Source organism: Barbus barbus, assembly GCF_936440315.1.
Source record: "Barbus barbus genome assembly, chromosome: 14".
In the NCBI taxonomy this organism is placed as follows: Eukaryota; Metazoa; Chordata; class Actinopteri; order Cypriniformes; family Cyprinidae; genus Barbus; species Barbus barbus.
Window position 1 is genome coordinate 27,870,554 of NC_136742.1, and position 64,973 is coordinate 27,935,526.

At 35.3% G+C, this 64,973-nt stretch overlaps 3 protein-coding genes across 9 annotated transcripts; 1 reads left to right on the plus strand and 2 right to left on the minus strand.

The window, feature by feature from the left end:
• Positions 1–7,566: 7,566 nt before the first annotated feature.
• LOC306880334 (beta-soluble NSF attachment protein) lies at positions 7,567–39,634 on the minus strand. 3 transcript variants are annotated; one of them, XR_013785070.1, is made up of 12 exons: positions 39,409–39,599; positions 38,218–38,297; positions 37,842–37,958; positions 36,789–36,835; positions 36,345–36,422; positions 28,506–28,561; positions 28,241–28,325; positions 28,038–28,142; positions 27,877–27,945; positions 26,920–26,970; positions 21,266–21,470; positions 7,567–8,584 (listed from the first exon to the last, which is right to left on the minus strand). XR_013785070.1 is itself a non-coding variant. In XM_079433812.1 (11 exons), the coding sequence occupies exons 1-11, from the start codon at positions 39,504–39,506 to the stop codon at positions 21,369–21,371; spliced, it is 888 nt and encodes a 295-aa protein (XP_079289938.1). In that variant the 5' UTR covers positions 39,507–39,634; the 3' UTR covers positions 20,615–21,368. The 3 variants fall into 3 exon arrangements, 2 of the variants coding, with proteins under 2 accessions (XP_079289938.1, XP_079289939.1); XM_079433812.1 differs by lacking the exon at positions 7,567–8,584 and having other exon boundaries at positions 20,615–21,470; positions 39,409–39,634; XM_079433813.1 differs by lacking the exons at positions 7,567–8,584; positions 36,789–36,835 and having other exon boundaries at positions 20,615–21,470; positions 39,409–39,594.
• On the plus strand, positions 13,767–19,856 carry LOC306880314 (uncharacterized protein). Of its 2 annotated transcripts, none has more exons than XM_079433772.1 (6): positions 13,767–13,833; positions 14,397–15,664; positions 17,317–17,411; positions 17,488–17,655; positions 17,913–18,070; positions 18,794–19,856. In XM_079433772.1, the coding sequence occupies exons 2-6, from the start codon at positions 14,418–14,420 to the stop codon at positions 19,460–19,462; spliced, it is 2,337 nt and encodes a 778-aa protein (XP_079289898.1). In that variant the 5' UTR covers positions 13,767–13,833; positions 14,397–14,417; the 3' UTR covers positions 19,463–19,856. The 2 variants fall into 2 exon arrangements, with proteins under 2 accessions (XP_079289898.1, XP_079289899.1); XM_079433773.1 differs by having other exon boundaries at positions 14,400–15,664.
• A 1,824-nt stretch (positions 39,635–41,458) lies between the features above and the next one.
• Positions 41,459–58,523, minus strand: LOC306880474 (glycerophosphocholine phosphodiesterase GPCPD1-like). 4 transcript variants are annotated; one of them, XM_079434004.1, is made up of 21 exons: positions 58,199–58,495; positions 57,519–57,602; positions 57,173–57,263; positions 56,994–57,078; positions 55,756–55,831; positions 55,223–55,268; positions 54,348–54,389; positions 54,126–54,252; positions 53,615–53,849; positions 53,311–53,473; positions 52,827–52,956; positions 50,310–50,364; positions 50,124–50,216; positions 49,839–49,916; positions 49,703–49,742; positions 49,316–49,374; positions 48,272–48,337; positions 48,055–48,191; positions 46,916–47,051; positions 46,252–46,412; positions 41,459–42,908 (listed from the first exon to the last, which is right to left on the minus strand). In XM_079434004.1, exons 6-21 carry the CDS (start codon positions 55,242–55,244, stop codon positions 42,725–42,727), a joined length of 1,728 nt encoding a protein of 575 aa, XP_079290130.1. In that variant the 5' UTR covers positions 55,245–55,268; positions 55,756–55,831; positions 56,994–57,078; positions 57,173–57,263; positions 57,519–57,602; positions 58,199–58,495; the 3' UTR covers positions 41,459–42,724. The 4 variants fall into 4 exon arrangements, with proteins under 4 accessions (XP_079290130.1, XP_079290129.1, XP_079290127.1 ...); XM_079434003.1 differs by lacking the exon at positions 55,223–55,268 and adding an exon at positions 57,685–57,731 and having other exon boundaries at positions 58,199–58,485; XM_079434001.1 differs by lacking the exon at positions 55,223–55,268 and having other exon boundaries at positions 58,199–58,523.
• Between the last annotated feature and the right edge of the window lie 6,450 nt (positions 58,524–64,973).

The following is a 64,973-nucleotide window of genomic DNA, read 5'->3' on the forward strand; positions in this document are numbered from 1 at the left end:
TTATTGATGCGTGTATGATTATTATTATTAAAACATGTTTTTAGACTAGACTCTTAGAGAAAAAAAAAGGTACAAAAGCTGTCACTAGGGTAGAACCCTTTCAAAAGGTAATAATATGTACCATTTAGATACTAATGTGTCATTTGAAAATACTAATATAGCTTTAAGGTACTAATATGCAACCTGTACGGGTAAAAGGTACAGAGGTGTACCTTTTCAAAGGGTACAGTCCCAGTGACAACTTTGTACCTTTTTTCTGAGAGTGTATTTTGCCTGTGTCATGTAAGTATTTGTTGTTGATTCTCTGTGGACGTTATTGTGTCAACAAATATCACTGACGAGTCTATCTATAAGATTGTTTCAGGTTTATTTTCATGAAAGCTCTATTCAAACACAGGACGGGATGAGCACATGACTACAGAGGCAGCGTTTCACCCGGCTGCTTACACAAGTAGGCAGAATCCGACCATGCTATGCAATGCCCCACGGAAAGGGCTAACCTGTCCATGCCAGAGCACCTTATTTTAGATGTGTAAACCCTTCTCATGGGAACACAAACATCTCCCACAAGGCAGCTGTTTGACTGAGGCCCTGGATCCCTTCAGAGAGAGCGAGTGTCTGGCTGAATTGTGTGGTTGAGAGCAATCTCTGGAGAACGCAGAGCCCGGCATGTGTTTTATATGAAGGCATATCCGGAGAGATCAGACCTTAACCCACGGGTATTTTTTGAGCTTGAGGGTAGAAGGAGGAGGGATAGAGAGGGAGGAGTGTGTGAGAGAAAGAGAGAGAGACCGTACTCCTAATGGATACTAGCATGCATGCTTTCTGCATACTATGCACTATAGACTAACTGCTGCCTACTTTTTGTGAAACAAGTCATAATTCTGACACAAAAATTATATTTCAATATAATGTAATGTCTTTGAGTGTCTTAATTTTTACTTTTGTCATAGGTTTGATGTTTCTAACGTCAAAGTTGTTTTTTAGATTATAATTTCAAATTTTTAAATGCCATATTTTTTTTGTCAGTTTCAAATTTTGTCATTATTTCATCTTTTTGTGTCATAATTTTAATTTTAAGTGCCATAATTATAATCTTTTATCTCATAATTTGCATCATAATTTAAACTTTGCATCATAACTTTGACTTTGTCATAATTTTGAGAGTATGTCATAACCACTACATTGTTAATATCATAGTTATGATTTCTGTCATAATTAAGACTTTGTCATCATTTTTAGTGTTTGTTATAATGTAGAGTTTATTATAATTTCAGCTATTTTATTGTCAATATTTTGTTTTTATGTTACAGTTTACACAGTTTTGACTGTCATAATTTGAAGTCTTTATGTCATAATCACAACATTTTTGTCAAAACTGTTTTATATCATAATTTATACTTTGTCATAATTTCCTTTATCTAATCATTTTTGTTGTATTTTTGTCATTTTGTCAATTTTAACTTATTTAGATTTAGCTATATTTATGTTTTATGTTGTATTGTAGACTTTTTTTTATGCCAAAAAAGTAATATATATATTTAAAAAAAAAAAAAAATCAAACACTAGTATGCTATACTGTTGTCACATTACTTTATTAAATTAGCCACATGACATGCATGTTAATTTGCCTTTTTAATTCACTGTGTCAAAATTTGGGGGCGGGATATCTGATGTCTGACCAATGGCAAACAGGGAGTTTTCACAAAACTAATTAATTTGGTCTAAATTCATTCCTATTTATTTTCAATGTTAAGTGACTTAATTACATACTCGCAACACTGAAAATGGACGTTTTCTTTGCACTGTGTGCTGTATGCATATTATAAACCTCAGAAACAGTAAAAGTACAATATAATAGTAATACACTGTTCCAAACAAAACCAGTGAGAAACAAACAGGAAGGAAGACTGCTTTATGAATACTGCACATATTGAATGCTGCCTACTATTATTTAAAAATAGTAGAAAAATGCAAAAGTGCATTGATGTCAATATGCACATACAATATTCTGCAGAAAGTAGTATGCTAGTATGCTATTCCAAAATAGCCAGGGTCTAGGAGCCACTGTGGGAAAGCATCTGGACAGCCTCCAGCGCCTCCCTTTGCTAACCAGGCATGAAATTCCTGCGGCAGCGAGCAAAATGAAAGAGTGTGTACGTGTGCGTGTTTTCAGACAGATATAGAGGAAGAGAGAGAGAGGGTGTCCTGTACACCAACAAGCACAGAGGAGGGCAACATGTAATCATAATGACCGAGCTGAGAGGACGTGGGATGATGCAACATAATGAACATAAATGCAGGAATGCAGGGAGAGAAAGAGAGAGGTAAAGAGGAGGACAGGACAGAACTTAATGGCTTTTCCATTCGTCAGGAATGTGCTGACGAGCTTGTCTCCTCAAATTAAAACACAAAGAGACAAAACGGAGAACATGCACAAACACATGGCTGATAAAATCACCTGGCACTGGAAAACACCAATTAACAAGCGTGGCTGGTGTTCGGCACATGACCTCACCATTGCATGCCTATTCAGTGAGTGCTGTGCTGTTATTATGACTGAAACATATGAGAACACAGATATCTTACATTTTTCATACATTTTAAACATGCAAAAAAAAAAAAGTCTCTTGGCAGTCTGATGAAATAATGAACAAAAAACAAACATTTCACAAACCAGTTGTTTTGAATATGTTTTGTAAAACTGTTTATTTATCACACCAGAAATTAAATGTTTTTAGAATTTCAACCAATTTTGGGGAAAGTTACTTAAAAGTAATGCATTGCAATACTGGGCTACTCCATTACTTAGTTACTCTATATGGAAAGAAATGCATAATGTTACTTTTGCATTATTTTTTGTCACCTAGGCTGGGCTTGCTTTTTTTGTTTTGAGAACAAAAACCCCAAAAGTTATATTTTTGGCAACTGTAAAGGCATCTTTCACACTAAAAGCTAAATTACTAAGCCTCCGGCTGAAGGAAGTGCCTCTGTGCCTTGCTCCCAATTTCTCTCAACACAAAGTCAGGAGATGTGTCAGTAATCAATAGTAAAATAAAGTAACTTGCGTTAATTATTTGGAAAATTAACTCAGATATTTCTTTGTAAATGTAAAATTAACATGTTACTTTACTAGTTACTTGAAAAAAGTAATCTGATTACTTAACTCACGTTACTTGTAATAGAAAAATACATTGAAAATATTTTGTTATGATTTAATTTTTTTAATGGAATAATTATGTTTAGACTTTTCATGTCACAATTATGGCTTTTTATCTCATAATTTTGCCTGTGTCATAAAATCGATGTTTTTTTTTTATATATAATTTTCACTTTTTATGACATAATTATGCTATCTCATAAATAGGCATCTTTTCAAACAATAAATATCTGGATGGCCCAGAATTTTGAGAAAAAAAAGAGTCAGATTTTATTATATATATATAAAATCTTGATTTTTTTTTATATACATATACTCAGAATTGGAAAGAATTTTTGGATGGGGAAAAAAATCTTGAGATAAAGCAATGCAATGCAGTCTGATGAAATAATGAATAAAAAAAATATGTCACAAACCACAGCTGTATTTTATATTTTTTACATGTTTTGTAAAATCTGTTTATCACACTAGAAATTAATGTCAGGTCGAGCACATTGCATTGTGGGATACAGTGTGCTGTACAGTGTGCTATTGTAGTATATATACTGCACATTTTGGCAAATGTAATCTTGTGATTTTGTGCTACATATAGAAAACTATCATTATGTGCACAGCTGTATATACTGCATACTATTTTCAAAAATGTAGCTGAATGTATATTTTATCTAAAAAAGTCTTGACTCTTGGCATTCAAATGAAATGTAAAGAATAAAAATAAATGTTAAACACAACAGGCTTATTTTTTGTAAAAGCAGAACATCAGAAATAGCCATTAAGGTTAAATGCATTGCATTGTGGGCTACAGTGTGTTCTAGTTTAGATACTGCACTTTACAGCAATTTTAGTAGGCCATCTGGGGATTCTGTACTACATATAGAAAAGCAATTTGCATTCTGTGCACTGTATGTATACTGCATACTACTTTTTAAAAATGCAATTTAAAGCCTTTATCACATCTTAAATGTGTATGCAGTGGGATACAGTATAGATATAGTCAATTAATTTAAATGTTTGTAAATACACATTTTAGCAAATGTAGTCATCCACCTATTTTAAGCACACACAAATTCACATACTGTGCACAATATACTTACTGCAAAAACAGTAAGATTAGTTTAATAATGTATTATTCTGAACATATCACGTGTCTTTCAACTGCAACTGACTGCATCTGGCATGGACTTTAACTGACTTTAACTCACCACTCTTTTGTGAAGTATTGATACTGCGATCAGTCTTCCTGATTGGCTGAAGATCAAGCAATCAGTGATAATGCAACAGAAAGATGAGTTATTCAAGCGCAACACAGGGAAAACTGAGCCCTCAGGACGATCAAACAGTATTAGACAATATCAGACTTGTATAGCTAACAAGATGGCAATATCTATTTCAGGATAATGACATCATATCCAGTGCCGCAGGTTCATTGATATAACACTCGTTCCATACACGACTGCAGTATGACTAATGTTATGGTGAAGGTTATTTTCATATCTGTGGTCATCCAAACTCTACTTTCACTGGTGTACTACCTTAGGATTAATCACATAAGAGGAACTGTGTGGCTTCAAAACCGCACCACAATCACATCCATATTGATGATATAACTATACAAGAATATAGAAAGTATTAAAGTAAAGAAAATACTACAGAAAATACTATAGCATAGGAACTTTTTGTGCCAGGGGTTAAACTGTATTGAAACTTTTTTCTTCATCACAAAACGGTCTTTTAAATATTTTTTACCCCATTTTTTACTCCATTTTACCCCATACCATTACCAGACTTTCAAACTTAAAATATGAAAATCCATAATAAAAATATTGCCACCAATTTAAACATCAGTTATTTTTGCTTCTTTTCAAATAATTTAGATTTTACCTTCATACCATCCCCATATTTTCAATCTCAAAATGTAACAAATTCATAATCAAAATATTACAACCCGAATTCCGGAAATGTTGGGACATTTTTTAAATTTGAATAAAATGAAAACTAAAAGAATTTCAAATCCTGTGAGCCAACATAGTTAACATAAATGTTTAAACTGAGAAATTTTAAAATTTTATGCACAAAATGAGCTCATTTCAAATTTGATGCCTGCTACAGGTCTCAAAATAGTTGAGACGGGGGCATGTTTACCATGGTGTAGCATCTCTTCTTTTCAAAAGAGTTTGAAGACGTCTGGGCATCGAGCTTACGAGTTTCTGGAGTTTTGGCGTTGGAATTTGGTCCCATTCTTGCCTGTTATAGGTTTGCAGTTTCTGAAGAGTTCGTGGTCGTCTTTGACATATTTTTTGTTTAATAATGTGCCAAATGTTCTCTATAGGTGAAAAATCTGGACTGCAGGCCAATTCAGCACCCGGACTCTTCTACTATGAAGCCATGCTGTTGTAATAGCTGCAGTATGTGGTTTTGCATAGTCCTGCTGAAATACACATCGTCTGGAGGGGAGCATATGTTGCTCTAAAACCTATATATACACCTTTCAGCATTCATAGTGCCTTCCAAAACATGCAAGCTGCCCAAACCGTACGCACTTATGCACCCTCATACCATCAGAGATGCCATCAAAGTTTTTTTGTTGTAATTTTGATGATTAGAGCTTACAGCTCATGAAAGTCAAAATCCAGTATCTCAGTATATTAGAGTATTTATATTTGAGTTTCATTAAACGACCATCTCTACAATATAAATTCAGGGTATCTCTTGTTCTTTGAAACCACAACAATGGGGAAGACTGCTGACTTGGCAATGATCCAGAAGACACCCTCCACAAAGAGGGTAAGTCACAGAGGGTCATTACTGAAAGATGTGGCTGTTCAAGGAGTGCTGTATCAAAGCATATTGAATGCAAAGTTGACTGGAAGGAAGAAATTGGGTAGGAAAAGGTGCACAAGCAACAGGGATGACTGCAAGCTTGAGAATACTGTCAAGCAAAGCTGATTCAAACACTTGTGAGAGCTTCACAAGGAGTGGATTGAAGCTGGAGTCAGTGCATCAAGAGTCACCACGCTCAGATATCTTCAGGAATAATATACTGAGATACTGGATTTTGACTTTCATGAGCTGTAAACTCTAATCATCAAAATTAAAACAAAAAAACTTTTGAAATGGCTTACCTTACATGTAATGAATGTAAAATATATATATGAAAGTTTCACTTTTTGAAATAAGTTACAAAAAAATTCTGTTTTTCACGATATTCAAATTTTTTGAGATGCATCTGTATACACACACACACACACACTACAGAAACCAGAATCGCTCTCAGCCAAACATGTCTTTCTAATTTCGGCCATAATAGAGTGAAATCGATGACCAATCATCACACAAACACTCTATTCTTATCCTGCGGCTGTCCTTGAGTCAGGTTGAGAGCGCGTTAAGAGCCGTATTCTGTTACACCCTGGATAAAACACAAGGACGGTTGAAGGAGAAACTCAGGAAACAGACAGTGAGTCATGAGCCGCGCTCACGGCAGTAAATCACTCCACTATCTCTCAAAGCTGGATATCTTTGTCAATGAAACAAGTGTTCAATGGTATGCGTTCATCGGAAATATCTTCTTTCAATAAGAGCCGGGACAGTATGCAAGGTGAAACAGAGCTGAGATGATCTACATTTCTGTTCCTCGGATTAGAAAATTAAACGGCCTTGGATCCATTTTCAGAAAATGAGAGCTAGGTGGAATAATGAAATCAATTTATGTATCACAAAAGCCAAATCTGACTTGAACAAAGCAAGGCTGTCTTGCAGAGGTCAGTTCTTTGTGTCTGACGTCTGCGTTCTTTTTGAGCATGTAATTTAATCATTGCATTAAAAAATAATGCCATTTAAAATGATTTCATAGTCAGACACACCGCTGTGACCTAAAGTGCTGGTTCGGAATATTTTTGATGCTCAATTTAATTTAAGGCTCTTAAAAAGGAACAAGAAAAAAAGGCCTAAGAATTGGAGCCATGACATATTGATTATCATATAAGAACTCCAGACAGTGTTATTTTAGTATTAATGATATACTATTATAATATCGCTTATATTTTGAATTAGGTTTTAATGTAATGTCAGTCAAATTAAAATGTAATGTAGCTGGCAGTATCACATGTAGTGTCACATATTTTTAATGGGTTGAAACTTTATACAACTCCAAATTGCAAAAAATGGTTATAATTATACATTATATATTAAATAGTATATTTTTATATATTTTATTATATTTATATGTATGTGTTTAATAAATTAAATCTAATTATATAACATATACATATATATAAATAATGATTTTATTTTTCATATTTTCTGCTTTTGCTTTAATATTAAAGTTTTAGTCATTTTGTTGTTTTTTTATTTTTATTATTTTATTAGTTAATTAGGGGGGTTTTTGTATGCGTTTTTGTTATTTTAGTATTTAAAGTAAACTAAACAAATTTTCGAAATGTTGTCTTGCTATAATGTTTTTGTATTAATTTTTTTTTTATATTTTTTTTAATTTATTTTGTATTTAGTCAACATTCATTTTATTTCAAGTAGCAAAAATGTTTCTCATGGTTTTAATTTTAGTTAATAATAATCCTGACATGTTGAGCTGCAGTTTTCATGCGTGTAACAACAAAAATCTGCATTGATGCAATACAGTTATTATTAAGTATATTGACATTAAAAGTTTCATGACAGTCATTTCAAATGGACAGAAACATGCTCAGGAAGGTAATAAGTTTAGACCGTCCTCTCATCATCATCATCATCATCATCATCATCACATGCTCCCGTTGCTTCTTCTGAAAAATGGCTGGTCATCTTGTTGAGCTTCAAGCACAGTATTGTCCGTGATAACATTTATTTTGAATCGAGATGGAAGAAATACCAACCACAGAGGAACATTGGCCTGGAAGTTTGACTGGAATACTATTAAAAATGTGGTTAAATCTGAAACCGGGCAGAGATTTACGTGGTTATTTTGTATTGAAAGCTCACTGTGGTCCAACATGCTGATGCTTTCCAGCAAACGGGTAGAATTGAGAGCAGAGCTGGGTCAGTCAAGGACAACAATCCCCCATTCCAGCAATACAGGAGCAAAACTACGACTACAGCTCATAACCAGAGCATATAAACACTAAGTGGTTGTTTTGGTCCCTTTGGTGGCATCTGCTAAAACCTCCAATATAAATACAGAAGATATTTTTAAGAGCTTGGGTTAGTTTGGTGTCTTTCTGTCCACTACGAAATTTGAAAATATCTGTCACCATATTTGCATTTTATTATAGCATCTGTAATATTTTCAGCTTACCTTGTATATCAATAGAATAAGAACAAATTCTCAAAACCCATAATGGTAATATATTTGCTACTTACTTGGGATAGTTGTCACTTGTTACTCCAGTGAACATATCTCAGTGTAGGTTTGCTTCTGAATGCCAATTCCTGCAAAGACAAACATTGAAATTGACAAAAAAAAAAAAAAAACCTATTAAACATTATATAAAAGTACGTAAATACTAAAAATGAAAAAAAAAGAACAAATATCATACCATTAATACCAAACCTTTTTTTGGCGTTTATATGTAATTTCAAAATATTACAATTCTCCTAAAAAAAAAAGAAAAAAAAAAAAAAAGTGTAAAATATAATTTTAAATACCATTCTACCATTATTGGTACATTTTTATAAATTATTATTTGTTAAATAACATGCATTCTGTGCAAACACACTGAAAATAATATTAAATAAATGTATAAGGGAAGGAAAATACAAAATAAACATACCATTTATTTTATCTCTACACACACACACTATGAATATAATAAGAAAATATATAGTTAAAAAATAGTAAAATAAAATTGCATACATTCACCAGATAATTTTTTTAAAATATATTTTGAACTAGTGGGTGCAGGACACTATAGTTCATTTAATATAAGTGAGGATAGTAAAATAAAGTAAACTGTGACATTATACCCAAACATTAACTTCATACCAGTTAAATTGATAAATATTTGGGACCAAACATTATTCAGACACTTTGACCTGACCATGTTTTGCTTAAATGTTTTTTCTTTAATTGCACCACAGACTGAACAAAATTAAGCATTGCTTGGTAATTGGTTGACCTAAATTTGTATTATATACAGCTGACAGCTATTCAGCCTAATGCTTTACATACCTTTCTATCAAAGTTATCTGATATTATGACAATGAATTTGTTCTGACACAGAGTTCTTGTCATATTTTATTGCCATTTTTTAAACTATAGCGAATAAACTGTGATGATGTGAGAAATGTTGAAGGTGTCTGAATAACTTTAGGTTTATCATTTTGGAATTTTTAATGTGTGATGATGGTAAAAACTCCATTATTACTCAAATCTAATCTAGCCCTGGTTTCCCTTACAGCCTCTGTACATTAACAGCTAAAACATCACCTCAGAAAGAAAGACAAACCACTCATTGCCATTATGATGTTTGTCATGCAAGTTTACCCCTTAAAATCTCTGTCACTGCTCCACTTCTGGCATTCTGGGAATATTAGTATAGAGTTAAGCGTGATAGTATTCCTTCTCTGACACTCAACAAGACTTCCAGACCAACAGTACCATAATGCACTGGGGCAGATGTGGCTCCATTGTTTTGAGCAGGGGGAGAGGGAGGGCTTTCTCTTTCTGTAGCTGTCTGGTTTTGAAAGCGTGCCGGGTTACAGCAGCACAGACGCCGTGGCGGAGCTCCAGAGGTAAATGGAAAACCACAGTCTCCGGTCCACACAAGTGCAGTATGAGTCACCGGAAGGAGCCGCGCACTTACAGAAGTCTTTAAGGGAAATGCGAGGCATATGGATTTCCTGTCAATAAAGAGCCACGCAAACCCTGGTGAATCCTGGAGAACTAACGCACGCGGCGGCGGAGAAAACGTCTAAACTTGCATCTGATTAGCATGAAAGAACATGACTCGCATGAATAATTAAAGAGTACAGTTTTCTCTCAACACATCATTAGTAACAAAAACGAAGCGTTTTTATGAACCCTCACGGTATGCGTGAAACGCGAGCGGCGTTGAGGGGAAACATCTTGGCAGTGGAGGCTCCAGAAATGCCTGTGTCACTTTCAGTCAGGTTAAACTTGACATGGCCTGCATGTTTGTCTTTTGCAATTACCGAAGAGGGATTCCGCATTACTGTCTTGTATTTCCAAGTCTGTGTTTAGTTTTCAGTGTCTAGCGGCTGGGTTTTGTCCAGATCAAATTAATGCACAGGATCAAATGTAACTGTGCAAAGGCCGGACATGCATACCATACTCCGGTCCAGTTTTCTAGTGCCTCTGCTCTCAGTTAATCTGAGCAACAGCGCCATCTAGTGCATTTGAACTACTATGACTCGAACCTGCTGTAGCTATTGGTCGTGAAAACATATATGAGGATGTTGTAACAAATACTAATAAATATATTTTAATACACGCACACTACACACATGAGGACTTTTAAATATATAAAATGTTGTCAAATTATAATATATAAAATTATATATTCACAGGCGGCACATAGCTTATACTGCATAGTATTAGGAGTGATAGTATATGTTATTCCTAGCATAGCGTTATTCTCAAATGCACACATACACACACATATAGCGTATATATATATATATATATATATATATATATATACACAGTCATGGCAAAAAATATCAGCACCCTTGGTAAATATGATCAAAAAAGGCTGTGAAAATTAATCTGCATTGTTAATCCTTTTGATCTTTTATGAAAAAAAAATCTAACCTTTCATTGAATAATAAGAATTTAAAATGGGGGGAAATATTATTATGAAATAAATGTTTTTCTCAAATACACGTTGGACACAGTTATTGGCACCCCTAGAAATTCTTATGAGTAAAATATTTCTGAAGTATATTCCCATTCATATTTACACTTTTGAGCACTCCAGGGGGATTATAAACATGAAATAATCCAGCCATGGCTTCCTGTTTCACAGAAATATAAATAGGAGGGAAAACAAAGCCCAAATTCCCTTAATCATCCATAAAAATGAGAAAAACCAAAGAATATATTTCTGATGTGCAGCAAAAGATAATTGAGCTTCACAAATTAGTGAAGTGGCTTTAAGAAAATAGCTAGAGCAGTGAAAATCCCCATTTCCACCATCAGGGCAATAATTAAGAATTTCCAATCAACATAAAATGATACAAAACTGCCTGGAAGAGGACATGTGTCTATATCGTCCTAATGCACGGTGAGGAGGAGAGTTTGAGTGGCTAAAGACTCTCCAAGGACCACAGCTGGAGAATTGCAGAATATAGTTGCGTCTCGGGGTCAGAAAACCTTACAAATAATTGTCAAACAGCACCTACATCACCACATGTTGTTTGGGAGGGTTTCAAGAAAAATTCTCCTAGCTCATCCAAAAACAATCTCCAGCATATACAGTTATCAGACATGACTGGAACTTCAATGGGACTGGCTGCTATGGTCAGATGAAACTAAAAAATTAGCTTTTTAGCAGCAAACACTCAAGATGGGTTTGGTGAACACAGGGATAAAAAAGTACCCCATGAGTACAATGAAATATACTGCTGTATTGTTGATGTTGTGGCCCTATATTTAAAAAAATCAATAAGTGACTGACTCTGTTAGAAATCGTATAATGGGCCATGTTTGGATCTTCCAACCGTACAATAATCCAAACACAAACCTCAAAAACAACACAAAAATGGGTCACTGAGCACAAAACCAAGCTTCTGCTGGCCATTCCAGTCCTCTTTTTTAATAAAAGATCAAAAGGATTAACAATGGCGATTCATTTTCACAGCCGCCTTTGATCATATTTACCAAGGGTGCCTATATTTTTGGCCATGACTGTATATAAAACGGATTTTTCATTTAAAAATCCAGTTATATCAGAAATTCTAACCCAATTATATATATATATATATATAAATTTGTAATCGGGAAAGTAATGTAAAAGTGTGGGATAATATGCATTTAGTTGCATTCATCAAACAGGAAATAGAAGGTCAATTCAAGCACTTTACATTATGGGGTACATTGTTCGATAAAGTGAACTCTGTTTTATGTTGAACTTTTTAGAATAATTTTGGTATATCATTTAGCTTTTTTTTATGTTTTATTTGTTAGGGACAGATACAATAAACATAGATGAAACTGAAATAACAGTCATTATGCATGTACCATAGTGCTTGTAGCCGAAGCTAATTTACAACACTAGTCCCTTGGAGGGCTTTTATAAATGACAAAAAATAAGTAGTAGTACACAAATTTATAATATAAGTATACTAAACATTACTACAAGTGTGTTGATGTATCAACCAAGACTTTGTCGCTTTTTAAAAAATGATTCTAATTTGAAATTTGATTTTAAATAGTCAGGCAATGAATTCCAAAATTGTACACCTTTCACTGAGAGATTGCTTATTACAGAAAACACACACATTGCGCATTGTTTGCATATTGCAGACATATTATGAATAACAGTATGCTATTTTTTTATCTTTAGAATATGTATTTTTAATATTAAATAGCTAGAGGCTTTACATAACATCAGAAGATGTGTTTAAAACATGTGTGATGCAATTTTGTGTGATTCAGTTCTGAGCCCATTCATTTACGGCAGAGCTTTACTGCCAGCAGCTCGGTGATAAAACCTAAAACTAAGCTTGTTGGGCTTCATCTATATTTATCTCTGTCCATCTGTGAACATGAATCTGGAGGCTGCTGATTGTATTGGAAGGCTGCACAAATCTCTACACACCTGCACTGGTACGGTTTGAGAAACAGAAGAACTGCTGACTATTTTTTTTTGTTCCTCCAAAATGCATGCAGACTGTACATCTGCAAACCTCTATGTATACTGTACATGCACAGATAAAAATAGTAAGGGTGGGTTACCCATGAACTCAGTTGCCCTTTAGTATTTTAAGAGCAATATCTTATAAAGTGGGTGGCTGTTTACAGCGTGAGCAATATTTTTCCACCCCTGACAAAAAAAAATAGGCATCTGATATAGGCCTACACACACACACACACACACGTTTACTTAGCTATCTAAATGGGGACATTCCATAGGCGTAATGGTGTTTATACTGTACAAACTGTATGTGCTATCGCCCTACACCTAAACTTAGCCCTCACAGGAGACTTACTGCATTTTTACAATTTCAAAAAAACTTTGTTTAGTTTCTTTTTAAACCCGTTTTACAAATGAGGATGTCCCCAAAGGGAGGTTTTTGTCAGGTTTACCTCACTCTTGGGTACAAATTTGTCCCCAAAATATGGTTAAGTAGGTACACACACACACACACACACACACACACACACACACACACACACACACACACACACACACGAGTGTGTGTTACCCAATCTCTCCTAACCATACAAAATACAAACAAATAAAACTTCAAAGAGAACTTTATACTTTACATATTTGCACAACAAATAATTAAGTGTATTATTATTATGATCAGATAGAATAAGTAATTTAAAAGTACACCATTAAACCTATCGGGAATCAAGATAATCTATAAAAGAAAACTCAATTTCCCATGATGCCCTCGGCTGTAATGTGCGCTGGCTGCGCGTTCTACCGGAAATACTGTTGTTGTGCCTGTGGGTTTGATTTGTACAGGGCTGCCGTTTTACTGGCCTTACGGTAAGAAATCTCCAGCCTGCTGCAAACCCTCCTTTCACTGCATGCCACAGATGGATATTAAACATATGATTTATTGACATGTGGTTCGCTCTTAAGTTCCATTAGTACAGATATCGCTCATCTGAACACACAGCTAATGATGCTAACTGCTTTAGCGTCTCCTTTTATTTTCTCTTGTCGGTTTCTGCAACGAAGCAGTTAAATTAAGTCGTATAAAGAATTAACTTAGGCAAATAAAAGGTGTTTGAATGGGATTATTTTGGGCCGTTACATACAAAGCTAAAGTTTAGCATGTACAATAAATGGCTCAATATTTACGTAGATAAAAAGCCTTTTGTACAGAAATTCAGTGGTTAGAATAACTTATTAATTATAAAACAAACTCAAAGTGCTTTCTAAGGTGTTTAAAAGTCTGCGTTTTTATTTATCATTATATTAACAGCCAGTTCGTACAACTTCAATAGGAATTGGTCACAGCAAATGCATTTATTAGTGTATATTTATTTATTTATGTGTGTGTGTGTGTGTCTAATAAATGACTTGCTATATTTACATCCTTCCAGCAGCAGCAGAAACAAGAGAAAATGAGTAATGGATTGGTTCAACTACAATCCAGCTCTCACCATAAAAATCTGCTCAATGCCATGTGGAAGCTGAGGACCATGGGAAACCTGTGTGACATCACGGTGCAGGTGGATTTTCAAGGAGAGCTGGAGCAGTTTGAAGCCCATCAGGTGGTTCTCGCCGCATCCAGCGGTTACTTCGAGTCCCATCTGTTAGGTAATGACCAAGTGAAAAAGATATTCTTGTGTGACATCTTACCACATTCATTTGAGAAATTCTTAGAGTATGCGTATTTTGGAAAAATCGAGGTGGAGAAGAGTTACATCAGCACCGTACTGCAAATGGCTAAACTCCTGAAGTGCCAGGACTTAGTGGATGCTTGCGAGGTAGAAATTCCCAGCAGCGTTTCAGATGAATCTCTGCAGAAAGATGGAGTGGATTCAAATGCTCCAAATACTGAAGTCAAGAAGAAACAAGAATCTATGAAAAAAGCAATGAAGAGGAAAAAGTCTTTAAAAGTGCCTGAAATCATGAAGGAGACAGAACAAGACCGGAGAAGCAGCAGGTTAGCGAGTCGGAGAGTGTCTGTGGACTTTGCTCGGAAAAAGCCAAAGATGCAAGCAGAAACCCTTGATGAATCCGACACGGGAGAAGAGGAGAAAACGCCACAAGATCCCGAGGCAGAATCATCGCAGGACGCACTGGGTGAAAAAGACGCTTGCGATGACACTGGGTCCGAATCATCTCCTGATGTGCCTGAGGAAGACCCTCAAGAATCAGACTTCCAGCCTAATGAGGAAATGGACGAGGCCAAAGAAGCCGAGAAGGAACTGAAAAAAGGAACAGCAAAGTACAGATGTGAGAAATGCAGCCGTTCCTTCTATTACGAGAAGAGCTACCTGAAGCACTTGAAGGTCAACCACGGGGTCCAGATGGACACCACGTTTCGGTGTGACATCTGCCAGCAGACGTTCGCCAACCGCTGCAACCTGAAAATCCACCAGCGGCACGTGCACAACGACGAGAGGCTCTTTCCCTGCGAGATCTGCAACAAAACCTTCAAGCGCAAGAAGGATGTGACCCGGCACAGGCGGCAGGTGCACGAGGGCGGCACGGACAGACACTACTGCCACATCTGCGGCAAATCTCTGAGCTCCAAAACCGCCCTGACGCTGCATGAGAGGACACACTCGGGTCACAAACCCTTCAAATGTGATGAGTGCGGATCCAGATTCTCCCAGAGTTCAGCGCTCAAGACACATCAAAGGTAGTGGGCAACATCAGGGATGCACTAGTTTAGGCCATACAATTAATATGAACAAACCCAAAATATTAGGGTACCAAATACATAAACTCTAGTTTAAATGGTTACAGCTACAGCGTGTTTTGCACAAGCATAAAAAAAGTTGTTTTTATTTAATGGTTAATAACCGATCATAATATAATATTTGCAAATTTATTGTTTACATTTATAAATATATGTATCTGCTAAATGCATAAATGTATATATTGTATTTTTCTCATAAAATGTTAAATAATTCAGTCGTTTTTATGTTATAGTCAATAACCGACCATATTATAACATTGGCCATCATATTATGTTATTTTATTTATTATGTAAAGCTAAATGCAAATGTACATTTACATGTAAATAATAGAATAGAATTTAATTATGTTATATTTACATTTATGAATAAAAGTGTCTACTAAATGCGTAAATGTATATTATGTTGTATATTATATTATATCAGAAATGTGGGCAATTACAAAATTTTAAATCTAGTTGTTTTTATGGTATGGTCACATTAAGTCATATTATTGATATTTATGAATGAAAGCATCTTATATATATATATATATATATATATATATATATATATATATATATATAAATTAGTGCTGTGAAATGATTAATCCCGATTAATTGCATCCAAAATAAAAGTTTTTGTTTACATAATATATGACCCTGGACCATGCAATTTTTCTAAATTGAGATAAATAAGCTTTCTATTGATGTATGGTTTGTTAGGATCTGACAATATTTGGCCGAGATACAACTATTTGAAAATCTGGAATCTGAGGGTGCAAAAAAATCTAAATATTGAGAAAATCACCTTTAAAGTTGCCCAAATGAAGTTATTAGCAATGCATATTACTAATCAAAAATTAGGTTTTGATATATTTACGGTAGGAAATTTACAAAATATCCTCATGGAACATGATCTTTACTTAATATCCTAATGATTTTTGCCATAAAATAAAAATCTATAATTTTGACCCATACAATGTATTTTTGGCTACTGCTATATATACATATACCCCAGGGACTTAAGACTGCTTTTGTGCTCCAGGGTCACATATATGTATGTGTACTGCGTTAGTCTGCGTATATTTATTATGTATATATAAATACACATACATACAGTATATATTTTGAAAATATTTACATGTGTATATACATTTATATTATTATATATAAATATATTTAATATATATATATATAAACATAACATTTTTCTATATATTCATGCATGTGTGTGTATTTGTATATACACAAATATACACAGTATACACGCATATATTATGTAAACAAAAACGTATTTTGGGTGCGATTAATTGTTTGACAGCACTAATATATATATATATATATATATATAGTAACCAATCATTATATAAAATTGGCCATTATATTATTATTCATTTATGCATAAGTGTCTGCTAAATGCATAAATGTAAATAATATAAGAGTTCAGAAAAGTAATCCAGGATTGTTATATACTAAAATTGGTGCATTCATATTTATTTTATAGTTTAAAAAGTGCTATATATTGCAGATACCAAAATGGTCACAGATATGTTATGCATCCCAATTGAACATCATTTACTATTTACATATTCCATCTTGTATTTTTAATCCAGGATCCACACCGGAGAGAAACCTTTTGCCTGTGACCTCTGTGATGCCAGATTTACCCAGAACCACATGCTGTCTTACCACAAAAGATGCCACACAGGTGAGCCAACTGATTCCTTTTACATAAAGAGAAATAATATGATGGCAAAAGTTGACGATTTCCTTTCTCTGTCTAGGCGAAAAGCCGTTCATGTGTGAGAACTGTGGGAAGAGCTTTGCATCCAAAGAATACCTGAAACATCACAACAGAATCCATTCAGGATTCAGACCCTACAAATGTGAAACCTGCGGAAGAGCGTTTGCTCAGAGGAACTCCCTCCATCAGCATATGAAAATACACACAGGTATCCTTCACAAATGATTCAATATTGATATGCATTTCACTCAGAAAGTGCAAAAATGGTCTTTGAAGTCACATGTACTAAAGCATATTGATAATATAAAACAATTTCAACTGCAATTTTATGAAAGACACCAATGTGCTATAAATAATTGCATTAGAAATATAGTTCTAGATTGGCAATTATTAAGCAATGCACAACTGACATTTCACAGGTTTGTGTATATTTTAACTTAGCTGACACCACTGCCTTCTTCACAGGTGAAAGGCCGTATCATTGCAAGGACTGTGATAAGCAGTTCACTCAACTCAACGCCCTGCAGAGACATCAGAGAATCCACACGGGAGAGAAGCCGTACATGTGCAGCATGTGTGGAAGAACGTTCACTGACAAATCCACCGTACGCCGACACACCCTGGTAAAGATCCACAGCACGGTTTTAGAAGTGGGTTTATAGAGGCTATAAAAAAATATTCACGCCCATAGGCTTTAAGTTCATTGCATTACATTAAATGATGTATTGATCTATAAATGGTGCAAAAAGTCCAGAAAGGGCTGTAAATATTTTTATAGCCACCAGTATGCATATAATAAATCCCAACTAAACCTCTTACTGAATTTCCTACATGTACACTACTATTTAAACGTTTAGGTAAGATTTTTTTTAAAGAAATTAATACTTTTATTCAATTTAATGCACCCTCGCTGAATAAAAGTGACAGTAAAGACATTTATAATGTTACAAAAGATTACTATTTCAAATAAATGCTGTTCTTTTGAACTTCCTATAATAAATGTTTCTTGAGCAGCAAATCAGCATATTAGAATGATTTCTGAAGGATCATGTGACACTGAAGACTGGAGTAATGAGGCTGAAAATTCAGCTTTGATCACAGGAATAAATAGGAATAAACTATATATTCAAATAGAAAATAATTATTTTTAATTATAATATAATGTCACAATATTACATTTTAGAACACATTAAATCAAAGGTAAACATCCTGTTAGCAGTTTCAGAATGCAGTTTTTTGGTTAGTTATAGTTCAAACTCACACAATAAGCCTGGGCTGACAACAAGCAAGTAGGGATTTAGTAGTTTGCTTTGGGACTCGGTATAACCAGATTTTTCTCTATGCAGACCCATGACAAACAAACTCCATGGAAGAACTACCTGGTTGTTCTGGAGGGAAACGTTGAAGACAGAGCCAAGAAACCGAAAGGCTCTTCTCAGAAGAAGGACAAGGCGTCCGCTGCTGTTTCTGAAGCGCAGGCTCTTGAGAGCAACCCACAGAAGACCCAAGAAGTCTTGGCTGTGTCCGGAGAGCCCGTGACCATTTCCGGAGACTGGGCCGGACCTGGAACCATCGCTCTGGTCAGCCACACGGCCCTGGGCGGCCTCACGGTCATCCAGACCGAAGTTCCCGCAGGCACGCAACTGCAGCCCTTAGTCACCACAGACGGCACCAGAGTGATCTCTCTGGATGCTTCTGCGGTCGAGATGCCTGTGACCGTTCCCTTTTCCATCCCCATATCGGTCACGCATTCCATCGGAGTTTCTCCATCGTTATCCGGTTCTGTGCCCATCACCGTGGCCGATCACGTTTCAGATGCCATACTGGCTCCGGCAACGACTGCGGAGACATCAGAAGCCGAAGTAACAGAGAACAGTCTGGCTTCAGCTGAGTGTGTGTCGGTCCAGGCTGTTATGGTGGGAGAGACGGACTGTCCAGACACCCAACAGGAAGTCAGCGAAAGCATACAGACTGCAGAGGCTTCAAACAACATGGAAATCTCAGTAGGAGAGTAGATTCAACCTGCTTCAGTTGCAAATACTCATTAATCATGTCACAATCAAGCTTTGCTTTAAATTATCAGCTGTAAAAACACTTTTGCCTTCTAAAACCTTCAATGATGTATGTAACTAATACAATTCTTGAAATCACCTTGTTCAATTCTCAGGTTTGTTTTTGACAACATAGATGATTTCCCCTTCCATTTCTAGGGAACGTCTTGTCATTAAATTGTTTTTTAGTGATTCTTGTAAAAACAAAAATGTGCTTTTTGCTGATATTTATTATGCTCAACACTACATCAAAGTGAACTGCATATTATTAACATTTTTAATACCCTATTATGTGTATAATGATTTGCAGTCATGACAGCGCTCCTTAAAATCTCTCAATAAAGTGTCTATTGAATTCAGCTTCATTTTCTAATGTCTTATTTTTTTTACATTTTTGATTTTGTTTTGGATTGAGATAGAGAATGAGTGATTTTGATTTTAATATTTTATACTTTTATATAATAAGATAAATATAATTACATACAATTTATTTTTTATATATATATATATATATATATATATATATTTTCGTTTGATATTTTATTTTTTAAATACGATTTACATACACTTCTTATGTTTACTTTTTCTTAACCTTTGCATTATCGTCAATTTTGCAGCACAAACATTGCTGGAGTTGCTCACCAAAATGTAATGCTTAGCGAACACCACAAGGCAATATAACAGACTTTCACTTGCTTGAATCGTGTAGCCATTTCAGTATTGGTTTTTATTTCTGTACATTCTCACAGACATTCAGCAAAGACATCGGTTGTTCTGTGGGAAAGTACATTGTTTGGTACTGTAGGTCTTAATGGCTTCTTAAAAACTCTAGAATATGGTCAAATACAGACATCACAACACGTAGAACACCGATGACATGCGCTGCTAAAGACCACAGGAGTGAAGAGTGTGCATGAGCTATGCATTCACAACACGACACACACACACACACACACACAGAGCATGTTAATAAAGGTTATACAAGGATTTTACAAACACATCAATTTCAGTGCTGATGGAGATGATAGACAGTGTAAAAATATAATGTTAAATTATTATTTTTTTTAACTAATACAATATTATTAGTCTAATAATATATATATATATATATTTTTTGACTAATAATATTATTAGACTTATATCATATGACTAATATAATTAGTTCAGGTAATAATTTAATTAAATAAATATACATTTAAGAAAACAACCTAAGAGTTCAATTTCAGAGAGTGGATAAAAAAGTACTTCCATCAGGTATGACACAATTTTTTTTATTATTTAAATACCAATTCAAAATGGTGGACTGTGGGAAACTGACATTTTCTCGGTCCTGCATGAATGTCTGATGTTATTAAATAGCTGCATTTTGAGGCCTGCATGCCAACTAGAGTGAGCAGACTACAAAAACGCCACAAATAAAAACCATCTAAATAATAATAATAATAATAATAATAATACACGACCCTGAATAATTATATCTGTACAATTCATGCAGTTCTAGCACGTCGCAATTCAGTGACCGTTGCAAAAGAACTCGAGGCCCATCTCAAATCCCCATTGTATCCTTGAATTTCCCTCTCCTGAATCGGTTCACTCCGTGTTTCCAGAAATACCCTCGTAATGCGTAACAGGGAAACCGGAGCAGATCTTTGAACTGGAGTGCTAAATTTTTGATATGTGCTATATTAGATAACTGGATATCAATGTAACAGTACAGGCTTATAAGTATATTCTCTAGAAATGTTGCAGCAATACATTTTGACATACTGTTTTGGGAAACCCGGACTTGGCCATTGCACAAAACTGATGTGAAATGGAAGGGAGGAGGAAGGAGGGTGCCATGCAGTGGGTGATCGCCCCACTGTCCAGATCATTTTAGGTCCCCCTCGTCCCCCTGAATGGTCTTCTTGATCCGCAGAAGCATGGTGGTGAGCCACTGGTCCAAGCGTGAGATGGAGTCGAACTCCTTCACCTGAATGAACACAATACGAGATTTCTGCGCTGTTAGCGTCACCAAAAAGAACTGCAAAATTAAGAAACCGGCCAAGTAGATATAGTGTGTTCAAGTCCTCTTGGGAAGTTTGTATTTATGAATACGACATCAGATGCGTTCAAGTTACTTGTCAGAGAAAGATGGCAATAAACCTTTTCAGCAAAAAAATCTAGAAAAAATTCTCATCTACTTTTACAAAAATTATGAATAAAGAACTGCGCATCGGGTGTGTTTTTGCTCTTTTATGTTTTTATCAATTTATGAAGGTACTGTAAATTGAATTTGTTTTCTATTCTATTGTAATTCTACAATACTATCCCTGCAAACATGCACCTGCGGGGCCCATGCTGGCTTTTTGCGGGCACAGTGGACTAGGGCCAGCCCACACCAAACCTAAACAGGCCCAGTGCTTGCCCATAGCTTTGGGCTCACCGTGGGCTCACTATGGGACTGCCCACATTAATCCAATGATGGCCCAGTGTGGGCCAGCCTGTTCGGGCCCAGAGCAACTTTTGTACCTTTGGGCCCATGCAGAGTTTTGTGTAAGCAGCCCTGTAATGCAACTAGGAGAATACAAACAACATTGACTGGCCATTCTTTAGCCACTCAATTGAACTGGAATGGCTCAAACCAAAAGACACCTTTTCAGAACCTGTTGTTTCAAATAGGCCAAGGATCCACAAATCTCTCTCAAGAGATACACTTTCCTGCAGAGTTGAGTTCTAACCTTAATCAAACACACCCGAGCATGCTAATCAATGTCTTTAGGATCATTACAAAATCACAGTTGGGCGAGTCTGATAAAAGTTGGAACTAAACTCTGCAGTAAAGTGGGTCTCACGAGTCATATTTGAGGTGCAACAGACATGAGCCAGTTAATAATAATTTTGTGGGCAGTTTTCTTCCTTACCACTAGGGGTGCTAAGGTGTTTTAGGTTTCCTTAAGTAAAGCCATGTGGGTAGAGGGAGTAACAATAGAGTGGTGGAACTATGATGTCACTTTGTAGGCAAAAACCAAGAAGCGAGTTAGCATTTTAGCACTTCCGGTTCCATCGTCCCAGAGTCGATGGTTTTTTTTAATGGGATTTTGGTTAAATCCCTTAAATAGGGTCCGTGGTTCACACAAGCTCAAGCTTTCACGTTTTATTCTACAAGATAAACCACACCAGTTAATCCACACTAGTGATTTTTTTTAAGCGGTTACGCTTAAAAGACAGTTGCTAACAAGTTGCTAAATGGGACTACAGGCGTTGTTGGAGACATTCAATGTCATCACGCCGAACAGTTAATCAATTTACAGTATTTTCCAGTTGTAGTATAATTTGTAATTCAATTAATCTTAGAATAACCAATGAATAGTTTCCCGCATTTTATATTGTTGTTCGACAACATGTTTTTGCTTTGCCCCAAAATGCAACAAAAGTCTTCGGTGGGAAGATGCTCGTTTTATCGCTTACTGATGCGGAGACTCTGGGTTCGTACCATAAGGTAAACTCATATTACGATTATTAGATGTAAACACCACATTTGCCGGCTTTACTTGGTGAAAGTGAAACTTTAATAATGCATAGTGTTTAAAGCCACGTTAAAATTAATTTTTTACGGCCACATGAAGCTGTTAGAAAGCATATAGATTGAGGATTTCTTAGAACCAACGATAAAATAACATTTTGTGTAACCACCCTAACAAAATGAGAGCTGAAATGTGGTACTTTGTTCACTAAAATAAGTTTAATCTTACCATATCCAAAAACTCGCTCACTCTGCTATTATTTAAAAGATTAAATACGCGGGATACGTTTTTAATTAAAATATTCATATTAAGCAAGGATTTATTGACTTTTAATGCACCTCATTTCGAAATGTACAGAAATACGTGCTTTAAATGTCCTTTAGTTAAGATTATTTCATTTATTCATTATACTATTTATTACTAATGTCTCATTTCAGTCTGGCTCTAGTTTTGTATTTATTCCAGTTTATATGAAAAGGTTCATGTAGCGTGGATTAAAATGATCGTTATCGTGATGGTGGTGACGTTGAAGGCGAACGACCGTGGTGCAGTAGTTCGTTTATAGCCTAAGTTTAGCTTTTCAGTTCTGGCACTTTTATTTAGGCTTCAAAATTCGTCAAAGTTGTATTATTTTGTGAAGATTATCTTAATGGACAAAACGTGTAAATTTCATGAATAGATCTTATTTTTTGGGATTATCCAAAAGCCTATGGAAAAATCCTATTGGCTTTTTGTCGAGGGAACCAGTTTTATGCTAACGGCCGATCAGCATACAAAGCGACGTCATAGTTCCCCCACTCTATAACAAGCAGTAGTAGGCAGCATGGCTCACCTGCTGAGCACATTGTGCTGTGTCCTGGTTGGGAAATGTGTCAGTTCAAGCCCAGTCTAAAGTACGGAGTTGATGTTTTTTGCAGAGATGTTAAATGTATGTATGGCCTATGTTTGAATTGATGCTAAAAACTTAAGACAGTGTATTTGTATGCATTTTAGAAGGACTCTTTATTGGTGAGGTCACCACATCATGGTCCAGTTTGAATATGGATTTTGGATAAGTTCTTTTCGACGTGGGACCATAGTCTGGACTATTTTTGACGGTTCCTGTTTAGGAAGAGTCTGGTGTTTGAGAGCTGTGGCGTGTTTTCATTAAAAGAGGCTGGATTATCCATTTGCTAACAGTAACTTCAGCTATCCTACTGTCTTACATTGTTTGCTTTTTTGTGTATTTACATTTTTGGCTATATGTAGCTGCATTAACCTGAATTTAATGTTTTCTATTTTGTATTTAATAAATAGATTTGAAATCCCTTTGACTACTGTACATTTTTGACAATACAGACATTAGTTATGGTGAATGCATCCATTTCAGATGTATAATAACTGTTTTTCCCAAAGACTTAAGTTATAGTAGCTGGAAAGTATTGATAGTGAAACAGATGTATTGTTGTTGATTAATAGTGCTGGTACTGCGTGGGCTTCCTGGGGGCTAAGTGAGGGCTGCCCGTGCAAGGCAAGCACTAAGGGGCCAACATTTTACCAATGAGCAAATTCTCAGTGGCCCTGCGTAAAGGGCCACCGCAGGCTTGTTTGCAGGGATCATATTTTGTACATCTAACTCAGCTAGTTTAGTTTTATAGTAGTGCTGTCAAACGATTAATCGCATCCAAAATAAAAGTTGTTTACATAATATATGTGTGTATATTTATTATATACAGTGTCCTCCAAAAGTTATTGGAACAGTAAGGACAATTCCTTTATTTTTGCTGTAGACTGTAAACATTTGGGTTTGACATAAAAAGATGAATATGAGATGAGAGATTAACATTTCAGCTTTTATTTACAGGTATTTTCATCTGGATCTGATACACAACTTAGAAGATAGCACCTTTTGTTTGAACCCAGCCATTTTTCATGTTACCAAAAGTATTGGAGCATGTGACTGACAGGTGTGTTTTGTTGCCCTGGTGTGTCCTATTAATTGATTATTCAAACAATAAACAGCACTGAATGTCTGCGCTCAGTTTCAGATCCGTGCAGACTGCATTTATAGTTAGTTAGACGTGTAACCAACATGAAAACCAGAGAGGTGTCTATGGGTGAAAAACGAGCAATTGTGAAGCTGAGAGAAGATGAAAAATCAACCAAACCATTGCACAAACACTGGCAATAGCAAGTACAACCATTCAGAATCTCCTGAGGAAGAAAGAAACCACTGGTGTACTAAGTAACACACCTCAAACGGGTAGATCAAGGAAAACATCTGCAGTTGATGAAAGAAACATTGTGACAGCTGTAAAGAAAGACCCTAAAACAACTGTTAGTGACATCAGCAACAACCTCCAGAGGGCAGGAGTGAAGGTATCACAATCTACTGTTCGCAGAAGACTTCATGAACAAAAGTACAGAGGCTACACCAGAAGATGCAAACCACTCATTAGCAAGAAGAATAGGAGACGAGTCTCAAAAATTCTGGGACAAGGTTTTATGGACTGATTTTATGGACCAAAGTGATGGAAAGGCTAAAGTTTGGAGAAAGAAAGGATCTGCTCATGATCCCAAACATACAAGCTCATCTGAAACACAGTGTACACAGGTGTACATTATAGTACACATTACACAAGTAATGTAATGGCTTGGGCTTTCATCGCTTCTTCTGGGACAGGCTCATTAATCTTCATTAATGATGTAACACATGATGGCAGCAGCAAAATTAACTCAGAAGTCTGCAGAAATATTTTGTCTGACAATTTACAGAAAGATGCAACCAAACTGATTGGGAGATCCTTCATCATGCAGCAAGATAATGACCCAAAACATAGTGCCAAAACAACAAAGGAGTTCATCAGGGGCAAGAAGTGGAAGGTTTTAGACTGGCCAAGTCAATCTCCACACTTAAACCCTGTAGAGTATGCATTTTACCTGCTAAAGAAGAGACTGAAGGGAGTAACCCCCCAAAACTGAAAGAGGCTGCGGTGAAAGCCTGGAAAAGCATCACAAAAGAAGAATGCAAAAGTTTGGTGATGTCAATGGGTCACAGGCTTGATGCAGTTATTGAACGCAAAGGATTTGCAACTAAATATGAAGTCTTTTTCACTTTAATCTATGTTAATTCTATCTGTTCCAATACTTTTGGTAACATGAAAAATGGGTGGGTTCAAACAAAAGGTGCCATCTTCTAAGTTGTGTATCAGATCCAGATGAAAATACCTGTAAATAAAAGCTGAAATGTTAATCTCTCATCTCATATTCATCTTTTGATGTCAAACCCAAATGTTTTCAGTCTACAGCAAAAATAAAGGAATTGGCCTTACTGTTCCAATACTTTTGGAGGACACTGTATATATAAATACAAACACATGCATGTATATATTTAAGAAAAATGTTATGTTTACATATTACATATATTTATATATAATATAAAATATAAGAATATAAATGCATATACATGTAAATATTTTCAAAATATATACTGTATGTGTGTGTATTTATATACATAAATATACACAGTACACACACATATTATGTAAACAAAAACTTTTTTTGAACTTTAATTTAATTTTGAATACGATTAATCGTTTGACAGCACTATTTTATAGTAAATGGGGGGAAAAAATAATTTCAACAAATTTATCGTCGAGACACTAAATGTATTGCACGTCTGCCATATTTTCTCACCGATAAAACAAAGAAAGCTCCTTCTTGTAATTTCAACAATGTGGGAATATTCATGTGCGTTCAACATGTAAATACGATCTTTTCGACATGACTTGAACACATAAACAGTCCCGATCCAGACTCGTGTCAGTGGTTGAAGTATTAAGTACTTTAACATTGAAACATTTTTAAGTTAAATTTACTTTAAGAAAGATGATAAGTGCATTTTTAAAAAAAATAAGCTGAAGGTAAAAGTCATACCGCTTCAGTGAAAGCCTCTGCGTTTTGCTCCTCATGGGCCTCTAGAAGTTTCTGTAAAAACAAAACCTTTTATAAGGACACAACAATAAACATTAATTTTTGAAGGTGGAGCAAAACTCGATTGCGAAAATTACATTTTCTGAGTGATTTTTGTCATGATACTATGCAATTGCTAGGGTGTTTTGGGTGGTTGCACATGACCTGTCCCAGGATTTGGAAATTAATGAGGGCTTGAGGCAAAAATGTCATCAAAATGAACATAAATGCCCCTAAATTAAAAAAACAGACACAGAATTGCACTTCAAAATTCAAGTGAAATATGAAAATGAATAAAGAGCGTATCTTACAGCATTACATTCAGATATGCTCACGTTGCATCAAATATTTAATTTTACACATAGTTTTTGCTGCACTCATTAACCGCTTCAATGATGAGGAACATTCTTTGCTCGCTTTCTGTATATAATTTATTCCCAATATAAATATCGATTTCGTTTTTCATGCTACTAAGATAACCAATATGAAGTCTTGATTTTATGCTAAAAAAAGACTAAAAGGATTTGTAATATCTTACTTCATGTAGGCTTTTTAAAATGACAATAATCTCATTCATATCATTATGCAAATGTCATGTAAATACATGTATGCTACCTTTGAGCTGGTTTAAACAGCTGTGTAAGTGTAAATTAACATGCCATGTGAGATGCAGCTTCTGTGGCACCTTGGCAATGTAAATATTGCTTTTGTTGATGTTGATCAACTTTCATTGGTAACAGACTATAGTATTCTGAGTGGCTGAATGAATTGCCTCTATTTAAATATTTCTAATAAAAAAACAACAACACATTTAATAAAGCAATAAGGTCTTTCAATGCAAGCAGATTTGACCTACTAAAGTCTAAAACACCCCAATTACAAAATGTGTTTTTATATGCTGGAAACTATATTATCACAAACCTTCAGAAGCTTGCATTCTCTTGAATCTGAGAAGGCTGGAAACATCTCTTCATACTTTCCAACAGCGAGCTACAGCAGAAAAAAAAGACATGCATATTATCAATAGCAGTTCTCCATATATATATATATATGCGTGCTTGATGACCTGATGGAGAGCTGACCTTTGCGTTGAGCTCGTCCACGATGAAGTGGCACAAGGAAGCTTTGAAGAAGTATTCTTTGGCGCTGTATTTCAGCAGGGGGTTGTCCATGGTGTTGGTTCCAACCTGTTTACAGACACAGACAGGAATTCCCGAGTGATTTAGCAAATGCTGGTGAGCGAGTAATGTGGTAAGAATCTGCAGGAGACAGACAGATGGCTTACCTGCTCATAAATCTCTATTGCTTTCTGGTACTGCTCTAACTGAGCGCTGTATGAAGCCACCTTCAGCAGACACTTGTTTGCAGAGCTGTAAATTAAGCAAACAGACCATATCAAAGATCAAAGCAGCGGTTCTCAATTCTAGTCCTCGCGAAGAACCGCTGGCTTAAAGTAACATTCAAAATGCTGTAATTAATAGAATCAAAGTGGTTAAACATGGCAGGAACAAAAATACATTTATTATTTGGCTTCTGCTAATCACGCTTACCTGTTTGATTCCTCTCCTTTGTAATAGTCAGCAGCTTGTTCATAATGTGCAATCGCCTTTGGACAATCAAAAACAGAATTCTTAATTTTAAGCAGTGACAGAATTTGGTGTCTGTATAACACTGACCCCGGTTTCAGAGACAAGGCTTAAGCCTAGTCCTAGACTAAAATGTAAATCTGAGTTGTTTCAACTGAAAGAAACTTGCACTGACTGATCTTAAAACATGTCAGTGCCTTTGTTTTGTCTTAAGATGCACACCAGTAATGCTTTTTTCTAAGGTATGTTTATAAAAATTACTTAAATGTCCTAATTAAACTATGGCCTAATCCTGGTTTAGGCTAAGCCCTGTCTATGAAACCGGGCCTGAGTGTTTACATTCACTACAAATAACTAGCCGATAACTATCAGAAGACAATTTCAGAAAAGATTATAAAAGCTGTTAACATTTGTAAAAATGTATTATGTGTTATTTTATTATTATTATTATACTATATTATATACTGTATTATATTCCTCATTTGTAAGTCGCTTTGGATAAAAGCGTCTGTTAAATAACTTAATGTTAACTTTCCCGATCCCCCCCCCCTCTCTCCCACTTCGCTTCCTGTCTAAATACTGTCCTGTTGCAATAAAAAAATGCCAAAAATAAAAAAGATATTATAAATCAATAATACTTTTTATTGTTATTATTATTGAAGTAAAAATCTAGGTATCGACTGGGTTTTTGCTTAAATGTTTATGAACTTATTGGGAAAAGAACCCCATTTAAAGTGTGGCCTTAATTAATAATAAATAATGCATTATAATAATTAATTATCAATAATAATAATTTTTGTCATTATTAATATTTTATTGTTATTACTATTCCATAATATTAAATGTTATTTTCTGTGAAAAATATAATATTTTGCCTTTTTTTTTCTTCTTGACTGTTTATGAACTTGCTAGGAAAAGAACCCCCTTAAGAGTGTGACCTCAATTAATACATAAGCATTTATGATCAATAACTATTTATTATTATTAAGATCATTTTTGTTATCGTTATAAAATAATATTATACATTATTTTCTCGACTGGGTTTTTGCTGAGAAAAGAACAAGCGTGACCATAAAAATGAAACATAATCAGTATAACACTGCACATGTAAATGTACTAAATTTACACTTCAAGCCATTTCACGTTGGTAAGATAGCAAACTGGTTCAAATTTATTTTGAGATGAGGAAAACTTCAATCAACATCTGTAAATCCAGTTTATGGATATTTGTTAAATTAGAAGCATCAGCTGTTTTTGTGTTTTATACTTCTACTCAGAGGTGGAAAGAGTACGAAAATATTCTACTCAAGTAAAAGTACCATTACATTAATTAAATTTTACTTAAGTACAAGTAAAAGTACCAGTCTAAAAATCTACTCAAGTAAAAGTAAAAAGTAGCTCATTTAAAATTTACTCAGAGATTTACTCAAGAGTACATTTACATTTTAACAGTGGGAGGGACGCAAAAATGGGATAGGCCAAGGGTTTCAAACTCAGTTCCTGGAAGGCCACAGCCCTGCACAGTTTAGATATAACCCTTATTAAACACTTCTGATACAGCTTATCTAATCATTTAGGCTTATTTGAAAACTACATGGTATGTGTGTTGGAGCAGGGTTGGAACTAAACTGCAGGGCTGCGGCCCTCCAGGAACTGAGTTTGGGATAGACCTCTAAATCTCAAACTAGTTGTTTTTAATTAAATGAATCAGTTATGTATAATAAGGCATTTGGGCTGTTACCAGGCAAATTAAGTCGCTATCAACAAAATTAATCTTTGCAATGCAGAGGAAACACAGAAGCTTCATCTGAAGTGGCATTTAGATTTATTTACACACTGTTTAATGCTGTTACAAATGCAGAAATAACGTTTTGATATATAAGACATAAAATGTTAAATACTCATTTGAAATTTTATATAATTTTTTTTTTTTTTTAAGATACTTTAAATGTGAAATTAAAACCGCCAGTATGTGTCAGCAAGTCACAGTGAATAAGTGAGTCATTGCGATTGAACCGAATCATTTAAATGGTTGATTCATTTTAGGAATGAAACCCCGTCATTGCTCAGAGATGCAAAACTGTGCTATGGTGGCTGTGTTTGGAATTATTTTTGTTGTCGAAATAGAGCAAAAACAGTCTCTTAACTTCTTGTTTTTTGAACTGTTGTAAAAAATCTATATGTATTCATACTGATTTTTGGAGAAAAAAACGTCACTCTTCATGTGATATTGCTATATGAAATTATATACATATATACATTTTCTGCCCCTATATCTTCAATTTTGTGATAATTCTAAATGCATTTTAACAGACTGAATCACGCAGTGAAAGAACACACTTTAAACCCGTGCGCACTAGTCTAATCTACTAGACTTCACGGCATTCTGTAGGAGTGTGAAATGAAAAAGATGCATTAGGATCAGCATTCAGACATTCTGAACTCTATTGGGGTTAGACAACACGTTTCAGGACCTACTCATTGTCGAAATCATACTCTAGATTTAATACTGTCACATGGAATTGATGTTAGTGGTGTTGAAATTCTGCAGCAAAGCGATGATATCTCAGATCATTATCTAGTCTTGTGTAAACTCCATATAGCTAAAACTGTAAATTCTACTCTTTGTTACAAGTATGGTAGAACCATCACTTCTACCACAAAAGACTGCTTTGGAAGTAATCTTCCTAATTCCTCAATTCCTCAGCATATCCAATAGCTCAGAACAACTTGATGATGTAACAGAAACTATGGACTCTCTCTTTTCTAGCACTTTAGATATAGTTGCTCCTTTACGCTTAAGGAAGATCAAAGAAAACAGTCTGACTCCGTGGTATAATGAGCACACTCACACCTTAAAGAGAGCAGCCCGGAAAATGGAGCGCAGCTGGAGGAAAACAAAACTAGAGTTATTTCGTATAAATATCTTGGCGAGAAAGTACCCTATCCTACAGAAAAGCATTAAAAACTGCTAGATCTGATTACTTTTCATCTCGTCTAGAAGAAAACAAACATAACCCCTGGTATTTATTCAATATAGTGGCTAAATTAATGAAAAATAAAGCATCAACAGGTGTTGGCATTCCCCAAGAGCACAGCAGTAATGACTTTATGAACTACTTTACTTCCAAGATCGATACTATCAGAGATAAAATTGTAATCATGCAGCCGTCAGCTACAGTATCGCATCAGATACTGCACTATAGAGCCCCTGAGGAACAATTCCACTCATTCTCTACTATAGGAGAGGAAGAATTGTATAAACTTGTTAAATCATCTAAACCAACAATATGTATGTTAGACCCCATTCCATCTAATCTACTAAAAGAGCTGCTTCCAGAAGTCATAGATCCTCTTTTGGCTATTATTAATTCGTCATTGTCATTAGGATATGTTCCCAAAACTTTCAAATTGGCTGTAATTAAGCCTCTCATTAAAAAAACTACAACTTGACCCCAAAGATCTAGTTAATTACAGACCGATCTCAAATCTCCCTTTTCTGTCAAAGATACTAAAAAAGGTATTATCCTCACAATTATATTCCTTCTTAGAGAAAAATGGTATCTGTGAGGAATTCCAGTCAGGATTTAGACCGTATCATAGTACTGAGACTGCTCTCATTAGAGTTACAAATGACCTGCTTCCATCATCTGATCGTGGTTGTATCTCTTTATTAGTGCTACTGGATCTTACCGCTGCGTTCGACACTATCGACCACAACATTCTTTTGAATAGACTAGAACACTTTGATGGCATTAGTGGAAATGCCTTAGCATGGTTCAAATCGTACTTAGCTGACCGCCATCAATTCGTAGCAGTGAATGAAGAGGTATAATATCGATCACAAGTGCAGTACGGAGTACCTCAAGGCTCAGTACTAGGGCCGTTACTGTTCACGCTTTACATGTTACCCTTGGGAGATATTATCATGAGACATGGTGTTAGCTTTCACTGGTATGCTGATGATACTCCGCTCTATATTTCTTCACGGCCAGGTGAAACACACCAAATTGAGAAACTAACGGAATGCAGTGTCGATATAAAAAACTGGATGACGAGTAATTTCTTACTGCTAAATTCAGAAAAAACAGAAGTGTTAATTATCGGACCTAAAAACCCCACATGTAATAACCTAGAACACTATCTAACACTTGACAGCTGCTCTGTCGATTCTTCGTCATCAGTTAGGAACCTAGGTGTGCTGTTTGATAGCAATCTTTCATTTGAAAGCCATGTTTCTAGCATCTGTAAAACTGCGTTTTTCCATCTCAAAAACATATCTAAATTGCGACCTATGCTCTCAACGTCAAATGTAGAAATGGTAATTCATGTGTTCATGACCTCAAGGGTTAGACTATTGTAATGATTTACTGGGTGGTTGTTCTGCACGACTGATCAACAAACTACAGCTGGTCCAAAATGCAGCAGCTAGAGTTCTTACTAGAACCAGGAAGTATGACCATATTAGCCCGGTTCTGTCAACACTGCACTGGCTCCCTAACAAACAACATATAGATTTTAAAATCTTGTTAACTACTTATAAAGCCCTGAATGGCTTAGCTCCTCAGTACCTGAGTGAGCTCTTATCACATTATAGTCCTCCACGTCCGCTGCGTTCTCAAAACTCTGGCCATTTGATAATACCTAGAATATCAAAATTGACTGCGGGCGGCAGATACTTTTCCTATTTAGCGCCCAAACTCTGGAACAATCTACCTAACGCTGTTCGGGAGGCAGACACACTCTGTCAGTTTAAATAAAGACATTTCTTTAACCTGGCTTACACACAACACACTAATACGCTTTATTATTCAAATCCATTAAAGAATTGTTAGGCTGCATTAATTAGATCAACCGGAACCGGGAACACTCCCCATAAACACGATGTACTCGTTACATCGTAAGAAGAATGGCATCTACGCTAATATTTGTCTGTTTCTTTCTTATTCTGTTTCTCAGTCCGTGTCCGGATCAGATGGTGGATCGGCACCGGGAGATGATGTCTCCCTGATCGTCGGTGGAGGCCGGGACACCTGGATGAGCCCCGGGGACATATCCCCAGTGAAGACCTCGACTTAAATGCAATAAAAATAAAAGAAAATAACTAAAAATATAATAAAATACCTAACTACATAATACTATTATTGTTAGAAATTGCAACAATATAAAATAGAAATAAATACATTTATACATTTAAAATTTTAATTAAAACAATAAGTAAACAATTATCTCCTGACCAGAGGAGAACTGGCCCCCCAACCGAGCCTGGTTTCTCCCAAGGTTTTTTCTCCATTCTGTCACAGAGGGAGTTTTGGTTCCTTGCCACTGTCGCCTCTGGCTTGCTCAGTTGGGGACACTTAATTTCTAGCGATTATCATAAATTTGATTTAGCAGATACTATTTAAACTAAACTGATCTAGACAATGACATCTCTGAATTCAATAATGAAATGCCTTTAATTGAAAATTGAGTGTTTAATCTTATTTTTATACATTACTGACACTCTATCCTCTAATTTGATACTGTTAAGTGCTTTGACACAATCTGTATTGTTAAAAGTGTTATATAAATAAAGGTGACTTGACTTGTTCGGGTTTTGGCAAAATACTGATAATGTCAAATCGCCCATCATTAAAACAACTATTAAGATATTAATCGCACAATCTGCACCACTGTCTTTTTGGCTAATTTGTGCAGAACCTTTTGCTAAACAGTCAAAGCTTCATTTTAACCACCAATGCAACAATGCAAGTATTTACCTTACCTCTACATGCTTGCGAAGGTTTGATGTCGAGCTTTTATAAGCTGCTAGTTTGGTCTCCCTAGGCAAACACAGCTTACACTGCATAGTAGAGCATAAACATGGCCAGGGCAGGGGTTCACTTCTTTTCCTTCGAGTTCAACTTCAGCAGAATACGACAGGTTTTCATTTTAAGCTGGGCCTGTCTTGTCCGTCTCCATCTTTCTTGTGATTTTAGCGCCAGTTTGTTCTCCTGCTCATTATTTACTGCAGTAGTTTCCAGGGAGCGATTTTTTTTTTACTCGGTAATTAATGCGTTTTAAAATGTAACGAAGTACAATACTTCAAACAAAATATACTTAAGTAAAAGTAAAATTACAGATTACTTTAAAAAGTAGAAGTACACAAAAAAGCTACTCAATTACAGTAACGCGAGTAAATGTAATTTGTTACTTTCCACCTCTGCTTATACTACTTATAATTAGGGCCTGGACTTTATCGCGTTAATTTAGATTAATTAATTACACAAAAATAACGCGTTAATTTTTTTTAACGCATTTTAATCGCACTTATTTTTGCACCACGGAACGTTTCTCACTGGATGAGTTTCGGCGGACCGATTATACTGGAGCACCAACTAGCGTTCAGAATTCCAAGAACGCAAAGAACGGACTTGCGTTCTCGTGGAGACCGGTCTTGCCAGGCTTCCTTGGAAGAACGAACTCGGAAGGACGCGAGAACACAGAACGCACACTTATGAGAACTGAGATGTCCTGCTTAACTGACCGCATAGTCTCAGCATAAGAAACGGCCAATGAACAATAAATATTACAAAATGTCATAACTTATTAAAACATTTCATACTATTATAGATATTACTTTCATATAATTGTATTGTTTTATTTTACAGCGTTATATGTTTTACTGTTCAGATTCATTTTAATATGCCAATAAAAATGCAGACTTTCTCCGGGTCTTATAACTTTATTAAAATTAACCAAAACAAAACGATAAATGTTTACTTTCAACTTGAAGAGCCGTTAAGTATTTGTGAGAGCGACTTTAAAGCTTACAGGCTTCCGTACACCGGCCACCCACAGCGTTTTCTGGGATTTCTAACGGCTCGATTCTCTCAAGTCTGCACTCGATGCATCCTCAGTTTCAAGAACATATCCGGGCACTTTCATGCATCCTCTGTACTTGCGTTGTCATTCTATATATATCTATGCTTGCGTTCTTGAGAATTGGAACTGAACTTCGACGGTTAATGATGACGTAGAACGAGAACACAAGGACGCAAGATCGCTGAAGAACGCATACCTCATTTCATAAATGAGCTTAGAATTATTGCTTCTTCTCTACATACACTTGAAAGTAATAAAGCTATTACATTAGCTAATTTTTTCAACCAATTTAGTGACTCATAATATATTGTAACCCCTTCTGTATTTTCTTTTTATTTATTTGTTTTATTTATTTATTTAGTTTATTTCTAAATCATATTTAATTATTGATGTTAATGATGTACAATGTATATAACTTCGTTGTGTCTGCCTTGTATCTGAAATTGTGATTTTTTTCTATGTCTTAAGTTTGTTCAGTTAAAGCCTATTTTGCTTGTGCATTTTTTGATTTTCATAATAAAAAAAAAAAAAAAAACCCAGAGAAAAATTCAGCAAGAATCCAAAAAAAAAAAAAAAAAAAAAAAAAAAAAAAAAAAAAAAAAAAAAAAAAAAAAAAAAAAAAAAAATCGCTGAAGAACGCATATTGAGAAACAGCCAAAAACAAACCGCAGTGAACATGGACGGGATGGGAAATGTAAAAATCCATATAAAAAAACTTACTTCTCACTGTTCTCAGGTCAAATATTTATATGCGATTAAAATGCGATTAATTTCGATTAATTAATTACAAAGCCTCTAATTAATTAGATTAATTTTTTTAATCGAGTCCCGGCCCTACTTATAATACAACGTCCCACAAAATATAGCTGTCTTACAGCACTCTACATTCTCAGCATAAGATGCAGCTTCGATTTACACCAAATAAACTTTTTTTTGTACCTTCTCAATGTCCACCAGCTCTGACTCGTACACCTCAGCGATTGTGATATGATGCTTAGCTGCGATGGTGAATCTTCCCTGAAGACAGAACAAAGGATACTTTACAAAACTGACTGTCAGTTGAATATCCATCAAGCTTTTTCATCTGAACATCTACATGCTTTGTTGATTTATGTGCTTTGGATACAGATTCTGGGCCTCATCTGGCAACGTTTATGATATTTTTTTTTCCAGATTTTGAAAGCGGGAGGAATACCTTACTGTCTGTTATAAAGTGTTCTGTTAAACTCCTCTTTGGGAGTTTCTGCAATATTTGGTGGACTTCTAGACAGCTAAAAACTGCTGTTTAAAAATCTCCATGATGATGAAACACAGTACAGCAATAGAACAGCCTGGATGAACATAATATGAACTATGATTTTGACTGCTACAAAAACATCTTACCATGTCTGTGTAAATATCAATGGCTGCGTTTAAGCACTTGATAGCCTCTAATCGCAAGCATTAAAGAGAAGGAGGAGGAAGAGTTAGACAGTCAGACTTATGATCAATGATATAAAATGATATAAACATATTTCTCTAAAGCCGCTTTATGTCTATTCAGTGTTTTACTACTCAACTTTCTCTTTTAGATTAAACAACTTAGTCAAATGTAATTAATTTGATTACCTTTTTAATCAATTGACAGTTCATATACGTAAATGTATAAACATGCACTTTATCTCTCTATTGCATACACAGCTGAATTACTGCGTCTAAAGAACCGTTTACATTTTTTACATTTCTAATAAACTGTATATTCAAATGCACACTTTTTTTGTTTTTTGCAACACATTTTTGAGTGGACTGTGCCATCATATCTACCTTCACAAACTAATATCATCAAAAACTCCTAATATTAGTGGCAATGCAGCATTCATTCTTATGCCATATACAGTCAAAAGCACAATATTCTTTGTCTAAGCTTCACTGTTCTGAGGTTCTTAAACATATTGTGTTCATAAACTGAAATAGAATAAAATTGCTTAATTACTTAAAATAAAATGGGGGGGGGGGGGGGGTGAAAATTAGAAAGGATTTATATAATATGACTTCTTATATGATAACTGAAATAAAATAAAAAAATGCTGAAGTATTAAAATAAACAATTAAAAATATATTAACAATGACAAGCACATAAATTTAATAAAAATGAAAGAAAATAAAAAACTAAACTAAACATATAAAAAGGGTATTTCAAAATATGAATAAATACTATAATAATACCAAAATAACACTGTTCGGTTCACACAGAAACAACGGTTTCATAAAAATTAGATTAATTTAATGAATCCACTCAGCAATAAAGTGATAGGATAAACTTGTTTAGAATTATATGACGGATCAACAAGTCATATATTATATATTCATCTTGAGATGCATCAACATCTGTTTATTTAGTATAAATCAACTGATTTTCATGAAGCTGGGAGTTAATCTGTGATTCTGTGGGCTCACCATGTGGATCTGCCTTCTTGAAGGCGTTTCCCGCATCGATGTAGCTGGTGGCCGAATCGTGTTTATTCTGAAGCTGCATGTGAAGTCTGGCCGCCTGACAGAAAGCATTGCCTGCAGCTGGATACAAACAAACAAACCTCGTCAGAAGAATATGAATATACAATAAACATCATAAAATATGCTGTCAATTACAAACAAAGCTGTAGAATTATTCAAGATAACATTAGGGTAACTTCACTAATGAGATTATATTCATATTTTAGCAGTTCAACATATATTTGAATGTATATTACAACAACATTTTAAGCATTATGTAATACAATAATGCTTGTTAAAGATGAAGTATGTCATGTCTGCACCACTAGAAAGCACATACCACTCCAGTTTTTGGCCATTTTGAACATGTTGGCTGCTCTGGCGTACATCTCACATGCCTCTTCCACTTTCTGATTTCCTCTGAAAGGTGTGGGAAGATGCAGTTATATCCTTTTTCCACTTTAAAATCTTAAATGAAAACTATCATGTTTTCCTAATAAATCCACAAGCCAGAAGGTAAACACTATTAATATCAGTAAGGATTTACAAGTACAATTTGATATCATTGGGATAAGTCAGAAATTCCTATAGCTGGTAATAAACAGAAAGGCCTACATAGATAACTTGTGTCCTGGTGGGAATATTCAATTCGGTCAGTTTTTAAGTGCCTCATATCATATTAATTAAAACTATTTGAAATAAACCCATTTCACAACATACTAGGTCAAAGCTTGTTTACTATAAATAACACTGAATATGTTTCATCTCACTTTTTCTGTCGACAACAGGCTGTTAAAAAAAAAAATACGGATATAAAATAAAGAATAACCATAAGTTATAACAATTAAAAAATAAATATAATTTAAAATGTTATAATAAATGTAAGTTAGTTTTATTAATCATAATATTTATAATAAGTACACTTATACATATTTTATTGTCCTACATTTAATATGAATATTAAAATAGTACCATATTTTATTTCACATTAACCTTACATTATTATTACATAATGTGCAACACATTAAAAATTCATGTACATGCATATAAACATTACTAAATAAATTGAAGCCCATATATAAATATGTATAAACATGGTAGTGCAGGTGTTAACTTTCTGTTAATATTATTAAACTGACATAAAACATTATTAAATACTGCAGCCACTGCGCCACTAATGCACCAAACACAAAATACTTCACTTAGTGGCCCAATCAGGAAATCACATCAATTATTATCATTATTTAAGTCATTATGATCTAGCAAAAATCGTTATTTAAAAAAATCAGCAATGCATTTTAATGAACAAGCCTTTTTTCTATCGATTGATGCGCAAAGCGGCCTGTCACAGCTTGGGTCCTTGTACAACACAATTCCTATATATTTGTAGTTTTTATGCAACTAAAAACTCAGTATTAACTGGTAAACATAAAACCAAAGGTTAGCAACATGATTATACGGACAATATGATATTTTAACAGACTAGCAGCTGATCGGATAAACAGGGAAGGAAGCATGCATTTAATCTTACCCAAACATTCCTCCTAAAAACGAGCCGGAAGACTTCACTTTCTTATCGGCTTCAGCCATAAGCTGAATTGCTTCCTTTTCTTTCCCGGAACTGTCCATTATTTCTGTGGTAAAAATGCACAGATAAACACTAAAACCTCTTTTCTGTTAACTGCCCGCTTCTCTTGCGCTCTGTCACTATGGCAGCGGGGGATTACGGTTATTGAGTTTATTAAGCGTTGGCGTTCAGGACGCTCGAGCAAAGCATTATGGGATTTGGAGTTTTGCCACCAAGCTGAAATAAACGGCCGTCAAAAAGAATCGAACACAAATAAACTACAACTCCCATTTACACTCATAAATGCACGTTACGTAATACTGCACTATTATATTGTACGAAATTAGGCCCGACTTCATACTAAAATCATTGTACCCGCAATTTTATAAACTTAACGTTATAACAACAACTTTAACTAAACAATAGCTGAATTAATTCACGATTTGTAGTCGTTTAAATCTCTAGAATATGGTCAAATTATAGTTTTTTTTTTACTTTGATTATATTTGTAGCTTACTTTAGGTAGATTTTGTGAAGATAAAACATTGTAGGCTTAAGTTTGGTTCATTATTGGTTTGCACAGCTCAAACAGGCTACAATTTGCATTATATAGAGAGCATGCAAGGTCCTGCACCGCTACTGCAGGTTTTTATGACGAAAAATAAATGCACATTCCATACATACTGAGCACTAGATGGTACTGTACATCACCAGACTAGTTCATATTCCGAAGAAAACCTATTTAGCAAAAAAAATAAATTAAGGCTAGAAGGGATACAGCAAAAACTACTGGGCATGCGCACATCAATATAGCGTAATTTTACGCACACTGACTGTACAACAATAATTACTGTTTTTAAATTATTGAAAGGGGTATTGTTAGCTTCTGGCTTTTGCTCCATCCCTTAGCCATCAAAAATAAAAAATACACCTGTAATATTTAGTTTTTACTGGATGATTTGGACATAGCAAAATCATTTGCTAAAGTAGTGATTTAAAAATCACTGCATGTTCTCTTAGTTTACTTTTAGCATGAAATTAAAATGAGCTAATAAGATCTTACTAATTTACTATTTTATCCAATATAGTAAGACATATTGGGACATGAAAAGGTATTGAATAACAAGAATAACCAATATATAAACACCAATGTGAAAATCCAAGCTATCAGTGTGACATAGTGAGATACATCTTAAAGAAGAGGAAGAAGAAACAGGCTGAAGTAGAACTTTATAGCAGTAAACACTTTCAAAACTCAAATCATCTTCAAAGCATAGAAAGCATCACACCTTTCCTCTGTTTATATAAAATTCATTTCAGGAAAGGGCAGTTTGTTTCCGCACTCTTGTTAGCAGCAATGTATTGGCTGTATTAAACAGCTTTTAAAGCGGAAGGGGGTTTTACTGGTGATTTTCCTTTAATGTTTATATAATGTGGGAGAACAAATACAAAATGCTCACCTGCGGCCAGAACAGTATGTTAAATATTAATGGACACGACCACAGCTGCAGAATGACATTATATACCAAAGGCCACCTCACCTGTGTCAGATAAAAGAGCTCTTTAACATGAAACATTTAAACACCACATCTAGTGCCCTTTAGTGAAGTCAGCTTGCTCTAACATTTACAATCATCCTGGACCAAAGATTTATATTCTTGATGAAAAACTTGTATTTACAACTACTGCTATTTTATTTTTCACCTACCTACTTTTTTAAACTCAAGATTTATTCAGCCCCAGCCCTTTAATGTAAAAATCACATGCAATGTTTTGTGTTTCATATTTAATTAAATATGATTATTTATGCCACCTGGTCCTGGAGATTAAATAAACGAATATTCTGTATTCATTATATAATATTCATATAATTATGAATATTAAATATTCTAAAATATAAAATATATTATCTTTGTATTATTATTCAATGCAAAATTATTTTCAGATATATACATTTTTTTATAATTATTGTTATTATTATTAATAATATATATTTTTTATATTTCCAATTTTTCATTCAAAGTCTAACAGGCAATATTTGCATACTAAATTATAATTGGTCTATTAGTGATTGGATTTTTTTTTTGGTGAAAACACGTCACATGATTTATTAATGTAAAGAAAAGTACATTATTGCTTTACTATATAGTGCACTATAAGATGCATTAGCCATTTTAGTGTAATTTGTAGTGTACACTTTCATTCCTATCCTATGTAGTGCACTACTTTCTTCCCATAATGCATAATTTTATTAATAGCGTACAACCAATGTATACTAATGATTTGGTGATTTTGGGATCACCCCGAACAAAATAAAAGATATGGATTTCATTGGTTTTAAATATGTTTATTCTGGCCCTCAGAGCGTTGTTCTGGTTTATGTTGGTATGGTGACATCCACAACATTGAGTGTGGATTCATACAGCAAGTTGCTGGAGTCCAGTGTGGCATTGAACAGCAAACATACATGATTTCACTGCCCTGCAGCGAGGAAGCAGTACAAATACATGCTGAGAGACAAGACCACACTGATGCTCAGCAGCATATACAGAGGCACATTCCTTCAAATATATACCCATTTACAGCAAAGAGCTCATGTCAATTGCACATCTGAATAAAAAAAGTTGAAATTTTGTTCTGCTGAAACCATCAGTGTTTCATTTAAGAATGAATCTGTGGATGGGTATAGTAGTGAAGAGACAATAATACAAAATACAGGGGAGGAACATGCTCTTTTTAAGTGTCTTTTTAAAGACAAAACCCTCAAAATCTAAGTTTTTAAGAGATTTTTAAAGAGGCAGGTCTCACTTTTAGCTATTGAAATGCAAAAGCTATTTTAAATCATTTTAATTATTCAGTCATATTTGCATGGTATAATAATCCTGGATTTTTGTTGTTCAAGAAATTTAAATACTATATTGGGTGTTAATGTTCAATACTAATTTTTCAGACAAAGAAATTGATAAATACTTGGAAGAGGGGGAAAAAAACTAAAAGGCGTTCCCAAGAATATTAAGAATTATAAAACAAATATTACACATTGTATACACCATTTTTTGCATCCAAATATACAGCAAATTGGCTAAACAAAGCAAATAAATCACGTTTGTGGAAGCTAGCGTTATGTAATTGTCCCCAATATCATTCTTTACACGTGATTGCACTCTAAAACATCTCAGGCTTAAATTTGGCTTAATGACAGTGTGTATTTGTGCATTAGTTCTAGTGCATTGTGGGAAGATTACAGACATAGAGTGAAAGTAGACTGGCTTTGTGGGTCTCAAGAGGAACTAAGGCCGGAATCGGACTCCCCGTTGGCTTCCTGGGCTTTTCCTGCGCACGGAATGGAGGAGCAGGGAATGCTGTAGGTGGAGCAGGCACACGTTTGAATGACCTCCTTTAGAGTTCCTCCTTGTTCCTCTACATTGAAGATGTTTGGCTGCTCGAGGTTGTCGTCGCAGATTCTGTGGATACAAAACATTATTTAAGCTGTGGGTCAATCTGAGGGAAAGAAAAAGGAGTGTCATCTAACAAGGAAAAAGATAGAAGGAAGTTTCATTAACGTAAAAGTAGCCATCTGGGGTGAAGGGGAGGGGATCATACCAAGGTTTTGACCAAGAGCAAAAAAAAAATTTAGATTTCAGTGTTTTACAGTAAGTATCTCCATATTTTTGCCACATCATGCCTTGAATTTCTGCTACAGACCTTAAGAGTAGACAGAATATTTAATATGACAAATGAAAATGAAGCTTTGAGCATTACAAGTACAGTCTGTGCAACGAAACATTAAAAATGTCCTTCAAAAACATGGAAAATGATGACAGTTATGACACAGGACAGTGAGACGTGTTAAACAGATTGTGATTGTAACCCCATAGCCTCATTTTCATCCATATCAAATAAAAGTTAACATGAACTTCTGTTGTAACTGATTTCACTTCAGTAAAAAGGAATATTCAACACACACACACACACACACAAAATGTAGAGTGGGACTTTATTTTCTCAATTGCGAACTGACTGGATCCTTTTAAATGAGAATCTATTTAGACTGAACGCAAGTTTAAAAAAAGAAAGAAAAGAAAAAACCTAAATACTCCACTCTTTCCTTTGCTGAAGAAGATATAAAATTGAAGTAGTATGGAAAAAATACTATGGAAGTCAATGGCTACCATCAGCTGTTTGGGTACCAACATTGTTCAAAATATCTTTTGTGTTCAGCAGAAGAAAGACACTCATACAGGTTTGAAAAAAGTGCAGGGTGAGTAAATGATTACAGAATTTCCATTTTTGAGCAAACTATCCCTCTAAGATGACCCATAGCTTCTTTGGTATATGAATCGTTTAGATTAAGATCAGGGATGTGTGTTTAAAAAACATAATATTAATTTCATGTTGACTTTATGATGTCTACTCTCACTAAGGTCGATAAATTTAAAATGCCACATTCTCTTTCAGAATAAACAAAAACAACAACAGTCAGCCTGAAAATCCAACCTAACTGCTTGTGATGTTATTTAGATTCACAAGAACAAAATATTCATTAATGTTTGTCACCAGTGCCAGAAATTCAGAAAACATTATTGCATTTCAAAGATATCAATGGAAACTGGAACAACTTCATTACTTCATATGTGCAAAGAACATAAATATTGTGAAGAGTCACTGTTGATGTCAACAGGTTCACGTGTTCATGGTATATATACACATATATTTACGTTTTCTACCATGATGTTTCTACCATCATGTTGTCAGGTGATATATGTGTTTCTAAGAGCATTATGAATACTGGTGGGCTCCTCGGAAAACTTCTTCTGTTTATGTTTTGTATCATCCATTACAAATGAAGATGTTCAGTAAGCATGCAGCTATTAAAAGAAATACTAGCCCCAAGGAAAAGGAGTTATCCATTCTAAATGTGTGGGAAAAGCACTTATCACTATTTATAATCCACCTTAATTATTCAATTATTCTAATGAATCATTTTCATAATATTATAATATCTATCAATTATAGTTGGGTTTAAGAACTGGCACGGCAAGTACGTTTAGATTGAGATCATTCACATTTAGATAAATGCAGCTTTTTTCTTCCATGCCTTTATCAAGATCCTGAATCATGCTGGTTTGAGAGCAGAAGCCATTAATCCATCCATCCATTTATCCTTCAATGATTAAGTCATTGAGGTCCATGAAGAGAATTCATGCACTGTTAACATGGCTAGTACTGAAAAATTCACAGTGGAAATAAAACAAATGCACATCTGCACTGTAATGTGTGCATTATGGGATGTGGGAGGGAAACTAGGTATACAAAGAGGAAGTCTCGAAATCTCAGAATGATGTAACAGGCAGCTGAACCTTAACCCAGTGATGAATAATTGAAAAAGGCTAGTCAAAAACAAGACTCCACAGTTTTACTGCCTCACATCATTGTTGTAAAACACTATGGTTCTTGTGGTGATAGTCAGTGAGAACGATCAGTCAGGCAGCAGCCAAATGCCAATAAAAAAGACAAACAACCGGGAAACAGAAGACATTACGGGCGTCAGAGGAAGTTGAAGCATTGGGCTTTGGCACCAAGCGTTCATGTATTCTGAAAAAAAGAGGCAAATTACCACAAAATGGTGTGAGGATTATCAAAAAAAGGAAAAATGGATTAAAAGTTTATGGAAAGATGTGGAAAGAGTCAATAATGCATAGAAATATTTGGTTACTGAGGAAAACTGTCACACCAAACAAATTAAAGTTAAAGTTGAAATCTTTTGCAGAATGGTTCGTAGGTTTTGGTAGTAAAAGGTTATTATTGTATATTTAAGCATTAAGTATTGTGTGTGTGTGTGTGTACTTATACAAAAAATATTGAACAAATTTTTCAAAATTGCAAGGAAAATATCTGACACTAAATAAATTACAAACTCAACTAAAAAAAAAATCATACAGGTTTGGAATGAAGAGATAAAACACGATGACAGAATTTTCATTTTTGTGTAAATTATTCCTTTAAATTTCAATAAACAGGAACACAGTTTCTCTAAGCAGGTCTTGTGGGTTTTACTGCAGTGGAGAAGGAACAAAAATACAGAACAAATATTAGCTGAACTATCAGAAACTGCAAGAAAACAAATCACTGCATGGTTATGTCAGTATTTGATGGACCTCAGAGCTGATTTTACTGGATTAATCTTACAGCTAAATTTTCAACACATACACAATGATATTTGTCTGATTGTAACTAATTGAAAAGTGCACACACTGCATGAAGTGCATTACATAAACACAGAGCATCATTGATTAGTTTAACCTTTACCCAGAATAAACACAGCTTCACTTAGACATGTGCTGATATGGCCGGATCATCAGGGAACAGCCACAAGCCACACGTGATTTACACAGAAATACATGCAAAGGCTGTCATGTTATTTATATTGAAAGATTCAACATGGCAGTCAAATTAAGGTGATAACATCATCTGCTGTGGGCTACTTTATGATTACTTTTTCAACAAGGTCACCACATTCTACACGTTTGTAGCATTTACTTTATAGTTTTTGTTTCACACAATTGACCATTTTCCAGCCCTTTTCTGACTCTTAGAATTAAACAGACTGTTCTTGCTACTGTACCTTTATACCATTTATGTACCTTTATGACATTGCTATTGTACCTTTATCACTAGCTGATTTGCTTTTCACATGTGAAATGTTTAACTATATGATGTCAATATGTGATACAAGTAAACATTTCATCAATATTCTCAGCCCTACTTAAGACTGCTGTTGGATTAGCAAGCGAGATTAGAGCCCACCTGTCATATATGAGGCCATCAATGCCCTGTTCCCTCAACTTCATCCTGTTGTCATGGTCGTTGTTATAGTCGCCCCAGCAGAAGACCACCAGCCCTTTAGACTGAGCCTCTCTGATGAACTCCATATTTCGCAAGAGCTCATCAGTGTGAGCGCTGATTCCCTGTGAGCACATACAAAAGTCTTTATTTCATCTTTGACATGAATTCTGACATGGAAAACAATACAGCCACATTTTGCAGGTAAACAAATCTCACAGAAGCCAAACAACACGATTAGATCTCTTTCATTTCATAGGTTTGGATAGTTTGTGATTACACTGCTTTATTATGCAGCCAAACTGGGCGTCTCTCCGTGCAAAGTCCACTAAAGGAAGTAGAGCTTTTTCACATTTGGCTCCCAAACTCTGGAATAGCCTTCCTGATAACGTTCGGGGTTCAGACACACTCTATCTGTTTAAATCTAGATTAAAGACATCTCTTTAGCCAAGCATTCACCCCCTCAAATATTCACCCCTTAAAATATATTAAGGTTCTGCAATATATAAATATATTGTGGAAACTTAAATTCCTGTAGAGCTGCTTTGCAACGATTTGTATCATAAAAAGCGCTATACAAATAAACTTGAACTTGAACAGCTGTGCTGTCACACCACCGTTCTCTTACCAGTATGTTCTCACTCTGAGCAAAGCTCATGGCGATCTTAGTGCTCTGACAGCGGATGTCCATGAGTTCAGGGTAGAGGTCTGTCACTCCTTGGGTCAGAAACAGGATGGGGTATTTGTTCTGTTTTTGCCTCACCCTGAGGAAGACAACAATTTATTTCAACTTAAGCACAGCATCAAGGTTGACTATTTATTCTTTCAAGGAATAGTTCACCCAAAAATGAAAATCTGCTAAAAGTTTACTCACCTTCAGGCCAAGATGTAGATGAGTTTGTTTCTTTATCAAAACAGTTTTGGAGAAATTAAGCATTACATTACTTGCTCACCAATGGGATCCTCTGCAGTGAATGGGTGCCGTCAGAATGAGAGTCCAAATATCTGATTAAAAAAACGTCACAAGTAATCCACATCACTACAGTGCATCAATTACCGCCTTGTGAAGTGAAAAGCTGCGTGTTTGTAAGAAGAAAATCCATCACTAAGGAATTTTAAACTGTTGTTTCTGGCCAAAATATAAATCCATAATCCATCATACTGCTTCCACAGTGAAAAATCCATCCTCTATTGTCCTCTCACATCAAAACGGTTATAGACTGTTTTCGCTTGTAAACGGTGCTTGACCTGTGCATATTTCTTTCCTGATTCAGACAAAACAACTTTTTCACTGGAGAAAGCAAAATAATGGATAGAGAATATTTTAGCCAGAGGCAACATTTAAGTTAAAAACACCTTAATGATGGATTTGTTTATTACATTTGTTTATTCACAAGACGTTAACTGACAGACTGGAGTGGTGTGGATTATCTGAGGATTTTCATGATGCTTTTATCAGTTGTTTGGACTCTTATTCTCACGGCACCCATTCACTTGGTGGGCAAGTGATGTATTCCTTAATTTCTCCAAATCTGTTCTGATGAAGAAACAAACTCATCTACATTTTGGATGCCTATTTTTTGCCAATTTTAATTTTTATGTGAACTATTTCTTTAATAAATGTCACTGGACTTATTGTGCGCATACATTTTAAAGAAACATGTGGTTGGTTTACACTGTGCTTAATTTGCCTGCCATAGGTCAAATATATATAACCTTAAAATATCAGTGCATTATTAGAATATGCACATGAACAAGACCTCTTACATTGTGCAGACATCAGGGTCAAAACATGAGAAGATTATTCTCCTATTGCCAGCGTTCTGCAGCACACATGTGAGGATGATGTCCAAGAACTGATTCATGTTGAAGTATGTGGAGAGTTTTGCATCCCAGGAGCCATCCTGTTTGGAGAAAAAGATACAATGAGGTTGTTTTTCTCTCCAATAACACTGAGATAAAACCAGCTTGAGGCAACACGAACCTTAAACTGAGAAATCCACTTTAGTTCAATGTTGAATCCCACATGATCTGGAACAGCCTGGAATATCTGAAACATAATATAAAATGAGAAAAGAGGTTAATCAAGCAATACAGGTTGGCAATATCAGCAAACATTTACCATAATTTTCTTAAATGTTTGGTCAATAAACTACTAAAAAGATCAAAGTAAAAAGGTATAGCCTACACAGTGGGTAAAATAAGTATTGAACACGTCACCATTTTTCTCTGTAAATTTCTAAAGGTGCTATTGACATGAAATTTTCACCAGATGTTGGTAACAACCATTCAAAGATGTTGGTAACATCCATTCAAAGAAAACAAAACAAATAAGTTATGTGTAATAAAATGGAATGACACAGGGAAGAAGTACTGAACCACTGAAATGTATTTAATACTTTTTAATGCCTTTGGTAATGACAGCTTCAAGATGCCTCCTGTTTGGAGAAACTAGTCGTATGCATTGCTCAGGTGTGATTTTGGCCCATTCTTCCACCGTGTCTTCAAATCTTGAAGGTTCTGTGGGCCTCTTCTTTTCTATTGGATTCAAGTCAGTTGATTGGCTAGGCCAGTGTTGGGGGTTCTCCAGGACCAGGATTGGGAACCACTGGGCTAGGCCATTCTAGCAGCTTTATTTTCTTTTTCTGAAACCAGTCCAGTTTCCTTGGTTGTGTTTGGCATTATTGTGTTGCTGAAATGCAAGACAATAATGTACTGTAGGTGTTGGGACTGAACCAGCTAATATTAATTTCCACTGACAAGGGGCAGGATTTCTTTCTAATTACCGATAGATTTCAGCTGGGGTCTTGGCTTTTCATGCCTTTTTGCACCTTCCCTTTCTTCATGTGTTCAATACTTTTTCCCTGTGTCATTCCATTTTATTACACATAGCTTAATTTCTGAACTTGTCTGTTTTGTTTTGTTTGTATGTATGGATTACTTGGGTTGTAATATGTATAATATATAATTTTTTTTTTAAATAATTCCAGAGGTCAAAGTTATATATGAAAAGATAAAGCTGTCATACCTGTGAAAGGGAAGGGAAAGGCTGGTGCTCATCTATATACTCCTCTTCATCCTGCAAGTCTAGACAAAGCAACACCACAAAAACAATTATCTATTTAACAGTTAACTGTTTGTCCAGCTCAATACAGCTCAACAGAGGCTTGGATTCTAAACCCTAAACAATAACAACCAGATCCGATATGAATCACAACACTGATTTACAGCAAAACAAAAAAGTATTTGAACTCTTTAATTTCTTAGCACAAAAAAAAAATTCATTTTGGAGATTTTGACGTACACTGCACAAAACACTGCACATTAATCTGTCCTTAAAGTCACCAACTAGTTTGACAAGTAGTTGTATAATGATCTGCATTTGTATTGTGACATAAATCAATCCAAATTCTACCTTTGTGGTCATGAACTTCCATGGCAGTTGTATGGGCGAGCTGAGAAAAACAAACACATTCACACATCAATATCAGCATGGAGATAATTGCATTTCATTGATTATTCACAGCAAAAGTGTCTGAAATAAGTCTTACTTTTAAAAGCTGAAGTTCATCAAAAGTAAGATCCTTGACAGGAACTTCGAACAATACCATTGAGTTCTTGTCATTTTTCTATAAAAAGGATACAAGAAGAGATTATCTTCCTTTCGTTCTGCAGCTTTAATCATTGTTTACGACTGTTCGAGTCTGAATTTGAAAGGTTTAAGTAGGAAGTCTTCAAAGGGAGTCAAAACAAAAGCTATACCGAAGAACACTAAATGAGATGTGCAAACAGTGACTTTTCACTGTCAAGTAAGGGGAGCCAAATGCGATTGTTACCTTTTTAGTAGAAATACAGCAGGTGAGATCGTGGTATACGATTGGAACTAAATCTTTAGAGAGATGAACATCAAACTCTACATAAGCAGCTCCCTGTGGAAAAAACAAGATATGCTTTAACCTTATATTTCATAGAAAAACACAACAATGTATTTTGGTTGAGTTGCATTCTTTATTTACACTCACGTGGTTGGCCGCACTTAGAAATGATGTAATTGTGTTTTCCCTGATCTTGTGATGCCTGAAATAAAAGAGAATCATATTTTCTTTCAGCAACATATTTCTTACTGTATAATACGCACTTCTCTCTCAAACTTTGTTCATGCAGCAACACTGAAGTGTGCTTGTTGTGTTATAATAAACTAAGGTGTGTTTATTGTGTTTTCCTGCTTTATAATTTTTACAGAGCCTATTACACAGGCTGTGCAAAAATTTTAGAAGTCAATACACACCATAGATGTTTGAAAGGCAACATTTGTTAAACTAAAACAACAACAACATTGGACTGAGGTCAATATTGGTTTACTTACAATTTTAGTGCAAAATGTCAGGGGATCTGAAGGAATTTTTGTGAAATCGTAATTAAATTTAAAGAAAAAACATTTGAAGGACCTTTTTTTTCAAATTTTTAGCAAATGACTGCAATACAAATAATAATAATTATTGTAATATAATAAAAAAATCATATTACAAAAATGTAAATTGTAAAAATACACTTGTAAAGTACAACTAACAGAAGTTTTGGTCTTATATTCAGTTCTTAAAGGGGTCATCGGATGCTAAATTCACTTTTAGATGTTGTTTGAGCATAAATGTGTGTTGGAAGTAGGGATGTAACGATTACCGGTTTGACGATAAATCATGATAAAATTCCCCGCGGTTAGTATTACCGTTTCATATTTTAATTATCATTAAAACCGTGTTCGATTACCGTGATTTAAACAACTCGCGATAAATAAATACTGTCCGGCATAAAGCAGAGTTTTCAGTAACAGTCTCACGTGCGCACAGCAGCACAGTAGTTTCGTTCTGAGTGAAAACAGGGCGGAAAAGCTGGGAGGGTTTAAAAGAGTGCTAAGGGAATTATACAAATTAATATATCAATGAATTAATCATATGAATGTACCTCTGAAGGATCTGACTGTCTTCAGAAACAATTCGATGGCATTTTGTTTTCATCTTAGCTCCATGTAATACCTAAAGGAAGTGTTCGCGGAGTTCACGGGAATCAGCTGTAATTCAGCTTTTCCGTATAAAGCGCCACCTGGTGCCAGAGAGTGGATTTACAGACACTTATTTACATTCAGTCTGTGTGCAGTTTCTGTCTGGCCAAAAAATTGACCAAATTTGCATGACCTGCTGTAAATTTTAACCGGTTGATGAAAAACAAACTTATGTACATTTAAACAATTCAGATATGCTATATAGGATTATTTATGGAGCAGATAAAATACATATAATCATTTATTAATTATCATTTTAATTTAACCCTTTTCTTTAAAGGCTGAAATGTGTGGTCTACCTTTATGTTAAACTTTTTCAAAGCTTTATTTGAACATTTACATTATTTATTTGAACATGCTATTAAACTGGTGTCAGTCAAGTTGTCATTTAAAATCCAGACCTCATTGGTAATGTTATTGTTTTAGTGATTATGCAAACACAAGTCATTTTATTTGCTGTTTGTTGATTTTTAAGTATGAAACTTGGTGAAGTGATTTATGTTTCGGTACTTTTTGAACATCTCCAGCACATTTTAACAATACCGTGATAATACTGATAACCGTGATAATTTTGGTCACTATAATCGTGATTAGAAATTTTCATACCGTTACATCCCTAGTTGGAAGTGTGTGTAAACATCCACCGTATAATGATAAAATCCCTCCAGTGTTTGTTTTTTATCCCTATTTTAAAATCCCCTTTCTCAAATAAGGCCGTTCTGAGATTCCTGTCAGAATGACGTATTTCTGCACAGGCCGCTCCCACGATAGTTGATTGACATGGCCACCTTACCTTATACCCACCCTACTTTGAGGTGTTTTGTTGTTAGATGTAATAATGAATATAGCAGTCCTCATAAACTCCCAACATCTGAGCTGCTGAAGACGCAGAAGATTAACGCTACTTTAGTTTTTGAAGGGAATGCGCTGATCCCAATCTGCCTAAATGTGTGTATGTTCGCGCGAATCATTCATGATCCAGCTTCATCTACAGAAAAAGTGAGTAGTAGGGTTTTTTTTATGAATCTTTGCAAATCGCCTTTCCTAATATGTGATAGTTAGCAAGTTTGGCAGCTGAAGTTTACAGACTGCTCGTCACCCCACGGAAGAGAGGGGTGGGGTCAGGAGAGCTCATTAGCATTTAAAGCAACATGGACTAGAATGGCTTGCTGAAAACGGAGCTGATTTTGACAGGGTAAAAAGGGTGATTTTTTTAACACTACCATTGAGAAATTTTAACCAAAGTATTTTATAGACTGTTCATTAAGACCCTAAAGAATCATATCGACTTGTGGAAAATGGGCATCCGATGACCCCTTTAATATTAGTTTTATGTTTATAATTAATTTAATTTACTGATTAAAAAATGCCTGGGAAAAACAACAAATATATTTATTTTATTTGTGTGTGTGTGTGTGTATATATATAAATAAATGTGCATATGTATATCATGCCGATCATCCACATGGTTGCTACTCACTTGAGAGCATGAGTGCTTCCTGCTCCTCTGTGTCCAACATCCAGAGCGCTCCTTTTCTTCCAGTATTTGGTGAAAGACTGACTCATGTCACACTGAAAGCCTTGGATAGGACGCGTCACCAAGTAATCCACTGAAATCCCATCAAGAATAAAAGCATTTATTTAATTTAATGTTTAAGCCAACACTTAATGCTTAAATTTAATGAAATCAGCACATCAGTAAATGAATGGCATCATAACCACAGTATCTAGCTACTTGCAATAATGCAAGCAGGGCGGATCTTTCCAACATGAGTGACTTTACCCTTTATTTACATAGTCTGTGACGTGTTTATTGAGGTAAATGTTGTGTGCATGCAGTAAACGAACAGATACTATCATGGGTGGCAGGAATGTGCATTAGTTTTATGGTGTAAAATAAATTAGATGTTTAGACTTTGAACATCAGTGCATTGCACAATATAAGTAATCAGTACTGATTATACCTCTAACTTTTCCAATAGTCTGTCTGCCATTTCGGCTCATGATGGGTAGGGTGACCACACCCTGATCTCCGCCACTCTCCACAAAAGAGGACGATAAGAGGCATGCAGTGCCCACGTAACCTGAATGGACATCACCCTGAACCACGGTCTCACTCAGGTCCTCCTAAACAACAAAGATGTGACATAACAGTCACAAGTCACCAAAATAATTCATGCAAAATTAATGTAAAAACTCCATCAAAATGCTTTGTAATGCAATTGTGGACAAAATCTTCCTGTTAAACAATACCAAAGAATTCTGTACCTCAAAGAACTCAAAAGTGAGCTCTAGGTTGTCGGGGTCCATGGTGTGAATACTGTATTCAGTCCACTTGGAGGGTTCAAGGGAATATCCACATTCTGGCTGGGAATGACGAGACTTATATCCGCTGTCACTGATCATACTGATCTCCAGCGTATTGGTCATCTTATGCCACGATGAAGGGCTTTCTTCTTCTTCTTCTTCTTCCTCCTCGAAACCTTCCAGCATCAGCTTCAATCTAAAATATATGAATTATACTTAGCATATTCTTTGAGTGAAATCAGGCATCCAAAAAGTATAATTTGAAAAGACAAATAAATGTTTAGTACTTGGTCCATCAAAATATAGCGCTTGAACTGAAAAAATATTGCAATATTTTGCATCCCACTAATTAACAGATCAATTTGACTAGTAATTTTTTTCTTATAATGGACTTCTAAGGACCTTGTGACTGACTGACCTTGAGATAAGCTTTCTAAGAGTTAAATATCTATTCTGTACTGAAGGATATTACCTGAAGCGTGAATTCTTAAATTTTTTCTTAGTAAAAGATACTGGAGGTTTCACAGAGTAATGAAGCCTGAGACGAATTTCTGTCTGGCACGTCAACCAGCCAGTTGAGTCCACACACTCAACACCATCTGCAGATCAAACAAATTTGATTTGCATGGTAAAAATCAGATAACGGTGTTGTTTTGCATTAACAAGTTTATGTAGTTTAAATAATAAAACTTACTATTGACTCCAAAATGTCCATCGTCAATCACAAGCTCAGCTTCTGCAAGACAAAACAAAATTTAATATGGAACGTCAACCGCTCCTGCTACAAATCTACAAAAGTTAAGAGTCACTAGTACAGAGTAAATAGACACCAACACCATGAGACATAAATTTTCTGGTTTGCTTCTTAAACAATCAAAATATACAGATAAAATAAGTGTTCAGTTTGCTCTGTACTGGATGGAGCTCTGCACATTTGTAGTCTATATATTATAAAACAAGAAATGGGCATGTTAGAATTTAACACTAAAGATAATTATAATAGATTAATACTTGGTTGGCAAAAGTTAAATAACAATAATCTAAATGCGTAATCCAGCAAGTGTTACCATGCAAGCAAATTGTTTTGTGGCAACACAAGTGCAAAGAAATGCTGACAAACTTTTAAAGAACATAACGCGTAACATCTGGAGCAAACAGTTACATGATTAAAATGATGGATCCTGCCTATTAAAAACTAAAAAAAGTATTGTGTAATGTAATGCGTTGTTTTGCATAGTTTGTTAAATGCATGTGTGTTAAATGTGTGTTGTGCATGTAAATACAGAAGCGTTAAATGCATGTGTGCTTTAAAATACATTTTAATGTAGCTTCTAATGTAAAAATCAACTATTAAAAATGAACACAAATATTAAAAGAAAAAGAAAAATCTTCTTTAAAGAATTAAACCCAAAAATTTAAAGCGGCTAAATTAGAGGAAGGCAAAAGAAAAAAAGGGTTACTTGTAAACCCAAGAATGAGCCAGTGAAAACTGCTTCGCTCTGTTTGTCTATGAGGAGTGATAGCCCACTAAATGTTATGGTTTCTAATAATTAGGTTCCATTAGATTACCTTCAGTGGCTTTTATTGGCATTACATCTGTCCATGACAAATAACACTAAAATCAACATTAAAGACAAGATGAAATCAAATTTCATTATTTTCTTTAGAATATGCATCAGTGATTTATGCACAATAAGACCAGATGCATTAATTTAGAAAGTAAATTTGAGGTGAAAAAATACATGCTGCTGGTCTTATTGTGCATGATACACTGATGAAAATAAGACAATAATGTGGGTATGGGAAAATAATATTAACCAACAACAATCATCTAAACTAAAACTAACTAAACTAACAACTAAAGTCTAGTATTGTTCTGAGAGATCAAATTAAGTCCCACATCACATTACTTTCATTAATTTGGAAATACGTCATATTTCAAACGTTCATGTTGTCTTTAAAAAAGCTGAATTCAGCATGTATTGATAATGCACGCTTCGAGTTAAAGGGGACAAACTGATCTGAATGTAATAAGAATGAAGGAAGGTGTTTATGGGTTGCATTACACACTCAAACATGTGGACTATTCTGGAATCAGATACCTGAGGGACTCAATGAGCGTGGCAGCAGATGGGTCTCCCATCTACTGACTATGACTTGACATGGCCCACCTGCATTCTGTAATTCCAAATGGGGGTTTAGATTAAGGACAGATTTTTGGAAAAACAAAGCCCACTTTGGCCATTCAAACCAAAGTCTCACTCCCGAAAAAAGAATATGAGATATAGTCACCTACTTTGCCAGCCAGTTGGTTGACCTCTGAAAAGTGGACTGATTAGTCAGAAAACACATTGGCATTTTTCACAGTGTTTAACTAGAGATCTCCAGGTTATTTATATATGTGAGAAAAGCTTTGGAAATCCTTGTACTTACCACCTTAAATGAGCTTACTTTTCCGCTAATACTTCCCTAACTATGAGTAATTGTTTCTAAATTCTTAATTCTTGCTGAAAATATTTCCGTTCTAAATTCTAAAAGAATATTTCTGGCTGGGAGATGACAACTGACATGTAAATATTATGTCTAAAGGACACAGCGTGTTAGGAGGGGCTAGCAGGAAACCTGTTCCTGGAATGTCATTCTCAATGCCAAAAAAAAAGTACCCAGAACTGAGTTGAGTTCAGCTAAACGAGATTAACAGCTGTGAGGAGAATGACACAGAAGGATTTCAACAACTTAAACTCTAAAAAAATCTATAACATTTAATTACTTGCACCCTAAGAATTAAATATGATTAAAAGAAAGTCCTTGAGGAATGTTTGAAACAGACATAAACCCACATGTCAAAATCTACAGTCATACATGTAAAATAAAACAGCTGAAAAATCACAAATGTATATCACAAACAATAGATAATGCAACGATTATTAAGTGCCTTTAAGAAGCCGTTCACACAGAACACATTTTTCTATTCCTCTGTATTGCTTTTTTAAAATAATTTTTCTATGTAAACAAGTGCTAGACAGACGTGTTTGACCGGTTGTGATCATGTCTCTTGCAGTGTCTTGCGCAAGAAACGGCGCTCAAGTTCAATAAGTTCAACTTTTAAAGCCTTGCGCTTTTTATCCATTCCACTGCCCACGGCTCATGTTTTTGAATCTGTTACGTGTGAATGGACCCTAACAGAATTATAAACAACATCTATAAATAAATATACAAGCTGAGGCTGCTTTTTAAAGGTGTTGGGTAATCAGTTCACCATTGGGCCTTTAAAGGTTAATTGTGAACATTCTAGGAATCAATTCTATCATGTTTCTTTACTAGGAAAAGAAAATCTCACCTTAGATTCCAAAATGAATCCCCTGAAATAGCGATATTTGGTTTCACCCCCTCTAGGAACCACAACGGTTGTTCTCCACAAGGTGCTGGGGTGAGACGAGACACAGAAGATAAATATGTGAGTCAAGGGTAACCGGGCTTGCACTGGAAGGCAAACATAAGATGGCATTGTACATGTACCCATCCTCCTCAGCTGGCTGCAGGGTCACGGCTTTTTCATAACACCAGCCACCCAAGGTTTCACAACTGCCAACCACTGCGATCACTTCGTCTGATATAGAAACAAAATATAGTTTATTAATTCTGTCCTTTGTTTTAATTATTATTACATTATTTTAATTAGATTGTTGTTTTTTTATTAATAAAAAACTTTTACAATTATGCAATTAATAGTTACCTTCTGTCATCAGTAATACATCTATATTTCATAGTTGAATTTCTGATTTGATAATATAATAATTGTTACCGACTTATTAGTGAAAGTTGCACACTGTGTGTTATACTTCTATTTAATTATCCCTCTTACCCTGTGCTGTGGTCCCTCTCACTGTCAGAGTGACTGTAGTGCTGTCCATGACTGACACTCAGATGGAGAAGAGAATGAAGAGACCTAAAACACAGAGGGAAAGAAACATTAACATCTGATCCCCGGTGCAAAACAAATCTAAGGCACATTTACAGCATCAGCTGACCTGGATTTGCCCAGTGGTCTGATACCTGCCTGTAGAACTGCTCTGCACTTTAAGAATCCGTTACATTATAACGTTACATGTATTTCAATTATACGCCCTAAACAGAAATTTTCCTACCGCTGGACGCAATATTAGAGAGGAAATAATAGTATGTCAGATCCTTGAATCTAAACGCAATCTAAGAGACTAGCTTTCATGAAACTCCACTGTTTGAGTGAAGGAAACAAAAACAACACGGTCTGAACCGGCTACAGCCGGTTACTGTCAGTGACAACACCACCCGGTATCCAGGGGTGTTGCTCAAAACATAGCAAGCTATCTACCTAGACAACACTGTTACGTTATAAAGGTTCTAAAAACGCTACCTAGATAGGGAGCCCACTAGGTTTTGAGACGCAGCCACTATTCGCGGAGCGAAAAAGTGTAACTTATATGTGTAACTTAGCGTAAAACGAAATGTCTAGCGTACATTCAGTGTCTAGTCAAGTAAAAACACGATACAAGTGACAATTACCTGAGTTTAAAGACAAATATCCATCCTTTAGTACCGGGAAACGTTAATCGCGCGCTGACGTGCCCATGTTTACATGCACGCGGATCTCTGCAAGCCCGGTGTTACGCGACACTGTTAACTGTGAACCATTTCTTAAAATAAATCTATCGACGTATTAAGCTTATTATTACGACTTTCAATTATGCGAATCTATATGCTGGTTAAAAAAAATTAAATAATACGATTTAAATAGCGTTAAGACGGTCACTTTGTTGTAGGGAAGAAAACGATGGAAGCTCGAATTGAACAATTCGACTCCGCCTCTCTGCGTTTTCTGAACGCATATGATTGGTGGAAGAAGTGATTGACGTTCGATGGGCGGGACTTCTTGGGTGGAGTTTATCTGAGCTGGCTGATATGACCACGATGCAGTCAAATGGGCTATATAATTATTAGTGTTAGTGTAATATAGTAATTAATATTAAATCAATTATTAAACATACATTTTTATTTTTACCTTTTAAACTGAACACAAATAAAACATTTTAAAATAAATAAATAATCGGAGATTTTAATGCACTGTTTGAAGAGTGTTAGGCGGCTGGTGTAGTATTTTTATATTGAGAGTAGCCTATACTTGCAGAAAAATAATTTCACTGCTATAGCGTAGAATTGGGTGACCATTACATTTGGAAACTTTGATACTTTTAGCTGTTTGTACAGGGTCAGAGGACTTCTTAACAGCTTTCCCGTATTAATATGAATTAATTGGGCTGATGAACCAATAAATTTACTAAACAGATTAAGTTAGTGTAACTAAATGTAACAAGTCAAGCATTATTTTTAAATAATGTTTAATAGTAGGCCTAGATGTGTGTGTGAAATCAAAAAGGTTGGCAAGGTCAGATGAACCTTTACTGTAAAATCAGAAGAAGAGTATAGCCTATTGATTTTAAGTGGCCCGCCTTTCAGCAGAACTGGTTGCATAACGAGGTGCCTCAGCAGGACAGAACACAGTCTGGAACTCAGTGTTGCATAACAGAGGCCAGTCAGGCACATGCACGTCTAAGAAAAAGTTCAGGGGAAAACAGTAGGGTGAGAAATTTCAGGACATCATGACACAAATCCATGCAATGTAAAGATAAACCATTTCAATCATAAAGTTTTGCTGTGTCCTTGATTTCTTTCTGTTTGCCACCGCTACTAGCTCTACCTGTTCCTTTGTGAGCCATTGAGAGGTCAAATACAATTGGTCTTTTGAAAAGAGAGCTATTGCTCCCAGAATGGTGAATGCTGTGTGCTTAGCACCACTGAATGGATGGGACTGCAGGATTATAAATATTTAATGAGCCGGTCTCTTTCTCTCTTGTATCATGTTTCACAACTCCCACAGTTTGCCCTGTAACTGGTTTTAAATGGTGAATTAGTACAGTGCCAATTCCACCCCCAAACACATACACAAGAAAAAAATTATAATGAGACCTTTCAGAATGCACTTGGTGTTTTTCTTGCTTATTTTCATGCTTGAATTTTCAAGAAAGGAGAAGAAGTGAGAAGTCTGGACAACTTCTTTGTGTGGTCATGTGATAAAGAACGCTGAGTTCTATTTTTCAATGCGTCAAGACCTTTCTGGAAATATGCTGGGAAATGTGATTACGGGGTTTTTCTGTCTGAATAAGCCTTTTAATACAAAGAAACTTTCATAGAAGCACATGTATATATTTTTGCCTCTATTCAAATAACAATATTAAGAATAACAATATATTATTCAACATTCCCTTCTCTTTAAATTTGGACTATAATGTTAATATGAGTTACATTTTAAACCTTTAATTAGATTTTTTTTAATCAATTTATCAATTAACATTTTATTATTTGTATAGTTTGCAGTGCAAGATCTGTCTCTTATTGGGCAAATGCAAGCAGGTAAATTTGGCTGGCGTTCATATTTTGCAAGAAACAGAAATACTTTGTGTTATATAGCTACACTACACTATACATTATTTCATTTTATAGAAATTAATACTTTTATTCAGCTAGGATGCATTAAATTGATTAAAAGTGAGACTAAGGACTGGAGAAATGGCTGTTGAAAATTCAGCTTTGTCAGCAATAAATTACATTTTAAAATATATTCAAATATTCAACAGTTATTTTTAATATTTGTGTATTTACTGTAGCTAATATTCCATCAAATAAATGCAGTCTTGGTGAACATAAACATCTGTCAATATTTACACATTTCTAAGACGTGGTTGTGGTTCTTGAATGAAAACCTCAAAAATCATGTAAAGATTTCAGATTGTGGATGTGGAAGAAACAGCGTCACCTAGTGCAATTATGGGTATAGTGCACTCAGTTCATGTGCTGCAGTGCAGCCTCTCCATTTATGCATACGTTTGCAACATTCATTCATCTTTTTCCTAGGGATGGTGAGTGTGCAGATGAAGAGTCACGATTTGAAGCCTTTAAACTAAAGTACCTCTAATGTATTCAGAGTTCAGTGGAGTTTCATAGCAGTTTGAGCAGATACTGTGATGATTAATTCAAGGCATCAGTATTCAAAGAGCTGAAAAACACCTGAAATTTTCTGATAATGTCTTTGATCTTCAACACATCAACCCTAAAAGTCCTATCCTGTTAGCAGAGTAGCCTTCTAATTTTAAAAGTTGTCTCTTTTGTGGTTTATTCTCCAAGGTCTGTAATATTGAGAAAGTTGTGTAGGAACAACAACATTTAATTCTAATAAAGCTACTTTTGTATCTTTGCAAAGAAATGCACAGATCCTCATTTTGTGAATCACCATATTTAGAAGGATTAATTCTGCAAAAAGTAGAAGCAGAAGCTGACACAGTTAAGTCTTTTGGATGTTGTGACATCTCATCTCTCCACAGATGAACCAAAAAATAATCTTGTTATTAAAGCAATTCTACTAGTACTACTACTAACGAACGAACTAAATAAATAAATAATAGGCCTATTTTTAGCATTGTTTCTTTATTTTCTTTATTTAATATGTATATACTATATGCATTGGTATATAAACGAGTTAAAGAGTTTGACTTTCTCTCACACTGATTTGTAGTTTGATGATGTTTTTTCTCGCCCTTTATGTAAAAAAAGTCAAATTAATTACTTTATAACCCTTAATCAAACTCTTAATTTGTATAAATCCATAATGTCATCGTCAATCAAAGACAGAGACGCTGCCAGTGTGAACAACAGCATAAGTGTTTTAATGTAGATCAGATGCCATTATAATGGATCTGACATCATTCAGAGTCCATTTGCACTTCAGGGCTGCATGCGATTTGCTTCATTTGCACATCAGACACTAGACGTTGATGACAAGCCTTTATATGTGACCTTCACATTTCAATTATTTTGAGTGGGGCAAGCAGAGGAGGCTTCGAACTATGCATGCAAACAAACAAACGCAACTGGAGGTCCAAACATACACAGAATAATGGCAACAAAAATGTTCACGTTGTTCGTCCCATGTACTTTTTGTCGTAGGTCACGCACACAAAGAATAACCACAACTTAAAAAGGTATCGAAAGCAGAAAATGAGAGATCTGATTTAAAACAGTTCACATTCATTTACATGAACAAGTGGTGTGATTCACTCTGAATGCTCCTATTGGCATTTTTAAGACTAATTGATGTAGACTGTTCACTGAATTAGAATTAGACTGGTATTCATGTAATTGAATAACAAGGACAAGCCAGAGGGCTCGTTTCAATCTTAATTTTGTTCTGTTTCAAAAGACTAAAGCTGAACCGCCAACTTTATCATTTTTTTTTTCCCAGGTCATTGCGGTTATCACCTTTTGTAACTTTACAATAATAATACAGGTAATAATAAGCATTTATGGTCAATTGTATCAAAGAGTATAACAGTTATATAAATTTGGGATATTTATATAAATTTGTATTTAAACATATTGAGGAATCACACGACAAGGAAGGCAGGTTAAAGGCCCCGAAGGGTGGCTTTATTGAGGCGGTGTGAAGTGCAAGGCAGGAAAAAAAGGTCCTTGGGAGTGCTCCAGTGTGGTGAGTGCTCTCTTCCTCCTTTCCCAGTGCTGTGAGTCCGTGTAGTGTCCAAGGTGGGCTGGTCGGTCACACGCTGCTGTCTGTGGGAGAAATGAGATGGCGAGTTAGTGCTTGGTCTCACGGAGTCCTCTCCCTGTGTGTGGGGCTTGCGTGGCTTATCTAGCCGCCGCCTGATGAGCCGCAGCTGTGACCGATCAGCCTGTGATGAGAATGTGCAGGTGTTCCTCGCTTGTTTCCAGGGCGACGCTGATGATCCTTCGGGACGCTCGTCACAATATATATATTTATATAAAGTTTATTAACGAATTAAAAAATTCCAGAAATGTTGGGACGTTTTTAAAATTTTTAATAAAATGAAAACTAAAAGAATTTCAAATCACATGAGCCAATATTTTATTCACAATAGAACATAGATAACATAATAAATGGTTAAATTGAGAAATTTTACAATTTTATGCACAAAATGAGCTCATTTCAAATTTGATGCCTGCTACAGGTCTCAAAATAGTTGGGACGGGGACATGTTTACCATGGTGTAGCATCTCTTCTTTTCAAAAGAGTTTGAAGACGTCTGGGCATCGAGGTTATGAGTTTCTGGAGTTTTGGTGTTGGAATTTGGTCCCATTCTTGCCTGTTATAGGTTTCCAGCTACTGAAGAGTTTGTTGTTGTCTTTGACGTATTTTTCGTTTAATGATGTGCCAAATGTTCTCTATAGATGAAAGATCTGGACTGCAAGCAGGCCAATTCAGCACCTGGACTCTTCTACTACGAAGCCATGCTGTTGTAATAGCTGCAGTATGCGGTTTTGCATTGTTGTGCTGAAATACACGTTGTCTGGAGGGGAGCATATGTTGCTATAAAACCTTTATATGCCTTTCAGCATTCATAGTGCCTTCCAAAACATACAAGCTGCCCATACCGTATGCACTTATGCACCCGTATACCATCAGAGATACTGGCTTTTGAATTGAACGCTGGAAGGTCTCCCTCCTTTTTAGCCCAGAGGACATGGCGTCCACGATTTCCAAGAAGAATGCCAAATTTGGACTCATCTGACCATAGAACACTTTTACAATTTGAAACAGTCCATTTTAAATGAGCCTTGGCCCACAGGACACAATGGTGCTTCTGGACCATGCTCACATATGGCTTCCTTTTTGCATGATAGAGCTTTAGTTGGCATCTGCAGATGGCACGGTGGATTTTGTTTACCGACAGTGGTTTCTGGAAGTATTCCTGGGCCCATTTATTAATGTCAATGACAGAATAATGCTGATGAGATATGCAGTGTCATCTGAGGGCCCTGAAGACCACGGGCATCCAACAAACGCCTTGTCCTTAACGCACAGAGATTTCTCCAGTTTCTATGAAAATTTTGATGATGTTATGCACTGTAGATGATGAGATTTGCAAAGCCTTTGTAATTTGACGTTGAGGAATGTTGTTTTTAAAGTATAGCACAACCTTTTTATGCACTCTTTCACAGATTGGAGAGCCTCTGCCCATCTTTACTTCTGAGAGACTCTGCCTCTCTAAGACATCCCTTTTATAGCTAATCATGTAACAGACCTGATGTCAATTAACTTAATTAGTTGCTAGATGTTCTCCCAGCTGAATCTTTTCAAAATTTCTTGCTTTTTCAGCCTTTGTTGCCCCTGTGCCAACTTTTTTGAGACCTGTAGCAGGCATCAAATTTGAAATGAGCTCATTTAGTGGATAAAAGTTAAAAAAAAAATTAAACATTTAAACATTTGTTATGTTCTCTATGTTCTATTGTGAATAAAATAGTGGCTCATGTGATTTGAAAGTCTTTCAGTATTTATTTTATTTGTAGTCCCAACATTTCTGGAGTTCGGGTTGTAATTTATTCATTCATTCATTCATGAACCCGCTCTAAGCTCTGATCTAAATCAAATGATTCGTGAACCTGCTCCGAAGTTCCAATCTAAATCAACTGATTCAGAATCTGCTCTCCAAAGTCTTGATCTGAATCAAAAGATTCACAATACATGCTCCAAAGCCGCAATCTGAATAATGATTCACAAACCCGCTCTGATGTTCCGATCTAAATCAAATGTTTCGCGATACCCACTCCAAAGTCCCAATCTGAATCAAATGATTTGCGATATTCGCTCTGAAGTTCCAATTTGAGCCAAAAGATACACAAACCTGCTCTAAATTTTCCATCTAATTGAAATGATTCACGATCCGCGCTCCAAAGTTCAGATCTAAATCAAACTGCGCTTCATGATCTGCGCTTCAAGTCCCGATTTGAGTAATGATTTGTGAACCATCATTTCAGATCGGGACTTCGGAGCACATGTCACAAATCTTTCAATTTGCGAAATGATTCGCGAACCAGCTCTGAAGTTCCTATATTAATCAGAAGATTCTCTAACCCGCTCCGAAGTTCCAATCTGAATCAAATGATTCGCGATACCATCCAACTACCCCAACATTTTTGCATTTATGATAGACTCCCTACTTGATTCTATGCCCTTGTTTTATAACTATAAATAATTGTATAAATGTCTTTCAATTGAATGCTTTCCTCGTGAATGAAAGTATTAATATTAAAAAATCTTACAAAACATTTGAACTGTAGTGTTGCCTATATTCTTTTACAAACAAATGTCAGTGTCAGAAACAGTTATTTAGTTGTTTTTGTGAACTAAGTTATGATGTTTACCTGATAAAAGCGGTCAATCACATGCATTACTGTTGTCAGTCTGAATTCT

Bases quoted from the DNA above. Each gene is read 5' to 3' on its own strand.
- LOC306880314 (XM_079433772.1), top strand. From the start codon at position 14,418: ATGAGTAATGGATTGGTTCAACTACAATCCAGCTCTCACCATAAAAAT. The intron at 15,665-17,316 runs GTAGTGGGCAAC...TTTTTAATCCAG, and splicing joins GCGCTCAAGACACATCAAAG to GATCCACACCGGAGAGAAAC. The intron at 18,071-18,793 runs GTAAAGATCCAC...TTCTCTATGCAG, and splicing joins CCGTACGCCGACACACCCTG to ACCCATGACAAACAAACTCC.
- LOC306880474 (XM_079434001.1), bottom strand. From the start codon at position 57,567: ATGGACAGCACTACAGTCACTCTGACAGTGAGAGGGACCACAGCACAG. The intron at 55,832-56,993 runs GTGAGATTTTCT...TTGGAATTACAG, and splicing joins GATTCATTTTGGAATCTAAG to AATGCAGGTGGGCCATGTCA. The intron at 52,957-53,310 runs GTATAATCAGTA...ATGGGATTTCAG, and splicing joins GACTATTGGAAAAGTTAGAG to TGGATTACTTGGTGACGCGT.
- LOC306880334 (XM_079433812.1), bottom strand. From the start codon at position 39,506: ATGGACAGTTCCGGGAAAGAAAAGGAAGCAATTCAGCTTATGGCTGAA. The intron at 38,298-39,408 runs GTAAGATTAAAT...CACACCTTTCAG, and splicing joins TTTTTAGGAGGAATGTTTGG to AGGAAATCAGAAAGTGGAAG. The intron at 26,971-27,876 runs GTTTGTGATAAT...TTGTTTTTACAG, and splicing joins GAGAATGCAAGCTTCTGAAG to AAACTTCTAGAGGCCCATGA.